Below are 71,580 nucleotides of genomic sequence, written 5' to 3'. Positions count from 1 at the left end.
GAAAAGCAATAAAGATGAGGCATCAGATGTGAGCACTGACCTTCAGACCGTGGCTATGAGGGGAAACCGTCTTGCGTCTATGGCTAGGTGTGGCCCAGGAGAGACGGCGGTGATAGGCATGGCCAGTGTGGATCAAGGGCAGTGATTTAGGCATCATTATAAGATGATGATAATGGAGCCGGACAAGACAGTGATGAATTCCTTACTTGGCTGGTTTTTCCCTATGAGACCCACTCCCAGCCCAGATTGTTCCCGAAAAAGATTTTTTTTCTTCTCATGTGGCCTACCATGTTTGATATTTATCTTCATACAAACAAGTGAGGGAACTCAGACTTCACATATCTTTAAAATCTAGATTTACTGCTTAAACTCTGAGTCCCTGAAGCACTCAGATATTTCATATCTTTTATAATAATATGATTTAATTTTGCATTTTAAAATGTATAGATCTAATACTCCAATAGTTAATCGATTATGAACCACCCATAGACCATTTTCTTACTCCAGCTATTGTAACTTTTGCTTGTTCCATTCGAGCCCTTGTCCATATAGTTACATCATTTTTAAAGAGTTGTAACCACAGCATGGCTGCTGGTTCGTTCGGTATTCTGTTCTTTCACATGATGTTAAGAAAAAAAAAAAAAAGAAAAAAACTTTTCCATATCTCTACCTAATTTACAAATGTAAGCTTTTAAATGGCAGCCTACTGTTCTGTTGGAATTTATTAGATTCTATTTAAACCTTTACTTACTGATGAACATTAAGGTTATGTATAAGTTGTTAATTATTTTAGATAGTACAGCCCTGAAAATCCTTGTTCATATCTTTGTGAACATCACATGCATAACTTTAATATCCAGCTGATAATACGTTTTTAAAAATAGAAATTGTCTTTTTTTTAAAAAATTGTTTTCAGTGTGAGGGGTACTTTTACCCATAGTGCCTGATAGTTTTCACATGAAGAGAAGTGCAGTAATATGTTTTAATTCCTTGACTTAAATTCACAAAATTCCCTGATCAGAGATGCTTTCTAATCAGCTTTAGTTGGCAAGTTAGTCATCAAAGAATTTGTGTAAAAGTAGGAATAAAATTGTCTGAGATAATCAGTCATTAACAGGACCTGCAATAATAAGTTGGAGGGCAGAAGATTCCAAGTAAAGCAGATTTTCACTCGTAAATTCTGTAAAATTGTGCCATCTCTTAGTAGCAGATAGCACCTGAAGTTGGCCATTGTGAGAGCAATTAAATGGTCTCCATGTCATGGAGAGATGAAACAGTTGTGAGGAGTGACCAATCCTTAGTTAAGTTCTGAATATCTGGGAATAGAGTGCAAATAGCCAGAAATGGAAATGGATATTGGCAACTGCCTGGCAAGTGAGAGGGGTTTAATAACCGTCCAATAACTGTGTCAATGAATGTGATGGACTTAACTTGCCCTGTGCCGTTATTTGAGATAGGCTCGAACCTCCTCTCGAGCCTGCACATTGTTCATGAGTGCGTGCAGTGGGCAGTCTGATTTCCGGTAATGAGCTAGCACATGGGAGAGAGATGGGGTTGGAATTCTGACTGCTACTTCCTAGGCACAAGAGACCCCGGGCAGTCATTTCATCTCCCCAAGCCTTGGTTTCACTGTGGGTTAGAGGGATATTAACATCATCCTCATGGGCTTTCAGGAGGACTAATGGGATAAGATACACCAAGCTGAATGGGCACATGGTAAGCACTCAGTGCAGCTAATGGTATTTATTGTCTAGGTGCTAAGCTAGGTCCTAGGTGCTTAGAAATAGAGAAAAGTATATAAAAACAATCAAAGGTACATGATTATCAAATGGAAATGAGCTGGACAGTATGATAATTGGTGCTGAGGTAATAACACACAGGAGAAGTTTATCCAAATGCCTCCCTTCCCATCTCTGTAAAATGAGGAGATGCAGACTAGATGCCGTCTGACAGCTTTGATGTTCTGTGACAGGCTGCTAGTGTTGCTGCTGAGTTGTCACAGTTCTTGACCACTGAAAACCGGCAGATTTGCAGTTTGACACTGTCTATCAAAATTAAAACTGCAAATCCCTTTTAACTCAGCAATACCACACTGGGAATTTATCCCAAAGATACATAGGCACATGTGCATGATGGAAAATATGAAGGGCAATTATTGTAGCATTATTTGTACTAGAAAAAAATTAGACATGATATAAATGCCCATCATTGGAGAACAAATTAAATACATTATGATATATCCTGACAAAGGAATACTATACAGCTGTTAAAAAGAATAAGCCAGATATTTCGGTTCTGATGTAGAACAATCTCTAATATATATCATTGAATGGGAAGAAAACAATGCAGAACAATATTTAATGCATGTTCCCTTAATGTAATACCTTATGTACTGCAAAATATATACATACATGCTTAAATATGTGTGGACCATCCATGAGAGGAAATACAACAAAACCCACCATGGTGCTTGTCTCTGGAGGAGGGGCTGGAACAATTTACAATTTTCATGGTTTTAAATGTTTATCATGTATATGTTTTACCTGTCTCAACAATGATAATAATTGGCTGGCTCTGGCCCACCTTGTCAGAGATGTAAGAAACTGAGGGGCATGAAGTTCTTGGGCCCACGTGCATGGCTTACGTTCTAAAATAGGCCCCAGGTGCAGGCCCCCGAAATAAGATCCAAGCATGCAGAATCGGGCTTTCAGGCCTACTGAGGAGACAGGCTGTTTTCTTGGCTGCCCATTCAAAAAAGAAAGGGTCAGGGATCAAGAAGAGAGGATGGCCCATTACCGCTGATTAACAAATAGTATTTCCAATATTTTCCCTTGTAGTCATTTTTATTCAGGGGAAAATTTGGTTTACATTGTAGGATGCAGAAGATGAGAAATGCTAACTGGGCACCATGGACCTTGTCACAGTACTGTGTGCATTTGCTCGCTCCTTCCTTCCTTCAGACAGCAGGTGTCTATTGAACACCTACAGTGGGCCAGGTGTCGTTGTAAGATATTAGGGCCCAAAAAGACCCTTAGACAACATTTAGTCATGTCACAGAAGAGGACCCTCCAGGGCACTTTAACTTCCAGTGAGCTGTATCAGAGAGAATATCTGGTGAGTCTTTGGTCTTGCACGATGGGTTAAGAGGCCTCCAGATCCTCCTGTAGAAAGAGCTCCTTCATATAGTGTTCGTTCCGTTTTGCCTTGTGTTTTGGTTACTTGTGGATGTTTTCGGAGGACTATGAAGACAGAATCATCCCTCCACCCCCAGCTGTGATCCCCAACTCCGGGTGTTCACACCCTCGTGTAATCCTCACCCCTTGAGTGTGGGCAGGATCTGTGACTTGCTTCTAACCAATAGGATCCAGCAAAGGTGAGGGGATGTCATTTATGTGGTTATGTTATATAAGACCCTGTCTTGCTGGTAAACTCACTCTAGAGACACTCTTTGCTAGCTTGATGAAGTGGCTATTCTGAGAAAGCCCACCTGGCAAGAAGTTGGTGGCCTCTAGGAGCTGAGGGTGGCCTCTGGCTGAAAGCCTACAGCCATGTGAAAATGAATTCTGCCAACAACCTGAGCAACCTTGGAAGCATGGTTGCTTCCTCCAGATGAGAACACAGCCCATCCAACATCTCGATTACAGCCTTGTGAGGCTCCAAGCGGAGGACCCAGGACTCCTGACCCACAGAAAGTGTGAGGAAATAAATGTGGGTTGTTTTAAGCCACTAAGTTCATGGTAATTTGTTACACAGTGTAGAAAACTAATAGAAAACTCTTCTGTAGCACTTGATGCAAGGTCTCTCACCAAGTTGACTATCAAAGAATATGTTGAGTTGAATTTATTTTTCTTCCTTTTCATGAATGTATGTCAAAATAATTGGCTGAAGTGCTCTCAGTTGGGTGGTCATATAATGTATACGTCAAAGCAGAGCACTTTGGGGAGGGAAAGGGAGTTGCTATTAATAATTTACTTGGGTCTATAGGCATAACTGGGTCAGAGCCAGTAAACTAGGAGATGATATGATAATTGCACTGTTTGTAGTCCATATTTTCCTTGCCCATTTTGCCCCATGAGTCCATTGCTTCATTTGTTTATTGTTTTCCTTCTGAGTCTGTACTCTTCCTTCCTGCTACTGTCCCTTCCTGATCCTGGCTTCTGCCTGGAGTGGGACGGAGGGCTGCTGTGTTCCTGACTGTGACAAGGCTGATGGAAGTCACCTGGCCGGCTGGCATGTCCAGCGTCTGTGGCAGAGGTCCAGCAGTGTGAGGGAGGCTATATTGCCCAAGTTGGTGGGAAGGCAGGCTGGGGTGGAGCTGTGCAGAGGAATTTACTAGAAGCATTTATGGGTGGTCAACACTTAAGTGGCTCTTTTCAATATATGCAGCCTATTCCCGAAGTTGCTTCAGCCTGTCCCTTTTTTTGTAGTGTTTGACTTTGGTGGTGGGGAGGTGACTTATTGAGGCTCCGTCCCCTTTGAGCCTTCTTTTTGGACCAGACTCTGTAGCATCTGACATGTGCACTCTGAGGGCCTGTCAGCACACAGGGGGAGGAGAGCTTCCCCTTTCCCCACCACCCACTGTCACGATCATCTTCCTCGGAACCCATGTGGGGAGCCCAGCTTTGAATGGCCCTTTACTTTTACACTGAGCCAGCCACCTGCATGCCCTCACCTGGCCCGTCCTTCACTGCCCAGCCATGCCATACCTGCCACGCGCCCTTTGCCATGCGAGGGCTCCAGATCAGCCTCCAGAACCAACTCCAGGCTCCAGGCACTCGTTCGGTTTCAGCTGCTGACCAGGAATGGTGGGGACAGTCTTGACATATCCCCTGGACCTGTTCCCCCACATGTCCTCCTGGCAACCTGGTTTCTTGACTTGCAGACCAGGCTGGAGTTTCCATTCTTTCCCATTACTTTTTTTTTTTTTTTTTGAGATAGAGTCTCACTCTGTTGCCCAGGCTAGAGTGAGTGCCGTGGCGTCAGCCTAGCTCACAGCAACCTCAAACTCCTGAGCTCAAGGGATCCTCCTGTCTCAGCCTCCCGAGTAGCTGGGACTACAGGCATGTGCCACCATGCCCGGCTAGTTTTTTCTATATATATTTTTAGCTGTCTATATAATTTCTTTCTATTTTTAGTAGAGATGGGGTCTCGCTCTTGCTCAGGCTGGTCTCGAACTCCTGAGCTCAAAGGATCTGCCCACCTCGGCCTCCCAGAGTGCTAGGATTACAGGCGTGAGCCACTGCGCCCGGCCTTCTTCTTTTTTTTGTGTTTGTGATACTTTATTAAACATTTAACAAAACTGTACCTTGTTTATTATTAATGTAATTGGCTGTAACCAAGATCACTAGCTTGAAGGGCAAGGGGAGGAGTTTATTTTAAAACACAGCATCTCTGAATAGTTATTTATGGTAAGATAATGCCACTCGATTTCATATAGTTTGTCTTATTGGAGGATTACACTCTAATCTAAAGGGTTTGCTCTTAAAGCTTGTCCGGAATGGTCAAGGAAAAGGTGCCCATACCCCCAGGAGCCTGTGGGTGTGGCCTGAAGCATCTTGATGCAAGTTGGAAATATCTTCGAAGCCTTTTTGAACAGCTTTCTTGAGATACAATTTTCATGCCATAGAGTTCACCCATGTTAAGTGCATAATTCAGTAGTCTTTATCGTGTTCAGAGTTGTGCAGTCATCACCGTATTCTAGTTTTAGAACATTTTGTTACCCCAAAAGAAACCCCATACCTATTAGCAGTCACTCCTCATTTCTTCCCCACCATCTCCTCTCTACCCCTCTGGCCCTGGCAACCGCTAATCTACTGACGGTCCCTCTGGATTTGCCTATTCTGACATTTCATATAAATAGAATCATGCAGGATGTGGCCTTTTGTGGCCGTTGAAGCCTCATTTTTTTAATCTTAAAAACGTTAATACAATGTCTGTACTCCAGTTCACATTATACCATTTGTTCTTTTAATAGAAAAATAGAAGGAATTTTGAAAATTACATGCAGTTAAGAGTTTAGCCCCATCAGAGGCCCAGGAAGAAGGGTCTCACTCATGCCACACCCCAGTCTGAAAGGGGCAGACCTAGACAGTACTGGCAGCATCTAGATGCCTTTCCATCCGGAGCTGGTTAAAATCCCCAAGTAAGATAATTTGAGTAGATCATGGGAAAATTGGGGAAGATGGTTAACGTTCTCTGAGCATCTGCTGCTAGCCAGGCACCAGCTGAGCACCTCGGGAAGAAAAGGTGGACCAAGGCACTGGCCTTGAAGAAGGCTCGTCACACTGCAGGTGGAGATTGTGCAATGTCAGTGACGTGGCAGAGTGTAACCAGCATGGCCGAGAGAACCCTCCCAGCCACTGGGATGCAGCAAAGGTCCTCACTGATGGGAGGTTGGGACAGGATTTGGGGAAGAGGACACCAGGCAGAGGGATGGGTATGAAACCGCAGGACAGGTCCAAGGACTTGGAGGGATCTGCTTGGCTGGCCTGTCGGAGGAGGAAGGTCTGGGCAGAGGGGAGAAGGGGACAGATTCTCAGGGTGGTTAGGGGCAACTGAGCACATCCCCCTCTGCCGTTTCCATCTCTTCGTGGCTCTTCCCCTTTGGGGCCTGTGTGCTGAGGGGAGTCCAGGCTGCTGGGCCGAAGGAGGGGACCCGAGAGGGTGGGAAGTGAGGAGACCTTGTCTTTATCTACATCAGTTGACACAGACCCTCTGTTACCCTGAGCCTCCAGACCACCCTCAGCAATTTTTCTTTCCTAATTAAAATCAGTGACAAGTCCAATGACAAGTTTTAAAAATATATTTACTTTAGTTTCTATGTGTGTTTAAATAAGAAAATTGTGTGCATACGTGCAACATGGCTTTTTTCTCCTTTTAGACTCGTATGAAAATAACATCTCTTGTTCGTCCTTTCTTTGGGAAGCTTTGTTCACATCCTTCATGCTCCAAATAGCCAACAAAGCACAGAACTATGGGTCTTCATCCTAACTGTAGAGTCTCTGTTCTCAGTTAAGATGTGGAGATAGGTCTTTGTGTTTGTTTTTACGTTTATAGTGAGCTTGTAGTAATTAGAGCGTATTTTATTGTATAAAAATTTTATGGTAATGGGTGTGGCCCATGAGAAAGACCCTGGGGTGAAGAGAGAGTGGAGAGCATGGAAGTCATAGCTCAGGGCTTCTTTTGTGTGCTTTAAACTCCGCAGTAGTAGTCCAGGAATTGAACATTTGCAGAGGCCTATGCCAAGTATTGACACAGAGATATCTGTAATACACAGCCCTTCCCTCCCTCTCCCAGCAATTACACACTGAAGTGCTAACAGATAGAGACTTGAGATTCCTAAAGCCAGGGATTCTGTAGCATTCACTTTGAACCCCACCATCAGGACAGTGGGGGGCACCTGGTAGGCATCTGTAGGCATGGTGAGTGAAGGGACAAATGGTTGGCCAGACAAAGGGTAGGTGCCCTGGGAACAGCATGGCCCCTAAATGAGAATGCAGTGCAAAAGCAGGAAAGAGAATGTCTGGGAGTTAAACACTATGTTTAAGTGTTGCCTTTCCACACTTACTAAGAATCTGTGTGATGTCAAGCGAGTTACCTAACCTCTCTGAACCCCACTGGCCTCGTTCCCTGCAGTGTTGCTGTGAGGATTAGAAATAAAGCATGTAGAACATCTAGTACCTTGCGTGGCACATCGTGGGTGCTCAGTCCATTTGCCTGGTCTTAAAGGATGAGCAGATAATTTTTGCCTCAGCAAAAATGATTTTCTTTTTTGCTTTTTTCCTGATTTTATTAATAGTACATATTCACTGTGAAAAATTTAAACAATACTATACAGGAGAAAATGTATAAGTAGGAAAATGAAAGGCGCCTAAAGTCCTACAACCCTAAGGTAGCCACTATTAGTGGTTTGGTGACACCTTTCAGGCATGTCATCATGCAGATACACACACACATTGTCCATTCTGCTTTAATTGTTGATATTTTTCTTTCTCTTTTAAAAAATGAGGCCCTTTTCTCTTCCTGTGCTCATCTTTCTCTTGGTCGTGTTTTTCCAATCAATGTGTAAGAGCTCCCAGCTGTGATATGCACTGCATTGCACATGTTTTCCCGGGCTGTTTATCATGTATCTATTGACTTTATTTCTATGGTATCTGTCACTTTACCAAATTTTAAAATTTTTATAAAGTCAGAATTGTGTCTTTTCCTTTATGGTTTCTGGGTTTCCAGACTGAGTTAAAAGGTCAACCTACTCCTTGGTTGTGCATGTAGTTTCCTGGGTTGTCTTCTAGTATTTTTATGGTTTTATGTTTTACATTTAAATAAATTCCATATGGATTGTGGGTTTTGATATATGCAGTAAAGTAGGGAGCCAATTTAATTTTCTTCTGGACCAATAGGCAGTTGTGCCAACATCATTTATTGCATAAATCATTTGTCCCCACTGAACTATCACTTTTGTTGGATTTAATTGAAAGCTGCCAAACATTCTATTCTGTGGCACTCTTAAATTTGTCTAATCGCATGTCATTACCATACGGTTTTAACCACAGCGATTTCAGAGAGCGTTAATGTCTGCCATGGTAGTCCTTCACCTACCCCATACTATTCCTTTTCATAATTTTCTTGATTCTTTTCAATTTCATTATTATCCATTCCAAAATAAACACATTGGGGGTTCTAATAGAATTGCATTGTATTTATATCTTAATTTGGGATAAATTGACATTTTGTGATATTAGGTCTTCCCATCTAAGAACATATTTGTTTCATTTTGTTTGGATCTTAATTTTGACAAGTTCTATAGCCATCTATGCATTAGTTTGTTTGTTTGTTTGTTTGTTTGTTTTTGGTAAGGCTCTATTGAGGTATAATTTACATACCATAATATTCACCCATTTTAGGTGTATAATTCACTGATAGTTAGATACTTACAGAGTTGTATGACCATCATATGATCTATTTTGGAAAATTTCCATCGCCCCAAAAAGAAACTTGAGCCTATTTTCAGTCACTTCCCATTCCCATTCCCAGCCCTAGACAGCCACCACTCAAAATAGATCAAAATAGAGAAAATACACAATATATAGATTTGCCTTTTCCTGGACTATTCTTAGTGTTTTATTCATTGTGCCTAAGTGTTTTACAGTGTTTTTCACTATTGTGTGCACATCATTTTTTCCTGTTTCTATTTCTTGCTGGCTATTTGCTAGTATTACATAAAAAGTACTGATTTTATTATATTTATCTTATAATCCATTATCTTACCAATTTTCTTAGGATTTCTAGGTATACAGTCATAACATAATTTATCTCTTTTTTTCATGTTTATCCTGAGGATTTAATTTTCTTACTGCATTTTCTGGTAACTTGCAAACACTGTTTAATCATAGTGGTCAGGGAAGGCATCCCTGCTTTATTTCTAATTATAACGGCAATGATGTTAGTGTTTCACCCTTTAGAATGATATTTGCTGTTGATTTTGGTAACCTGCCTTTATTACACTTGAGCAGTTTTATTCTGTTCCATTGTTTTTAGAATTTTAGGGGAGGAGGGAATAGCATTTCATCAAATGTCTTTTCAGCTTTTATTTATTTTGATTGGTTTTTCTCTATTGATTCATTGATGTGTAAAGAATTATGTTGCTAACTTCAGTGGCTATGAATTGTCCTTTTCTTATGGAATAGACTCTACCAGATCAAACTGCAGTATCCATTTGATACACTGCTATATTCTATTTGCTTGTCCAAAGGTTTACCATTTTAGTACTGTCCTTGCTAGCCTTTGACATTAAGATTATATTGGCTTTATAAAATGAGTCAAGGAGCTTGCCATCAAAATGTCATTTATTGATGATTCTTGATGAACTGGTAGAGGCAGGGAGAGTCAAAACTATGAGGTCGAGAGGGAGTTATCTTTTCATTTGTGCTAGTCTTTTATGTCTGTTATGTAATAGTTAATAGTATATTTTCTTAATCATTGGCTAGCCGCTGCACTGCGCATTGCCTTAATCAGTAGCCACATGTGGTTATTTAAATTCAAATTTTTCAATTCCTCAGTCATACTAAGGCACTTTCAAGTGCTTAGTAGCCACGCAAGGCTAGTGGCTACCACATTGAACAGCAAAGCTCTTAGTGTGGGGGTCGGTGAAGTTTTTGTATGGCCTGGTGAGCTAAGAATGCTTTTTACCGTTTTTAAGGGATTACATAAAAGAAAAAAAAAAAATGTGACAGAGCCCCTGAATGTGGTCCACAAAGCTTAAAATATTTACTCTCTGGCCTTTTACGAAAGTTTGGTGATACTTGATCTAGCACATTGTCAACTCCTGACTTGAGTCATTTGCACATACTTCCTTATCAGTTTTCTATAGAATGCCATCTATAAGATTGTTTGCTTAATATTATTTTTTAAATAGATTTACCTTTTTTACTTAAATTTTTAAAAGAAACATTATATCCAACACCATAAATGGAAATATGTGCCATAAATAGATAAATAACTAGAAACATAAATATAATGAAAACAACAATATTATTAAATTTCAGTTAGAAACTAGAGCTTGCTCTTCCCTTTGCTAAAAAGGGAAATTAGCAAGTGGTAGGTATTAGGAGCTACACGCCCACCAGCTGAGATGTTTTCCTTGATGTGATCAGACGTGCAGAAAGAGAACTGAAGGGAACTGCCGTCTCTCTTATAGTTCAATGTCCTTTAAGTCTGGGCACGTGTGCCTCCTGAAATCACCTGTGCACGTGTTCTTCGATTTTGGAACACTGGGCTGAGGGGAGAGGATAGCAGGGAGCATGGGTTTGGCTTAGATGATATCTGGGGTGGCTTTACCATTTCCAGTTAAAGGATATACAAGACATAATTTGCATTCTGTCAGGTAGGTTAGAGTACCAGATGCAAATTTATAATTGGACTATATCATTCCACAGAAGTATCATCACTGAGTTAAAAATTTAATGGTATTTTCTCAGCTTTTATTGATGTTTGCTCTGTGTTAAAAATGGCCATTGGAAAAATATTTCTGCACCTTCTGCAAAACTGCAGTCAAATATGTGTTTATTTTGCTTAAGGAGTAATCCAGTAAGTTCCTTCTAGAATTTTTATCTACATATAGAGCAGACTTGCTGTCTCTAAAATAGTGCTTCTGAAACTTCTGTTTGACATTCTGTGGTGGGTGAATCAGAGACTCCCTTTAATCCAGCAATAACAAGGGTTTCCCTTTCCCAAACCATTTCACCCTTTGGCTTAGTGCTAAATGTGCTAAATTCCTACTAAATTATATCTCTTTGCTTTCCGATTTCCCTTCAGCAATCCTCTTTTAAATGTGTTTTTGTTGTTTTTAAATCAACACTGTTGAGGTGTGATTTATAGATAATAAACACAACTGTTTTCCTTGTATATTTCAGAGTTTCAAGCCTACATAATCACCACCACCACCAAGATGTGGAATATTTCTATTATCCTCCAAATTGCCTCTTTGTAGTCAATCCCCCTTCCTCTCCACAATCACTTCCAACCCCCCAACCCCACCTCCTCAGGCAGGCAACCGGTGATCTGTCACTAGAGACCAGTGCCCTCAGGGGACCTAAGGCAATGTCTGGAGACATTTTTGGTTGTCACAGCTGGGCAGGTGTTACTGGCATCTAGTGGGTAGAGGCCAGGGAGACTGGAAAACATCCTAAAATGCACAGGATAGTTCCCCAGAACAAAGAATTAACTGGCCAATAAATTGCAATAGTGCCAAGATTCAGAAGCCCTGCTATAGATACAGATGGGGTGTGCAAATGAGGGTCTGCTGGCCAAGTCCAGCTTTATTGCCTGTTTTTGTATAGCCCATAAGCTGCAAATGGTTTTCACATATTTAAGTGGTTGAAAAAATCAAAAGAAGAATAATATTTCATGATAAACATTCTGTCCCTAAATGAACTGGATGATGCCCGCCCACATTGCTGAGGACGAATCTTCTTCACTCAATCTACTGATTGAAATGCTGGTCTCTTCCAGAAACATCCTCATGGACACACCCAAAAATAATGTCTAACCAGGTATCTGGGTACCCTGTAGCCCAGTCAAACTGACAGAATTAACCATTACACCATTCTAATGGGCATAGAGAGGAATTTCATTATGGTTTTAATTTGATTTTTCCCTAGTAATCAGTGATGTTGAACATCTTTTCATGTGCTTATTTGCCATTTGTATCTTTTTTGTGACGTGTCTCTTCAAATCTTTTGCTCATTTTCTATTGCTTTGTCTTATTGAGTTGTAAGATTTCTCTTTATATTCTGGATATAAATCCTTTATAAGATCTCTGCATGTGTGTGTGTGTGTGTGTGTGTGTGTCTGTCTGTCTAAAAAATCCGTTAGCAGATACATGTTTTGCAAGTGTTTTGTCCTAGTCTATGGCTTGCCTTTGCATTTTCTTAACAATGTCTTTTGAAAAACAAAGGTTTTAAATTGTGATAAAGTTCCATTTATCAGTTTTATCTTTTAGGGTTCATGCTCTTTTTTTTTTTTTGTCCTGACCCAAAATCCTAGGCTTTGTCCTATGGTTTCTTCTAGAAGTTCATAGTTTAGCATCTATGATTAGGTCTGTAATCTATTTTGAATTCACTTTTTTCCTACATGGATATTCACTTGTTCTGTCATCATTTGTTGAAAAGACTACTCTTTCCTCCATTGATTATTAAATACATTGGCACCTTTGTCAAAGATCAATTGATTATATATATGTGGTTATTTCTGGGAACCAAAGGAATCTGGCCAGCCCTTCCTGGAATAGAAGGGGGATAAATTGTAAGTATTTATAAAAAGAATGCTGGTGTCTGTCATCAGTTACGATTCCACCTTTCCTAGCAGGAGCAGGTAGACAAGCAAAGGAGGAAATGCTGGCATTCTGGATGAATTAGATGGGCAGACAACCAGACTTCTATTCCTCCCATTTACTTGCTTTCAAGAGATGTAGACTTATTCATCTCTTTCAGGAAGGTATTCAGCAGGTGCTACACAGCCCAGCATCAGCTCAAAGCAAAAGGCTCATCACCTCTCTTTGTTTAAGTGAATGGATGTATCTGCACTTTTTCAGACTCAACCACCAGGAAAAGCCTTTTGAACCCCAATCAATTGCTTCATCTCTCCATAGCTGCCAGAGAAGCCAGGTTATAAAGGGTGTTTTGCCCCTATTTTACAGCCATTTGAGAAGACGCTGCCTTGTCTAGGACCCCGGTGAACAGAATGGAGTGAGGGGGCCATTTGCTACCTCTCGTGGAGGTGGCCCTATCATTTGCCCTCTTCTTGAAGATGATGCCCTTGCTGCTGGCTTGGTCCTGGGGTGGGGTGAGGTAGGGGTATCTTTCACTGAGATGGGGACACTGGGAGAGGAGCCAGGTGGAGACAGAACATGATAAGCTTAGTTGTGGATGTGAGTTTGAAGGGCCAGCAAGATATCAAAGTAGAGAGATCCGACAGGCCATTAGATGTACAGATTAATGGTTGTTAAATAAATGTTCAAGAGCTGCTCGCTTGCTGGTGCATTTGCCTGCCCGGGCACTGTCTTCGGAGTGTACTCCTGCTTTCCACAGCCACTTCCTTATAACAATATTTTAAAAATGAAATGGTACTAAGAGATTGAGTCCCACTGCACTTCCCCTTCTCTAGGACAACTGCAGTTAATAGTTTGGTGAATAACCTTCCCAGTGTTTTATGCAAAAAGTTCATTTATATATGTGAGATTTCATATTCACATATATGTGAAATCTCACTTACATAAATACACAAATAGACATGTATACCATGGGTTCTATTCTGTAACCTATTTTCTTCACTTAGTGTTTATCATGGATAACCTTCCATGTCAGTACTTAGAAATCTACATAATCCTCCACAGTGGCTGTGTAGCCCTCTATTGAATATACCATTATTTATTTAAATAGTCCTCCTATTGTCAAACCTCAAAATGTTTGCCATTATAAACAACAATGCAACAGAATACCCTCATAATACATCTTTGTACAGCAGTCCAATTATTTATTTCAAAGAAATTCTTAGACATGAAATGCACATTTTAAGTTTTCATGTTGATGGGCAGCTTTCCTTCTGGTAAGATTGTACCAACCTGAACTCCTGTTAACAACGTGTAAGAGCTCATGCTGCTCTCACTCGCTCTGGGCATTGTCTCTTTTATCTGTGCCATTATGAATGTTGAAAAATGTAATCTCATTGTTCGGATTTGCATTTCTTTAATTATTAACAAAGGTGAACATCTTTTCATTTGCTTATTAGCTATTTATGTCCCCCTTCCCCTGTGGGTTGCCTATTCATATCCTTTGCCTGGTTTTTCTATCGCAGTATTTGTCTTTCTTAAGATTTATAAGTGCTCTTACATATTATGGATATGAATCCTTGGCTGCATGTTGCAAACACGTCAAACCAGTTTTTATTTGTCTTTATTAAAAGTGATTTGTGATATCTTTTGCTATATCAGTTTTTCACTATTATATGGCCATATCTAAATCAATCTTATTTTTTATGGTTTCCGGCGTTGGATTATACTAAGAAAAGCCTAATTCAACCAAAGGTTATAAATATATTCTTCTGTGTTTTCTTCTAGTAGTTTATACTTCTCTTTTTTACATAAAATGCAAATCTATTGATGGCCACTTCTTTGCTTAAGACACCAGCGAGCCCTGCCGCTGCACCCAGCATCTCGTCCACACTCCTGGCGTGGCATGTCCCACCAGGGCTTGGAGGATTCAGCCTCCGCCCACTTTCGACCCTCATGCATCAAATACACCAGCCATCCAAGTACACCAAGCTAGCTTGCACCACGTGGCTTCTGTCTGAAATGCCCTTGCCTGGCTTCTCCCCCGCCCCCAGTGAACTCCTAAGCAAGTGTCAAGGCCCACTTCCAAGGCACTTCTGAGAAGCAGTCCTCCCTCCCAGTCAGGGCCAGGTGCTTGCCCGCCTTCCAGTTCCCTGTCTCCTGTTGAAATGTTGGTTCATGCATTTCTTTCCACTACGAACTTGTAAGCCACTTGAGAGTTGGTTCAGTACGTGGCACCTAGTACAGTGCTGTGTAGATGCTACTCTTGCCTGTGGTCCGATTTGCATTTTAGCAATTGGCCAGGAGACCAATGAGAAGTTCCCTTGTAGTAGTGATGTCAGAGTCCACGTAGAGGATAAGGACCTGGACTGAGGCCGTGGGTTTGGAGAAAGAGGGCCGAGGAGAAATAGACACAGACCTGGTAGGTAGAACTGACAGTGCTTGAGTGCAGTGATTTGTTTGAGATGTTTCCCAAACCTTCAGCAAACAGGAGAATCTAAATGTTAACCCATTAGCACAGTCCTTTGGATTCTTGTATTATTTTCTGTTTGCAATTACCTCTACTCCTCCCTTCCATGAAGCGGTGTGACCTTGCCTAGTCGTTATCTCCATGTTGTCATCTGTCAAGTGAAGTTAGCGTATCCCCCTCCAAAGCCAATTGTGTGGTAGTTTCCAGGACACGCCACATGTTAAGAGTCCTGGTTGCATGTAGTCCTCAGTGAGGTCTCTGCTTTCCCCCACCCTTTACCTGGGTGCTTGGGTCAGTTGTCACCTCCTGACTGACCTAAAGGATTCCTAGAGAGAGAAGATGAAATCAGCTTTTATTATCAGGTTTCCACAAGCCACGGGTATGCCCCAGACAGTGGGCCCCGCCTGGACACCTGTCCACACTGGCTTTCTGCTCTGCTCTGCTCTGCTCGCCCGTGCTGCCACTCCTGGTGCTCCCAGCATTCGTCCTTTCTCAGCTCTGCTCCTTCGTTTCTGTTCCGTGGGCGCCACCTAATTACCCCCCTGCACCCTCGTTCCTGGCTCACCACCGTCGCTGCCCTCCCTGGCTCCGGTAGCCTGTGCCAGGTGAGGAAGCAGAGAGACCAGCCCCCAGCTCACGTTTCTACCCCGTGACCCCACCGGATCTGCGCCAGCTGTGCCAGGGCATCCCAGGCGGCACGCGTCTTATTTAGAGCCCCAGCCTCTTGCTGTGCGCCCTTGACTTTCTACACTGACTCGGAGCTGCGTCCTCCTCCCCGTCCCACCTCTCGGTCCCAAGGCAACCTGTCTGCCTGCCGTTCTCAGCCCACATCTGCTTACCTCTGCCCTTTCTCTTTTCTCCATCGTGGAGAATGGCTGCTTTGTTCCTCTGCCCCTTCCGTGCACCAGACACCCACGACCAGCACAGAGCTCTCTTTTGAGAGGCCTGCCTTCCCGTCGCTGGTAGCTAATAGCCTGTTCCTGGCGCTAGCACTTTGTAAACGGGCAGCACTTTCACACTGTCTCCTTGATCCTCACAGTTCTCCAGCTCAAGCCTTCCTTCAGCCGGCATTTAATGAGCCTCCTGCATGTGCCAGGCCCTTAGAAGGACGAAATAAGGCACAGGCTCGGTTCCCGAGGAGCTCTGGTCTAATCGGCATGCTTCCAACCCATTGCTTCTTCAGCCATAAAATGGGGACAATAATGTTTCATTACCTCATGGGGCTGCTGTAAGATTTATTTGTGCCAACGGTGTTGACGCCCATTTACAGCTAAGAAAACGGGTCTGAAGCAGTGAGGATGGCCCACAGTCGCAAGGCCAAAGCTGCTGCCCTGGGCACCGCCCCACTCATGGTCCCCTCCTTTCCTCCTCACACCCCCTCTGTATCCCCACTCACTGCCAGGGGTTTCTCTCCAAAACAGGGCCCTGAAATCCAGACTCTATCAGCTTAGTGGCATTGCTGTCCCAGGAGAGGGGAAGTTGGTCATTTTCACCCCTGGACCTTTCTTTAGCCTCCTAAGAGAGCCCACTGGCCTGTCACTCATGGTGGGCACAGTGCTTCCCGCATGCGCCCAGGCGTCTCGGGATCAAGCTCACAGTGGCTCACCCACCTGGCTGCCTTTCCTGTCCAGGCTGGTGCCATTAGTCATGTATGTCCACAAGCACTGATGAGATTTGTTTCTTGGGCCCAGGAATTCTGGACTGGGATAAAACTCCGTGTTTGCCTCAGTGACGGAGGTTCATCAGGTCCGAGAGAAGGCAGCTGGCAGAAGCAGGCACAGGAGTAAGGCGCCTTTGATCGGGCAGAAGCATTCTTGGCTTAAAGTGAATGGTGGGTAAAAGCAGCTTCCTTTGAGAGAGAGAGCAGGAAACACATTTTCAGCACAAGATGAAATATCTGGTACCTCTTTGAAGGACTCTTATATCTTGAGGGGGAAAAAAGGGAATAGCTTGTGCCCTTCTGAAATCTTTTAAAGTTCAAAATCAAAATAAAGGAGACCGGTTTGTCCTAAAGCCTGGCCTTTTCAGGAAATCTTCCAGAAGGTGGCACAATAAGGGCGGGACTTCCTGAAAAGAAGCAGGAATGTTTTTCACCTTGTTTCAGTTTTTAAAAAAAACAATATAAAAGTACTTGCATGATATTAAAGCACACTATTTCTTTTTAATTATAAAAGCAATATAACATTATGTAGAAAGTTTGGGAAATTGGAGGGGGAAAATCACCTATCATCCCACAACACAAACTGATGTTTATTCTCTTCTGGTTTGTTTTGTGTGCGTATTTTGGTTGTAATAATAGTTGACATATATTTGTATACTGGCATGCCATCATTCTAAGTTATTTTTAAAATGTTTAAATGTTTGATGTGATACTTACAGAAGAGTGGAGAAAATATATGTGCAGTTTAAACAACAATTTAAAGCAAATGCCTGTGTAACTCCCACCCAGGTAAAAGACTAGATTTGAAGCCCTCAGGAAGCTCCTCCTGCCATGAGCCCCTCCACCAAGAGAGGGCCCCCTCCCTGCCAGAGATAACCACCATCTGGACTTTCCTGATCATTATCAGTTCCTTGGTTTTTCTTCATGGTTTTGCCACTAGATGCAAACACTATAATTTGCTTTTGCCTATTTTTATTATATGAATGGAATCATACTTTTTTTTTTTTTTGAGCTGTATAGTGGTAAGAGGTGCTCCTTATAATCTTTGTTTTGCAAAGAATTATTCTTTTTTTTTTTTTTTTGAGACAGAGTCCCTCAATGTCACCCAGGCTAGAATGCCATGGTGTCAGCCTAGCTCACTGCACACCACCATGCCTGGCTAATTTTTTGTATTTTTAGGAGAGATGGAGTCTCACTCTTGCTCAGGGCTCAGGCTGGTCTCGAACTCCTGAGCTCAAGCGATCCTCCAGCCTTAGGCCTTCCAGAGTGCGTAGGATTACAGGTGTGAGCCACCGTGCCGGGCCAATGGAATCATACTGTATTTACTCTTTTATATTCACTTCTTTCCCTCAATTATTGTTTGTAAGATGTTGTATATAAATTTTCAGTTTAAAAGAGAAAAAATGTAGGAGTTTTGTATTCCTGCTCAATTTCTTCTACCGCCACTCCAAATTTTATTAGGCAGCCCAGGTTCCTGATACTTTTAATAGCTAGGAAGAGACGTTCTTTCCTCCTGCTACGACTTTCACCACCCCTGACTTGAGATCTCAAACTGAGAGAGTCCTTTGCCCGCTCCCCTTGTTCCCTGGCCATGGGGAGCTGGCCCCCTTCCACCATTTGGCCTGTGTTCTAGGAAGCAGCCCCCTGTGGGCTGCCGGAGGCCCTTGAGCCGCAGCTGCTGTCCTTCCAGAAGAGCTGATGGAATTATTTCTGGGGCCTGCAGACAGCTGGCGCGAGCACGGCAGGCACAGCAGGGCTGAGCAATCTGCCAGGGGTCGGCGCTGGGTGGGGGCGGCGCGGGCCAGGCGAGGTGGTGGTGATGGTGACTCTGCTGGTCTTCCCTGGTCAAAGCCCCAGTCAGGAGTGAGGCATCCTTGTCGTCAGTGTGCGCACACCTCCGTCTGCCCTTCCAGGGCCTGGAGGAGCTGGGCTCGTGCAGTGGGATTTACTCATATTAACACTCACCTTTGCTGGTCCTCGGCCTCGCCGAGCTGCAAATGAAGAAGCCTGCTGGCCCCGGGAGTAAGTGAGCACTTCCAAATGCCCAGGACTGGTGCTGTGCACCGTGGGCGCGGAGGCACACGTGGGCACATGAGCATCAACACACCGTTAAGCTCATTCCATCCCAGCAACGCCCACACCCACACGCTCTCAGCTCTGGCTCCTGACAACTGCCCCCTTTCTCTCCCGAGCCTTGGAGCTAATCTTGTTGAACAAGTGGTCAGTGCCCCGTTCCTTACCACCCTCTCACAGCTAATCCTCTGGAATTTGGCACTTGCCCTCTGCATGCTGACGCTTGCTCCATGCCCCGAGCCAGGCCACTTCAGATGAACCCACGGGATTAAAACTTGTAACTTGATTTCAACCTGTTAGGGATTCACCTCCGAGAATTTATCCACACCTTCCCAGAAGCTATTTGTTTCGTTCAACTCCTGCTTGGGGTGGACCCGAGAGATGACTGCTTCTTGATCCTCACTTGCAGCAGCTCGTTTTCTAGACTTTCTCGGGGCCAGGCCCTTGTTCACCATATTCACGTGCACCATCTTGGCAGATTGGGATCGTGGCTCCCTTTTCTTTTCCCTCCTGCCTAGAAGAAGCTGCCCTGGTGCTGGGCTCCGACCTGTAGTCCTGCCCTCGTTGGTCTCTCCTCCACCGTGCAGTGACAAAGGTGGTGGCAATTTTCTGGCTGCACATGCTTCATGGTAGGGTACAGATGGGTCCCAATTACCAACACCCTAGACCAGCCTTCCCCTAAAATGACACCTGCCATCCGTGGGCTTGATCTTGCCCAGTCCCTGGGTTAATGGAAGTGGAGCCTTGTGGGACATGGGGAGGCCTCCTTACCAGCCAGTTTGATATAGAAACCTGTTTGTGGCTATGGACCAGGACCCAGGGTGTCTGCCTCCATAGGCTCTCTTCTGCCTGACCGATCTGTCTTCCTGTCCAGGTCCATGGTGTCCACATCCTCCATTGGCCCTTGGAGATGCCTGGACCCCAGATGGAAGATGGAGGGCCTGTCCTTTCACTCTCCCCAATCCCTCTAAACATTTTAAACAAAATTCCCAGGTGACCAAAATCAGGCCCACCACTCAGACCATCCCTCCTGAATGTCTACACTAGCCCAGGTTGGAGGGGAATCTAGGAAGAGTCCCAGGTTTCTGGATGGGATGATTGGGGTGGTGGAGTTGATTTGGGACAGGTTGAGTTCGGCTGCCAGTGGAACATCCCAGTAGAATGGTCTAGTGAGCATCTGGATGATAACAAAATGCCCCCCTCCCTCATTAGCATACAGTAGGTTTTCGGATGCCTGCTTACTCTGGAAAGCAGAGAACTGGGGGTGTGGGGAACTCAGTCACAGGACAGGTGAAGTTTGATTGTGGGATGTCGGGAAAGGCGGAAACAGCTGTGATCTCTGGTTTTCTTTCACTTGTCACCTAATTGTTATTGGTTCATATAAATGGACTAGGGAAGTGGTTACCTTTGAGAAGGAGGACCTGGGGTCAGACGAACGAGGTGTGGGAACGTGAATGGTAATGACAAGCTGAGGTCACAGGTCTCTGCCATTGCTCTGTGTACCTTACATGTATATCATAAATATTTTAAATCTACTCGATAGTTGATCAAAACATTTAAGAATTAATCATAAAATTATACTATGCTTTATTATTAGTTAAGCACTGGGTAGTATTTACGCTGTAGAAAGCAATTTACTTGTTTAAAAATTAAATTTATTAACTTAAACCCTTGGCATTTCCCACTCACCTCAAACTTCCCTTTGGCTTTTGTGTTCTGTTCTGTGAACCTTTGATTTGCCATGCTTCAACTCAAAGAGAATCCCTTCCCTGAGTGACCCCAGGGTTCTGTAAGTGCCAGCACCCCCACCCCACCCCATTTTAGGGATGGCTCTCCCATTGAGAAGGCTGTGAAGTGCCAGCCTACTGTTTCCCTTTCCTTTGTGCTGATCAGAAGAAAAATAGCTGCGGCTTTTCCTTGTTCCTTTCAAAACACAACTGCAGTGTGTTTGATCCTTTAACAAACGTTATCACTTGGAGCAAGGACGAGCCATGCCCGCCCACCTGTGTCCTCTGTGACCTGAGCTGTCCCCACTTGCCCCTCGAGGTTCCATTAGGGTTGGCTTAAATGCCACAGATCCTTCATGTCACAAGGCAGTGTGCAGCCTCCTCTTGCGTGTCTTTGATATCACAATGACTGGTTATCTGTAAAATCAGGTATTTTTCTGTGGATTCTATCAAAAGAAGAAATGTGAGTCTTAAACCAGTGCTTGTGAAAAAGAGGAAATACATGTCTTACACCAATACCTATCAAGTTCGTTTTAAGGTCTTTATGCAAGAAATGTCCCCTTTGCCCTGTTCTGGCCCCGTGTCTGTGCCAAGCCCCAGAGGCCCCCAGTGCCCTCCAGCTGAGCTGCTGGCAGGGGCAGCTGTGCGGGACAGACTGTGCGGGCTCTCCTGTCTCACACCTCCCTGCAGGCTTGGGGGAGCTGGGAAAGGTGATGACAGAAGCAGACAATTCCAAAACACAGTGTTGGACTTGGCATTTCCTTGGCAGTACTAACACTGTGTGCCCTCTAGGAGTGCAGGGTGTGTGCATTTCATGAACAAGAAGCAGCAGCTGCCATAACCTTGTCTGTCCACCCAGCAAGATGCTTCCCGTGCAGTTCTGCATTGGAACTGCTGAACAGCAGGGAAAAATGACAGGCTGGGGGGGCGGGACTTTTCTGTTTTCTGGCAAAGCAGTTGTTGGATAGCAATAACTGTTACTATTTTAAACATGAAGAGGCTCTCTCATTGAAAGACTATGCTTCCTGGTTATAGTGTTGTCCCCCACCCCATCCCCACCCAGAAGTCCCTATTCCCAGCTTGGACATCACCTTAGCTCTAATCCGTAACTGGTTCAGGAACATGAGGAATCCATGCTACAGAATCAGAAACTGGGGGAGGCAAGCTGTGTGCAGTTGGATAATTCTTGACATATCAAAGATATCCACCATCTTGCTGTGGAAGGCATCATTATTTCCCCAAGTAAATTGTGAAATTCCCAAGATCCCTGTACTTGCAGTGTAACACCACTGCATTAGTCCTGGACTGGTTCCCTTCAGTTCAAGGTCACTGTTGGCAAAGTCCAGGGGCTGGAGGGAAAGTTGGCATAAACTTGCTAATCTATGCAGCTCTAGAATTCCATACTTCTGATTTATTCTTTCTAATGGCATTTAACTATCTGGAATTTTTCCCATTTCTGCCAGGGAGGACGGACATGTTTTGAATTCTTTCATTTGCGTAGATAAAATAGCTGGATGATCAAAATTTTTGGTGGAACATATGGGCATGTGGAATATAGCCTGAAGTCTTTAAAGGAAGTGACATTTATTTTAAGGCCCAGTTGTTACTTAGTGATGATTTGATTATAACACTCATTTCTGTGTAGTGTAATGTCTTAGTCAGTTTGGGCTAATATAACAAAACGACCATAGACTGGGTGGCTTAGACAACAGAAATTTATCCCTCACAGTTCTGAAGACTAGAACGTCCAAGACCAAGGTGCCAGCTGATTTGGTTCTTGGTGACGACCCTCTTCCTGGCTTATAGACAGATAGCTTCTTACTGTGTCCTCACGTGGTAGAAAGAGAGAGATCTCCTTCCTGTCTTTTCTTATAAGGGCACTAATCCCATTCGTGGGGGCTTCACCCTCATGACCTAATTGCCTCCCAAAGGCCCCACCTTCAGGTACCATCACATTGGGGATTGGAGCTTCAACATATGAATGGAACACAGACATTCATTTCATAGCATGTAGTAAGCCAGTGGGCCAGATATGGGCTCTGTCTACACAGTTTTTGTGTTTTGGAATAAACTGGGAGACTTGAAGCATCACAAATTAGGAAAATTGATACTGACCTTCTGTGAAGCTTCTACTTCTTTTTGACCACAACCTCTGACAAGAATGCTCTCTCTGGATATGCTATCACAACCATCGCCAAGGGAAAGAGAGTTGTAGCTGGTGGCAGTATGGCACTTAGGAGCCTATTACAGCTGCCCTCAAACCTCTTCCCTTTTGAGGGACTTTCCTGTATTCACCCCACTAACTCCATTATGCTCACACGCCATGCACACAGACAACAGGCGCATGCCCATGCACACAGACAACAGACACACCCATGCACACAGACAACAGAGAATTTCCACTACCATCTTCCCTTTGTTTAGTTCAGCAGAGACTACTGGGGAAGCTGTAGGAATGAGGTGCTAATGAGGTTACTGGGGGAGGTGAGGAGCACAATGAATGTCAACAGTCAGCAGCTGGGGAGATTGGAAGGGGTTAGGCATCTTGGTGACTTATACCCCTTGGAAGTGCAGAAATGTGTGGGGAGGATATTGATTCAACAAGCTTCCTACCATCCCCACACAGCTGGTCTCACCGTTCCAGCTCTGGTCTCTGCTTTGCAGGGAGAGACACCCAGTTCAAACCAATACTTGTGAAGTTAGGTTTTAGGTTTTTAGGCAAGAAATGTCCCCTTTACACTTCAGTCACCTTGTAAAATAGTTCTTTGAATCTCTCTCGCCCACTAGACTGAGTTTCTTGAGAGCAGAGCATGTGTGTTTCTCAGAGTTATCTCCAGGGGAAACGAGAGAAGTTACAGAATATTTTGGTGCACACAAATGCTCATTTTAAAAAGACATTTTCCACAAGCACCAGGGGTAGGGAGTGTGTTAAGCAACTGTGCTGTGTTATTCTCCAAACAGACCAGTGCAGGCCTAGAATGTTCTAAGGCCTTGGTAACCCCTAGAGGCTGAAGCCCTGCAGGCAGTTCTGATGACAGCAGCCTACCCGGCCTGGCCTAAGGCTGGGATTTTGCCAGAGGCGGGATGGCCTCAAGTCTGAGCCATCATTTACATGAAGTAGCTCCCCTGAGCAGCTTCAGGTCTGGGGTCTGGCTCACCCCCTCCTTCTGTACTGGCTCAAGGCCAAGAGTGCAGGCACCTGTATTAGTCTGCCTGGGCTGCCATAACAAAATACCACAGATGGGTGGCTTAAACAGTAGACATTTACTTTCTTACCTTTCTGGAGTCTTGAAGTCCAAGGTCAGGGTTCCTGCATGGTCAAATTCTGGTGAGGGCTGTCCTCCTGGCTGGTAGACGGCCACTTTCTCACTGTGTCCTCACACGGCACGTGCATGGAGAGAGAAAGAGCTCTCTGGTGTCTCCTCTTACCAGGATACTAATGCTTTCGGATCAGGGGCCTACGCTATGACCTCATTTAACCCTACAAACTTCCTTAGAAACCCCGTCTCCAAATACAGCCACACTGGGGGTTAGGTTTAGGGGGAGTCACAAACATTTAGTCCGTAATAACTCTACAGACAAATGGGCTTTCAGTCTCTACTCTGTTGGATAACTAGCTGCGTGACCTCGAGGAAGTTCCTTTAGCTCTTCTAAACCTCAGATTCCTCTTGGCAAAAATGGGGACAGTAATGGTATCTATCTCAGGGCATGGTAAGGATTAAATCAGATAATGTACATGATGGGCCCCGTATATAGTAGCTGTCCAGTAATTGTTAGTTAATGTTATTAGTAGGGTTCTCTGAGTTCTGAGAACGTGTTTCTTCTATGGTGGCCCTAGGAGTGCAGTGTAGCCGGATCTGCAGGACAGCCCAGGCCTGTGTGAATGGGCTCCCTGGACCGGGGGTATTTTCTCGGGCGGCCAACCCCCGTCAGAGCCAGGTTAGTCTCCAGGGATTTCCAGCAAGGAAGTGGAAAAAGACAGGTTGAGTGGTGGTGGCAGCCCAAGGGTTCTAGAGAAAGGGAGTAAGTGTCAGAGCTGGTGGCGGCAGTTCCATCTCCCCCTCCCTTGCCCATCTCCTCCCAGGGAGGATGCCAGAGGGAGGGACTGAGCCAGCTGCACCTGAATGAAGAGTCACATTGGATTCCTTCTGGCTTCTTTTTTGCTTAAAGAAAAAGCTTTTGAACATATATTTTCAGATTAGAAAAGATAATGCAATTTATTGTATAAAATTTGAAAAATACAAAAAACCATGAAGAACATAAAAATCACCTATAACTCTGCTACCCAGAGTTAACTCTATTAACCTTTCTTTTAAGTCAGGTGGACCTGGGCCTGAAGCCCATACCTCCCCCTGAAGTTGTGTGACCTCGAATGGGCACCTGTTATTTTCAAAACCTCTGTTGCCTGCTCCTAAAGTGGGGCTAATACTTGCTGCTTTGTTCCCATTTGGTGGAATTGATGTGGATTAAATGCACGTAAAGTGCCAGGCACGGCGTGTTAGTTTACTGAGAGCACTTATTTCTAGTGAAGATGATGCCTTTGGTTTTGTTCCAGCATCAAAGATCAGTCGAGAAAACCCAGTAAGTCACTAGCGCACCACCCTTCCAGGTTCTCCACCCGCCAGGCCTGTGCCGTGAGCACATGAGCAAACCAGTATTGTCATTTACAGCAGTGACATAATGACTGTGAGCAGTTCTGTAGCCTGAGTATTCCCATTTTCCCTCTTACCTTTAAGCTACTTTAAAAGGTGAGGGTTTGCACAGAGGATTAGGTGTGTGTCTTCTTTCAGCAAACCTTAACACTACCATCATTTCCCTCTTCTAACATGAACGGAGAACTTGGACCTCTCCTTTGGTAGTCACACCTGGGCTTGTCTGCAAGAGAGAGAGAGAGAGAGAGACTGCATCCCTCAGACTTTCTGGGCTTCCTTTGGCCAGAGTGGCTGTGGCCATTACCTTAGCCAAATGTATTTCCTTATTATTGCATGTGAAATTAAAACTCCAGTTTCAAATTTTAAGGCAAAAGGTCTTCTGAAATGTGTTCAGCTTCATCCCAGATCCAGACAGTGGCTTGTGGCTGTGGCTCTCCCATCATCCCCAGTCTCTTCAGCCCGATGCTTCCCACTGCCTGGTGCCTTCCACACTAGGGGAGCAAGGTCTCTTCTCCCCAGAGGTCAGAGTGATACCCTGCAGGGAACAGAGGGTCACGGAGCACAGTTGTCACTCCCAGCCACCTGCCTTGTGTCCCAGTACTCCCTCGAGCAGCAGCCTATGAGGGCCAGCCTTTCCTGATAGCAGGAGAACCTGGTGGTCGAGGTGTAGCTTATACCAAGAAAGTGTAGTTGAGATTCCATGCTCTCCAGCCTGGCCAAATTGGCAGGAAATGAACCAGCTGCGTCCAGGAGAGCAGACTAAGCTTTCCAGATATCTGACCTTTGTCCTTACGAGAGGTGCTCCTTCAAGAGATCCCAAGGCTTTTTCCTCCTGGGACACCACCTTCCTGGAACTTGCCTCGTGGCAGGCAAAGTGAAATGAACTGGATGAGAGAAAGTATGTTGCGTCCTTCCCTCTGTTCACAGTAATATGCTGTGTTAGGAGAGATGACTGTTGTCCTTCCTGGGCACAGAGTTGCCAAATATCCCAGGAAACGAATATGGAGTTGGCTGCAACTGACCGCTTTAGACCATTTTGATTGTGTTAGGGTGCAACAAGTAGATGGGGTTATTCATTCATTTATTCACCAGTTTTGAGTGTCCCATACTGGATGCTGACGATGAGGAGGGGTCGGGGACAAAGATGACTGATAGGACTTTGCCTTTGGGGCCCTTAGTCCATAGGTAGAGAGTCTAGTGCCATGGAAGCAACTGATCCTGTGACAGCACAGAGAGAGCTTCTCAGAAGAGGGGATAACTGAGTTGGGTCTTGAAGAATGAGAAGTTTTCTCAGTATAAAGGTGGGCTTTTTGGCCCCAGAGACACACTGCAATGGTGTAATCTCCCTCCTGCTGGTCATCTGTCCTATATTTTCTAAGTCTAAATGCAAATATTTTCTGTTCAGATACCTAAGGGTCAAGAGAGTTGCAGATCCAACCAGAGTGTGCTCCCTGGATGGAATTCTCATCAACTCACATGACCATGGCTGTCTGAGCTGCCCTTGGCATCCACCCCTTTTCCTGTGTGCACCCTGTTCACTTCCTAGGCCCCCACAGTGGCTTCCCCACCTCTCCCACCCTCTCCTCAAGTCCACTTGCTCCTTGCCGCTCCCAGGAGCCTGTTAATACGGTGGATTATGTTGATCCAACTTTCAAATATTGGACCAGCCTTGCCTCCCTGGAATAAACCCCACCTGTGTGGTGTATAATTCTTTTCATATATTGATGAATTCTATTTGCTAATGGTTTGTTAGGGATTTTGCATCTGTATTCATGAGGGACATTGCTCTGGAATTTTCGTTTTGTGTACTATTTTTGTCTGGCTTCAGTACCAGGCTAGTACTGGTTTCACAAAATGAGCTGGGAAGAGTTTCCTTCTCTTCTGCTTTCTGGATGAGATTGGTGTTAATTCTTCTTTAAATGTATTGTAGAGTTCTCCAGCTTTTGAAAATATCGATGCTCGGGCTCAATCTGGACCAAATCTGAATCTCTGGCGGTGGGGCTTGGGCACAGGCACTTTTCAAAAACTCCTCAGATGTGCACATCGTGCTTACAGCTGCGGAGCTTCAGGGTTGGTAGGGAACTTCTTGAGCCTAACACAGGAGCGTGAACGAAGTAGAATCCTGCGAAAGAATGTCATGAATTAGACAGCTGTGAGGCGTGGAGAATTCGGGTCTCTGAGACACGCCCGGGCATCCTCTGGTGTCTTTAGGACACCATGTAACGGAGTGGAGACATTGGTCATACCAGACGTGTGGATTTGACTTGGCTACTTGGTAGCCGTAAATTCCCTAGCAATTTCAGCTTCTCATCTGTAAACTGCAACTCCTCGGGTTGTTTGGGGAATAAAATAGACAGTGGATGTGAGAAGGCTTTAGAACTCACATGGCATTTTGGAAAGGGTAGTAAATGATGTTTCTGTGGGCCCCAGCTTCCCCCTTAAACTGCCTCTGTGTCCTGAGTCCCCAGACATCCCACTGGGAGGCCAGTGGCAGGGTTGTGACCGGAGCTGGCTGTGGGACCAGTTTCCTCAGGCTGTGGAGAAACTTCCTCCCCTTCTCTGCTCGCCTACCCAGACCACGGTGATTGGACTCTGACAGGAAGGGCTGGGACCTTGGTAACAGTGAGAAGGGACTTTGACCTTGACTGGTGCCCCCTCACCTTCTGTAGGAACATGCTTGCCAATTCAGCCAGCGTGCGGATTCTCATCAAGGGAGGCAAGGTGGTGAACGATGACTGCACCCACGAGGCTGACGTCTACATCGAGAACGGTGTCATCCAGCAGGTGGGCCGAGAACTCATGATCCCCGGAGGGGCCAAGGTGATCGACGCCACCGGGAAACTGGTGATCCCCGGAGGCATAGACACCAGCACCCACTTCCACCAGACCTTCATGAACGCCACGTGCGTGGATGACTTCTACCATGGGACCAAGGTAATTATGCTCCTGTGTGCTGAAGGCAGCTTCCTCTTTGGCGTCTTTATTCTGCTGCTCCAGACCAGACCCATGTGAGCAAAGTGCCTCCACTGTGTCGCTAGCAGAAGGAGCGTGTCTCAGGGGGCCACTATGGCAACTAGAGTAGGTATTTCTGGCCTAAAGTCATAGATTGCCACGATTATGGAAAAGCGGCACTTAGGCCTGTTTGGCTGATCACATCACTTACTCATGTACCCAGGCTGGGAACTGATTTTATGTTTATGTTTTTATGTCATGTAATAGAAACCTAGAGGAAGAAGAGAATAAACTGGAGTTTGTTATTGTGTAGGGAAGGGTATTGGACTGATGGATTCCTGTATGTATAAGCTGAATTAAATCCCCAAAGACTGTGAAAGACAAATATGCCTCTTCTAGACAATTAGCTAGCTTCTATTATCTCTCCTAGCTTGTTCATTATTTTTAAAAATGGCTTGAAAAGTGCTGGTGGTGGGTTCTCTTTTCAGAGTGAGTTATCATAGACAATATTTAACAGTTCCCAGGCTGGACCTGAGCTGCTTGCTGTAAGTGCCTGAATGCCCAATACAAAAATTCCAACCTGTGAAACACATGAGTTAGGAGGAAACTACATTTTGCAAAAAGAGCCACAAATGGGTTCTTTTACCTTTCCTTTGTGCTCCAGAGACCTGTGTTGTTGCTGTCATCCCTCTTCCTTATAATGATCTGTCACATGCAGGCCTCTCCTGGGACATCAGACTGTGGGCTCCCTGGGGGCAAGGCCTGTTCCTCTGCTTTCCAGAGCCTGCCACTGACCTGGAACTAGCTACCCTGTAAATACGCAGGCAGAGCTGGCCCTGGGGGCCCATCTCAGACAGATGGCCCTTAAGGTCTCCTTGAAGGTACCATCCCCTTCCCAATCTAGGGGCTGCAGCTAGACCCTTGGAAAACTGGGCTGTGAGGAGTCACAGTAGCCATTGCCCAGCTTGTGTGGAGGCAAGGATGACCCTTGGCCTAACACTCTGGCGTCTGGCTCCACCTTCCACTCCAGCAGAGCCCAGGGAAGACAGGTGGTATGGGCACCCTCTCTGCTTCTCCTCTGGGAATTCCCTCGGGCCCTGCAAGTGATGCTTTGATAATGAAATGGGGAGCCCCATTCTCATAAACTCAGGGTCCTCTTGCAGGGTACGCTAGTGGCAGTCGGGACCTTTCTGAAGTGAGTGGGCATATCCAGCTCCCCACCCCCACGCGCTGAGCCAGGCCAGGCTCATAACACAACAAACTATTTTGTTTGTTGTTATTGTTGTTGCCATTTTTATTGAAGTGTAGCATATGTACAGAGGAGTGCACAAATTGTAAGTATACAGAATTGTCACAGCTGAGCACACTTGTAACCAGCCCCCAGGTGAAGAAACCAAACATTGCCAGCATCCGGTCTTCCAGTCACTGGTCCCCACCAAGGACAACCATGACCCTGACCTCTAATAGATTTTTTTTAAAATAACGGCTTAATTGAGATATAATTTAAATACCATACAATTCACCTATTTAAAGTATACGGGTCAATGATTTTTAGTATATTCATCATAGATTGGTTTTGACTATTTATTACTTTATGCCAATGAAATTAAGCAGTGTGTACCCTTGTGTTGGCTTCCTTTGCTCAAAAATTCATTCTCTACTTTCTGAACCTGTTTCAAAAAAAAAATTCATTCTTGTCGCATGTTGTTGTAATCCATTCACTTTCATTGCTTTATAGTATTCCATCTACTGTGTGACATACCACATAGTACTTATCTATTTGTCAGTGAGCATTTGGGTAGTTGCCAGTTTGGGGCCATTACAAACACTGTCACTGTGAACATGTTCTTGTACGTGTCTTTTGGCAAACACTCCATACACATTTTTTAGGCATATCCCTAGGAAAAGAATTGCTGGGTCATAGGGTACACGTATGTTCAGCTTTAATAGATGATGCCAAGTAGTTTCCCAGACTGGCAACAATTTATCCTCCCAGCAGTAAGAGTAGGCCACAGTATGTAACAGCGACAAACTGATAACCCACCTATCTGTGCTGGGGTCCGTTCTGTGGTGTGCTCAGGCCTTGCACCAAAAACTGCAGCTTGCTGGTTACTGTCCCTGCTTTTGGGATCCCTTTAATCCAGTGTCAGATGCCACATGGTCATAATGCTGACTTCCAACCTTGCAGAGGGCAGACTGGCCTTCTTTGTCTTATTTTCCCCATTGTCATCTGCTGGGGCCTCATTAGCCAAGACTGACAGATTTTCCCCAGAGAGCCACCAGCTCGTTATAGCTGATGAAGCTGTGCGTGTGTACCTTTGTGCAGGGTGCGTACCTCTTGATCTTCTCCAGCTTCTCACCCATGGGGGCAGCTGCCCCCAGAAAACATCTGAAGGCTCCTGTGCGATTAAAGGCCCCAGATCTCCCGTTCCTGAAGATTCAGGCTGTCTCGGGAACCCCAATCCATGCCAGGCCCTCCTTGTGGGGAATTTAAGAGACCACAGACCCTAAGTATCTTGGCTGCTGGTGTCACCTAAACTGACACTTTTTTATATCCGTCCCCTAAGTAAGATCATACCTTGTCCCTATGCACCAGCCCTCATATTGAGCCTGCCTTGGTGACACAGCCCCTGCCCCAGTTCTGCCCGGAGCCCTTTAGTACATCCTCCCCGCCTCCCAAGAACGAGCTTCCCGCCCCTGCACCCTCCCCTCCACGCCTGGATTTCCCCTCACGACATGCTCCGGCTTCCTGCTGCCTCTGGTTCCTGAAAATCTCCTGGGGAGAGAAGATACTGTCCTGCTGAAACACTGATGTGGGGACATGGATTTAATTATTCACACTGCCGGTGGCGCTCGTGCAGAGACTGCGCACCCTGATAAGCCGCCGCTGACCTACTTAGTACACTCTGAGAAAGGTCGATTCACTTTAAGCATCTGGGTTTATAATAGAACAATAATCCCAAGGAAAAGCTCACCCGAGTGATTAAGCAAGAGAGAAGGAGAGATCAAGTTGCATCTTTTCGTTCTTGACAGACAGATCACGGGGCCTTGAACCCTGCACCCCCTCGGCTACTGCGTGCCTGTTGATTTGGCGGCAGCAGCCATGGCTAGAAAAACAAAACAGCTGAAAGCCTGGCCTTTCTGAGAACATCTGGGTCTCCATTGTACTCGGTCTGCAGGGATTTCTCTCTAGCACTTCTTTAGCAAATGCCTCTCTGGCCTCCGCCTGTTTCGGAAGCCGTGGCAGGCTCTGTGGCAGGCTCTGCCTGGCTCCCCTCTCACGGCCAGGTCACCTGACCCTCCTCCCTGCCCCAGGCACCGCCTCCCCGACACCCGCTGACCTGCAGGTCCTGCCCTCCCCAGGCCCAGAACCAGGGTTTATGGAAGGTGCCAGCCAGTACCACTTGCTTGCTGATAATACAGACCCCATTCTAGAAGGTTATCTCCATAGGGGCAGTGGTGAGGACAGAAGCCCAGTGACACCAACTGTGTTGGTAAAGGTCTGGGATTTCGGTCTGGTCCTGGGGTCTTATATTATTATTCTGCTTAACTCACGTAGAAGTTACATTTATTCTTTGCTATGTATCTAATATTGCAGAATAAAGAATGTTCATACAGGCTCTTGAGCTCCACCCACCGATGGTTCTGCAGGGCCAGGTGGAAATACCAGAATCAGGTTTCTAAAACTTTAGGCACCAGCCCCTTCACTAAGGTGTTGGTAGAAGGGGCAGGCATGTGCAGCTGAAAAAGCTTCCTACATGCCTCCTCTGCCTCCCTCTCCTCCAAAAATATTTTAAGAACTGCTGTCTAGACCAATGATTCCAAACCCTTGGAAGAGAATTACATTAGAACCACTTGGGAAATTTTTAAAATCCCAGACCAATTAAATCAATGTCTCTAGCTCTGTCTCCTCCCCCATCATCCCTGGTGACTCTAACCACTGGCAGGCAGATTATTAAGGGACTTGCTTGGTGGTTTTGGATGGCACAGCACCCTGGCTCTACTGTCGCCTGCCTGACCCGTGCCTGGGGTGCTCTGCCACAGCTAACATCTGGATCCCCTGTGGAAGCCAGGGCCTGCCTTGCCTTGCCTTTGCTGGTCTTATGTATTTGCTTCTCTCTTTCTATTCACATTCCAGGGTCCCAAAGCTGGGCCCCCAAACCCCAGGCTGATGCCTAGAGCCCCTGTGCTTGCTCAGGTTCCCTGGCCTGGAGAAGAGAGAGAGAGAGGAAAGAGAGACGTTGGCACTGGTAGAGATGTCATCAAACGAAAGTCCAGGTGGGGCTGGTGGTCTTCTTTGAGGGCCCGGAGACCCCCTCTTGTCTGTTCCAGGGGCAATGCAATCACAGAGACAGCCTCCCACGAACTCAAAATTAGCATCAGCAGAACTTTTCTTACAGGCAGTCTACAGAGGAAGTCAAATCCTAACCCGAAGAGTGCTTATCCAACATGGGATCAGCCTAGGGGACATTCAGTGGCATAGACCAAGACAGCCTGCCACATCCCGTCCCTGATGAAGGGTCCTGATCCTCCCTTCCCCTCTCCTGCTGCAGAGGCTGGGACCTTATCTGGTAGGGCCCTGAGAGGTGCCCAGCTAAGACATAAATAAATTCCCTTCGGTGTTCAACCCTGCCATCATCCTTACCAAGGACCCCATTTATCCATTGGGTGGACAGTTTTTGCTGTTTTTATTTTTGAAATTTCCTCTCTTGGAATTAAACCTTTATTTTTATTAATTAATTAACTAATTTATGTTTTGAGACGTTGTCTTGCTCTATCACTGAGGCTAGAGAGCAGTGGCATCATCATAGCTCACTGCAACCTCAAACTCCTGGGCTCAAGCCACCCTCTTGCCTCAGCCTCCCAAGTATCTAGGACTACAGGCATGCGCCACCACGCCTGGATAATTGTTCTATTTTTTGGTAGAGACAGGATCTTGGTCTTGCTCAGGCTGGTCTTGAACTCCTGACCTCAAGTGATCCTCCCACCCTGGCCTCCCAGCGTGCTAGGATTACAGGCGTGAGCCGCCGCATCTGGCCCAGAATTAGACTTTTAAATTCTGCTCACTTTCTTTCCTCTTCTTCTTTGACTCCAGTATTCTGTCCATTTCTGTTTAGTTGTGGACGAAATATCCTTCCGGTCTGTAAGCTCTGCAGCAGCGCTTCCTGCTTGCAGGGATCCAGACTCACATGGTCTTGCTGATTAATTGATGTTCCCAAGTTCACATATTTCTTTGTTCCTGTAAAAAGCCAGACGGCTCCTTAGAAATTATCTAGTTCCACCCTCTCGTTGATAGGAGCCCCAGACAAGAATGAGTTGCCCCAAGTCCCAGAGACAGTTGGACTGGAGTGCAGGTTTCTCAGTCCGAGGCCTTTTTTCATCACCCCACTCGGGGTCTCCTAGAACCCCAGGACTGGGCATTCACCTGTTTCAGACAGCGTGTGACCTCTTGGTTGGCTGTATGCAAATACTTCCCTTGACACTCCATGGCTCTCAACTTGTCTGGACCAGATGAAGGCATCTCAGAACTGACACGCGTCAGGCAGACAGCTGAGTGCACCCTCTGCCTGCCCACGATGAAAGCTTTATGAAACACCACTCCTCCCTGTAGAAGTAACCTTGGTCTCCAAAGTTATTTAGAGCAGGACAGTTTCTACCATGTATAAGTAAGTGGTAGTTGTAAGGGTTAAGTGAAGTGACGCGTGACAAACACTTCACGCAGTGCCTGGTGCAGAATACACAATAAGCAACTGTCAGCCCCCAGGCTGGGACTACCTACTTCCACCACCCCAGGCCTGGCCTTGGCTCTGTCTTCCAGTCTCCCGGTCCCTGGAGAAAAGATCCACCCACTTTGGCTTCACAGTGAAATTGTTCCGCTGTCCACGCAAGTGACCGTGCTCCCGTGTCCCTGGGCTTTGCCAGCAAGGCACCCCGGCCAGCCTTCTCCAGGAATCAGTCCTCACCCCCAGCTTGTCTTCCGTGCCTGTCTGTCCTGCTGCCTTGCCACCCTCCAGCCTGGCTGTGCCGGTGGGGATCAGAATAGCTGGGCTCCTCCCTCCACTGTCTTCTCTGAGTCACCCACAGGCTAAAGAACCCTATGAGGGCTTCGTGAAGTGACTTCCCCGCCCCAGCCACCTAGAGGACGTCCCTTCCACCCCTCCAGTGGGAGCTAGTCCACTTGCAGGGGGTATATTAGTTTTCTGCTGTGTAACTAATTTCCTCAAACTTAGCAATTTAAAACACCCATTTATTAGCTCCTAGTTCTGTAGGTAGAAGTCTGAGCATGTTGTGACTGGGTGGTCTTCTTGGCGTGTCACAAGCAACCATCAAGGTGTCAGCTGGGCTGCATTGTCATCTGTAGTTGAGAATCTTCTGCCAAGCTCATGTGGCTGTGGCAGAATTCAGTTTCTTGCAATTCAAGGACTGAGGTCCCCGTGTCCTTGCTGGCTCTCAGCCTGGGGTCCATCTCAGCTCCTAGGGGCCGCCGGCACACCTTGCCACCTGCACCCTCCATCTTCAAAGCCAGCAACAGACTCACCTCAAATCCCTCTCCCATTTCCAATCTCTGGCTAGAATCTCTTTCACCAGGAAGAAACCTGTCCCCTTCGTGAGCCCAGGCCCACTGCAGATAATCTCCCTTGCTCAAAGTCAGCTGTGCTGTGTAGCAGAAACTAGTCCCTGGTGAGGTTTCCCATCTCATTCCCAGGGTTCTACAGGGGGATCTTCCCTTGGGCACCTCCCGATGTGACTTTACTGTCCCCATCCTGGGGCTTTCAAATCATTTCCTGTGTTAAGTGTGTCTCAGCAAGATTGAAGACCCTTTGAGGGGGAAGAGACCATGATTTGTGTTTAACTTGTGACTCACCACAGAACTCACGTAGCTCTAAACAAGTAGTAGATGTCCAAGAAATGGATGAATGTCAGCATAGCATGGTCCTTACGAGCACAGACTGGGGCTGTGACTTCTGGAGTTTGAATTCCATCTCTATGGTCATTAACTGTGTGATTTGGGCAAGTTACTCCCTCTGTCCCTCTAGTTCCTTACCTGGAAGATGGCGACTACAATGGAACTTTATGTGCATTAACTGAGTTACTATTTGTAAATAACTTAAAATAGTACTCAATGCTTATGAAGCATTGTGTGAGCGTTTGATCAACATGATCTATTTATTTATTTAACAAAGATTTACCCCTTCAATCCATTTGTACAGTTTCCTCTTGAGCATACACATTAAACTGTTAAGCATCAAGTAGGAACTATACAAGTTGGATTCCATTTCTACTGTTAGGGTTGACTCTGTGTGTTTTAGATTTCAAATAGAGTGTAATAGCAATGGTGATGAAGTCTAGGTAATTTTTTCTTCTCTCTTTCTCTTAGAAGCAGAAATAGCCAGTTCTAAACTCTGCAGGCATCAGGAGCTATTTAAAGATGTCCTGCTTCAAACCAACTATCTTGCTTAACAAAACCTTGCAGGCAACTCTCACTTTACGTCTACACTGATAGGCAGGCCAGAATGTAGGCCAGGCTGACCATTTAGAGAGCAAATGCAAGTGAGGAGGTCTATTGTTTCTTATAAATTTTTAGTATTGAAAATGAGATCTATCATGTCCTTACAAACTTGCACATTTAGTGCTGGAAAAAACCTCCTGTGGTGACCAAGAAGCTCCTCAAGTCCTAGAATAGTGTTTGCAAAGAATTTATCAATACAGAGAGATTGTCGCACTTTTAAAAGCTTTCATTCAGAATAGAAACAAATATACCCTCTGTGATTGAGCCTGAGCATCTTGGAAATCTGTCATACCCAAGACAGGAAGCTTTCCTTTGTACTCATCCTCTGGAGTTCAAAAAAGAAGTAAAGGAAGAAGAAAAATATATCCTGTATTCTATGTGTACTTCAATGATATACATTGTACATGAATGACATATTTTCCTTCCTTTTTTCTTCTTCCTCCTTTTCTTTTCTCAAAGCTTGCATATTTTTTAATATTTCAAGAAATATTTGAATATGGCCCTGTCTCAGTTGAAAATATCTGTACTCCCAAATCTCACCGAGGTTGCTTTTGAAATTGCCGTTTTCCTGTGTTGAACATAAGGTGTGTGTCTCCGAGTGTTCGTTAACAGGTAGAAATGTGTGTAGGTGTTGTATCTTTTCCCCTGGGTAGTTTCAGCCTCATTGGTCCCTCGTGTTGTCATGGCAGCCAGCCACGTTTTTCTCTCCGTCTGCTGTGTTTTTATTTTTTGTTCATTGAAACTTAAAAGCTATAGGGATCTTTAATTAGTGACTAAAGATAAAACTGTGGGCCAACTATCGCAAGAACTTTACTGACCAGTTTCTCTTTCGTACTACACACGGACTCACACCCTTACACTCTCTCACATTCCCGCTTACACACATATACACTCGTACATACACACATACACACACAATTTTAGAGCTGGTGGTACCCAGAGGTTAATGAATCCAACTCCTGATCCATAAATAACTGTTTAGATTTAAACTCTCCACAGTATTCTCAATTAATATTTTAAAATAAAATTAAATTTGGTATACATTGGTGAACTCTACCCTTGGGAAGGGTATGTATAGAAAGAAGAAGGTCATGGTTAGGTAACCAGGAAGACACCTTTTTCTTAAAACAGCTTGATTGAGGTATAATTGATGTACATAAGCTGTACATTTTAAAGCATGCAGTTTGATACACTTTGACATATGTATATACCATGAAGCCACCACAATGAATGTAACAAACATATCCATCATCCCCCAAAGTTTGTGTCTCTATAACTCCGCCCCCTGGTAACACTTTTCTGTCACTGTAGATTAGCTTGAATTTTCTAGCATTTCTATATAAATGAAATAATGTAATATGCATTCCTTTTTTTGTCTGGTTTCTTTCCCTCAGTATTAAGTTTTTGGCCATTGCAGATAAAGCTACTGTGAACATTGGTGTGGACATAGGTTTCTGTTCCCCTTGGGTAATTACCTGGAAGCAGAATATCTCAGTCATGGTTAGATGTACATTTAGCATTTTAAGAAATTGCCAAACTGGTTTCCAACGTGGTTGTAACAGCTTATATTCCTACCAGTGGTTGCTCCATGTCGTTGCCAACACTTGTTGTGGTCAGTCTTTTTAATTTTAGCCATTCTAATAGATGTGTAGTGCTACCTCAGTGTGGTGTTAATTTGCATTTCCTTAATGACTAATGTTGAATCTCTTTACATGTGCGTATTTACCTTCCACATATCTTTGGTGAAGTGTCTGTTCATACCTTTTGCCCATGTTTTAATTGAGTTTTTGGCCTTCTTTTTATTGGATTGTAAGAGTTTATAGAAGAGTTATGAGTCCTTTGTTAGATATATGTTTTGCAGATATTTTCTCCTAGTCTGTTACTACCTTTTTGTTTTCTCAACAGTGTTTTTTGGCCTGGCGTGGTGGCTCACGCCTGTAATCCTAGCACTCTGGGAGGCCGAGGTGGGCGGATCGTTTGAGCTCAGGAGTTCGAGACCAGCCTGAGCAAGAGCGAGACCCCATCTCTACTAAAAATAGAAAGAAATTATATGGACAGCTAAAAATATATATAGAAAAAAAATTAGCCGGGCATGGTGGTGCATGCCTGTAGTCCCAGCTACCCGGGAGGCTGAGGCAGGAGGATCCCTTGAGCTCAGGAGTTTGAGGTTGCTGTGAGCTAGGCTGACACCACGGCACTCACTCTAGCCTGGGCAACAGAGTGAGACTCTGTCTCAAAAAAAAAAAAACAGTGTTTTTTGAAGAACAAAAGTTTTTAATTTTGAAGTCTAATTTATTATTTTGGTTTTTTTTATACTTTTTTCATGCTATTTGTTGTGCTGTAATCAAGAAATTTTTATGAAATCCAGGGTCACTAAGATTTTCTCCTGTGTTTTCTTTGAGAAGTTTTATTATGTAAGCTTTTGCAATTAGGTGAAAATGATCTATTTTAAGTTAACTTTTTATGTATGGTATGTGGTAAGGGTCTATGTTCAACTTTTCTTGCATATGGCTATCCAATTGTTCCAACAGCATTTGTTGAAAAGATTATCCCTTGCCAAAAATGAATTGACCATATATGTGCAAGTCTATTTTGGGAATCTCTTTTCTGTTCTTTTGATCTGTTTGTCTATCTTTACACCAATACCACACTCTCTTGGTTATTATAACTTTACAATAAGTCTTGACAGCAGGCACTGTCAGTCCTCCAACTTTGCTCTTCTTTTTCAAAGTTGTGTTTTGGCTATTTTATGTCCTTGGAAGCAAATATTTTTAGTGCAGGCTATAAACCCAAAACTTAAAGAACTATGAACCAAATGTATTAACCAAGCACTTGATAAACATTCCCAGTCCTTGGCAGTCCCTTCCTGTTAGATAAAAGTTAGGAATTGTCTTTAAAAATTTCCCAAGTTATTTGGAGGGGAAAGAAATCTATGACATGATTATAAATGTTGATGTAAATGTATTGTCTTTACATAATCCATGTCTAAGTTAAACTGTGACAACATCATGGGAAGATCTCGTTCTGCTTCCTCTGTGTCTTACATTTAGAGTCGGTAGAGAAGAGGGATAGGCTGGGCAGTCCCGAGCGGAGTAGATCAGGATAAAACTTTTCCTGGACTAAAATTCTAACCACTGAGGCATGACTGTCCTCTCCCCTGCCCTCTGCCAGGTGTCCATTCCTTGCAGTTTGCTTTGTTGCCACCCAGCCTGGGCTGTAGCTTCTCCTTTCTGGTTCAGTGCCTTGACTGTCTTTGCCAGGCACAGCATACTCTGGGACTTGTGTTTGGGAGAGCGCTCTGGCTCCTAATCTCTAAGCCCTAGACTTGGTGGCCACCAAACAGTATATTTTTCCTGCCATGAAAAATACAGTGCTCCGAATGTGGCATATTCAGGCCCTGATGGGCTCTGGCACCCAGACCCCCACCTGGCACATGGCAGCATGTGGCTCTCCCAGGACCTAAGGTTTAGCGTCCATCCCCCTGGCCCCCTCTGCAACAGGGGTACACCTGAGCTGTCAGGCCTGGGCCCTGGGCCCACCTGGCAGGGCACTTCTATATCCGCGAATCACTCATTTGATCTTTGAAGCCCCCCCCCGCCCTCCCGGGCAGGCTTATCATCCTTCCTTTGCAGGTGGGAAGCTGGGTCTCAGAGAGGAGGCATAAGTCGCCAAGCTCGTGAGCGCCGGCCAGGCCTGTCTGCTTCCCAGTGCTTCCAGCCCCGTTCGCAATGGCGCATTTCCAGGGAGGTTTCCTGGCAGCTCCTTCAGCAGGTTTACGGTGCTGTCACCACTTAGGTCTGGGGTAAATTGAGGACCTCGCCACATTGAAGCAGACGAGGGATGGAGCGCGAGTGGGGTTCCATGTTTCTTCACTCGATTGCGGCTGAATCCCTCCTCTCAGACATCTGTGGGCAGCCTGGATGTTAAATAAACATCCTCATGGTCCGCTTTGGGGTTAGAAGGTGCTTTGATAAGAAGGTGGGTGACAAAGAGCCTTTCTGCGTGGCCCTGTTTTGGAGTGGTCCTCAGAAGCCCGCAGCCACGTTCCCTCTGCCACGCAGTGCCTGTGAGGATCATCTCCAGTCTCCATGGCAACTGTATGTCAGGAGACAGCCGGCTGGGTACTGTGGCTTTGTATCGAACACAATGAATTTAAATGGGATGCTCGGCAGTGAGGATAATCACTCTGGATTAGAGAGAAGCCTGGAGCTCCTCATTTCATCATTTTAAATGTTGGCACAATTCTCGGTTTTAGCCCTGTAATTCAAGCCCAAGCCACGCCCACTCCTCTGTCTCTAAACTGCAGTTAGGTCTAATTTCACTTGGGCTTTTCTCCGGGCTTTGAGGAATCATGGAGCCGGGCGCCCTGTGGTCAGGCCAGGGGTCCCCCAAGCTCTGGCTGGGGTCACATAATGTAACGAAAACCCAGGGACCCTGGGGGCAGATGGACCCTCCTTCAGTCTGGCTGTGGGATTTCCTCTGAGCTCCAGTTTTCCTATCTGTAAAATGAGAAGAGTACTCCCTACTCTAGAGTCATATTTTTAAAAAAATTTTATCGTGGTAAAATGTATATAACATAAAATTTGTCATTTTGACTTTTTAGGTGTACATTTCTGTGGCGGTTAGTACTTTTAGATTATTGTGCAACCATCACCACTGTGCATCTCCAGAACTTTCTCGTCTTCCCCAACTGAAACTCTGTACCCGCTAAACACTAACTCCCCATTCTCCTCCCCAGCCCCTGGCAACTGCCATTCTACTTTCTGTCACTGAGTTTGACTGCTCTAGGTCCCTCGTGTGAGTGGAATCGTGCAGTATTTGTCCTTTTGTGACCGGCCTATTTCACTTAGCATAATGTCTTCAAGGCTCATGCAGGTGTCAGAATTTCCTTCCTTTTTAAGGTTAAATAATACCCCATTGTGTGCATGTACCACATTTTGCTGATCCAGTCATCCGCCAGTGAGTACTTGGGTTGCTTCCACCTTTTGGCTGTGAGTGCAGTGAACACAGGTGCACACATACCTGTTCCAGTCCCTGCTTTCCGTTGCAGTCATTTTGAGGATCAAATAAGATAGGTATTAAGAACATGGCACATAGTAGGCCATCAGTAAATGATCATTTCTTTCCTGAAAGTGAGTTGAACGCAGGAGCTACTGCCGCAGTGGCCTGTTGACTTCAGTGAGAGTGACGTCACTGCTTCAGTATCCCTGGGACTTGCTAGTCTGCCGTGCCTGGGAATTAACACAGTTCATTCCAGGGTTTCAGGGAAATGTCTGAACCGTGGAAGTATGGGAAACCACGCACACTTTTACATTTCTCCTGCCAGTTGGTATTCATGTGGTCTTAGTTCCAAACTGAAAAACATGTTTCGGCTGATATATGCACTCCTTATCAGTGGTCTATTTTAAGTACACCCTCTGGGAGACCCTGAAGCTGGGCTGGGATCACCTCAGTTCTGTGCTTAGTTACTATTTCAGCAGCATCAGACCTGGTCTCAGTATTCCAGAGGAGTGTGAGATTTGGAATAAAAATACCTGGATTGCAGCCGTGGCTGGTCTCGCAACAGCTGAGAGGATGACAATGTCTGCCGCACATGGCGGTTGTGAAGATTAGATGGGAAAGTGCTTTGCTGCGCTGATGACCGCTCTTAGAGCACTTCGTGCCAGAGGCACAAGGGACCAGATCCTTGGGCCGGTTTGCAGCCTTCCAGGAGATTCTTTCTGGGTCTAGTTTCATGTGAAAGCTTCTGTAGGGGAGCAGCCCCTTGTTGCCGTGCGCCCATCTTTCCCTGTGGGGTCCTCTGCAGTGAGCCTTCCCAGGCTCTGGCAGGTGTTTCTGCCACCAGCACTGCTGCCCGCGCAGCCAGCTCCCTTTGTACTTGGGAATTTGTGACAGAAGGGAAGGGGGGCGGGGGCTCTTGCACAGCCTCCTGGCCCCGTGTGACCGGCTGCTCCCTGCAGCTGGCTGTGAGGCCTGTTCTTTATTGATGAGGCTGAAGGGAGGAGGGGAAGTGGGCATTTCACACCGAACCACAGACCTTTCTCTCCCTTCTCAGCAGTGAGTGCTGCTGCCGGTAGTGTGATGTGCACCTGGAGTCTGTCCACCTGTGGAGCAGGAGCCAGAGCAGGCTGAAATCCGGGGCTTCCTAAGCAGATGTGTTCACTGTCTCTGAGACACAAACGGTGCCCTGGTCTTCTCACCTGTGGGGAGCGGGAGCTCAGGTCTCCTGGGGAGGGCCTGCATCTTAACCTCTAAGGACAGCTCACTTCTTGACGCCAGTGAGCCCAGGAGGTTCCATGCCTGGCTCCCATAACGCCATGCCAGCCTGGGCTTCCTCCTGCCTCTTGGCAATTCCTTCCCAGTCTCCTTCCTGCTGTTGTCTTCCTCTTGATGCTGCGTTATGTTGCTGCCTCTCAGGGTCCTCTCCCAGAGTGTCTCCTCCTCTTCCCCAGCCTTTTTCCCTGGGTAATCTGTTACCAGTGACTCCCACTTTGTAGCTACAGCCCAGACACCTGTGCACCTCCCTACGGGACACCTCGCCTTGGATGCCCCAAGGCCTGACTTAACACATCCACCACTGGGCTGCCTGTCTCCCGCCACAGCCCCATTCCTCTTCCAGGGATACCCGCTGCAGGGAGTGGCCCCCCATCCACCCAAGCCAGGGAGTACTTGCTCAGGACCAGAGGACTCCTAAGCGATACAGCCAGAACTTGAATCAGGGCCCGCCAGGCTCCAAGGTTCAGGCTTCTCCCACCATTACAGCTGCTTCCAGACACTGTCAGAACTGAACTGCATTTCTAACAAACTTAAGCGTGCAAATGTCACTGTAAGCCGCATCCAAACTTAGCCTGCCCTGGGACCCCTCCCATTTCGTGACTGTGCTGGACTTCTGCCTAGACCGCTTTGTCAGCCATCCCCTACCCATGGGCGCCCGACTGCCAGCCTGCTTTCTCTGCCCCCGCGCCTGGCTTCCCCCCATTGCAATGCCATGTTAACTTCAGCCAAGCCCCGTTACTGCCTTGCTCGCTGACGCTGCAGGGCATTTCCCGTACGGTTTCCCTAGACCTCATCCCGGCCCATAACAGCACTCTTGATTTCCCCAATACCTTCCGTTCAAGATTTTGGCTTCATTTCCCGTTTCACTGAGAAGTCTGGGACAAAGGGCCTGCACTCTCTCAGCGCCCTGTGTCACCTCTGACTGTCTCCTTTATCCGCCCGCTTCCGAATGGATAGGAAGAAGTGTCCCTCCTAGCCTAATAGATATGAATGTCAACCCTCAGTTTCCTCATCTGAATAATGGGGATAATGATGGCACCTATTTGGGGGAGAATAAAATAGACACAGAAAGTGCTCAATAATGTTAGTTATTAGCAATTTTCATCAACACTTGAATGTCCCTTAATCAGTTCTATCTCTAATATGTCTAAAAACTCCCTCCCCCCTAAATTTGATCTTCCCTCTCCGGAAACAGTTTTTTCAGCCACTCAAGCATAACGCCTCCCCCATTATTTATTTTTACCTCCTCATCTGTTATCAAAACTTGTTTTTTCTTCCAGGAAGCATGTTTCACACACGTCCCTTCCATCCCGGCCCCCAAATTCAGGTGCGTCATCCCGGCACTGCCGTCGAGCTTGCACACCACAGCCAGCGTTGTGTTCCTAAGGCTGATTGCACGTTCTTCCTCTGCCCAGAAGCCTGCTGTGGTTGCACGTGGCTAACCGCAGAGGTCAACAAGGGGTCCACCCCTGACAGCCTCCCTTCATGGGCCTTAGACTTGTCCAGGGATGGGAGTGTAGCCAGAGTCCTCCGTGTAAATGTGCTCCTAAACCCCACATTCCCTAAACTCCCTCACTATTGCCACCTCCACACACAGTTGACAAACTTTACCAATCTGGTGGAAACCAGGTTAATCTAGGTCCACATAGTTTGGTCCTAATCTGACCTGCCTCGGCCCAAACCAAAGAGGTCTATTCTATGTGTTCTGGCTGCACCCCCAACTTCGCCACACCATTTCCCTCCCTGGAGCGTCCTGGCCTGGTCATATTGTGCCCACAGCCTTCCTATCCTAACATGACCTCTCCTCCCATTTGAACTTATTGCTCTCCATCATCATCAAGGAATATTATCTCATGCTGCCTTGTAGTCTCGTATTATTTTGAAATCATTTCTATTAAAAATGAACTTTTTTTTGGTCCTATTTGTCAGTTGGACTCTAAGCACCTTAAGATGATTATGTTTCTTCCTTCTTTTGGAGCATCTGATATGTAACAGAGGACACATAGTATACATGTGAGTTCTACCTACAAATTATGCCTATTGTCAATCATGACAATTTACTGGGGCTCCTACTGTGTGCAGGCGCCGGTCTAGGTGCTCTACATACATCTTCTCACTTAAATATCATAGTAACTCCATGTATTATTATCTCTATTTTACGAGTGGAGAAATGGAGCTCAAAGAGACAAAATAACTTGCTCAAGATCTTAGAACTAGTAAGTGATGGAGCTGGGATTGAAACCTAGATTTGCCTGCCTTAAAGTCCGATTCTTGTCACTATACTATTTTGCCACTAAATATAGCATTCATATTTATATAATGGCAGGCAGATTAAGTATGAAGAAATGTTTTTTTCTTAAATATATTGTGGATCAAATGTTATCTGTTTCCTCTGTAGAAAGTTGAAAGAGTGAAGTGTGAGTTTTAGATATGGTAATGCTTAGAGTAAGAGCATTGTAAGGTCAAGAAGCTAGACCGTGCCCTAGATGACATGTGGACCCAGAAGGCAGGAGTGGACAGTGAAAGGAAGTTTAAGAGGGCAATTAATTACATATGTGCAATTTAGAGAAAACCTGTCAGCTGCAAGATTGGCGCAACAGGCTGCAGATTCTCAGTCAAGATAAGGCTTGAGGGTTGTATGTAGCCAGAGAGGCGGAGAGCTTGGCCTCAGGGAACTAAGCGTGCATCACCTGGATGCTCTAGAAGAGGGTGCTTTCTTAAGAGGCATTTGATAGAAGGTGTTGGGGGGACTCAAAGAGGATGGAGTGGTGGTCAGCATTCAGCAGCCTTGAAGGGAATTATCAGAGAAACGGTCAGTGATCAGGTGTCCTCAGCCCCCTGCGTGAGCTGGCTGAGATGACGATGAAGCCCAGTGGTCAGCTGGCAGGAATGGCTACGTAATTTGTAGAGCCCATTGCAAAAGGAAAATGTGGGACTCCTTGTTAAAAAATTATTAAGAATTTCAAGGCAGTGACAGCAGAACATTAAAGCAAGCACAGAGCCCTCCTAAACGCAAGGCCTTGTGCAGCTGCACGCCACATGCCCATGGAGCTGGCCGTGGCTGGGGGGCTTGGGATTCAGGATGGGAAAGGTGTTTCCTGTGTGCCAGGCACGGTTCCAAGTACTACGGATGCATCTTCCCACTTGATGACATGCTTGGGCCTTTTTGGGGGGGTTGTTCGTGTCCCAGGCCATCGTGGTGCTAAGAGCTGGTGCTCCAGAGGGCTAGTAAGTTGCCCAGAACAGTAGAGAAACCACTGAGCTGGTTATTATTTTTTCTCTTTATTTTTTTCTCTTATTTTATTCTCTATTTTTCTTCTCACTTGGGGAAGGTGTGAAAAGAAAAGAAGTGGTTCAGCAATTGCAAGAGAAGTAGATCCACCTGGACAAGTGATGGCTTCCCAACAGCATGAAGAGAGGCAGGGATGTCTGCACTGCAGTTACCAGTTTACACACGTCCGAGCACTTGTCATTTGAGTCTCAGTGCAGTGTTGCTCCCTTTTTAAAGATTGGGTTACCCTTGATCTGTACACACCTAGGCAGTAGCAGATCCTACTTTTCCGATTCCAGTCACCTCCTCAAACATACGCATCAGGATGAAAATATGCTCTAGGAAGTTTCTCCCCCTTCCTCAGTGAAAAACCCCGTGGATTAGCTCTGGCCCAAGTGCATTCTCAACAGCAGAGCACAAAGTTTGTGCCTTGACCGACCGATTGGTTTTTGGCCTTGGAGTGAGAAAGGCAAGTCTTATGGCGGAGGGAAGGGTGACCATTGCTGTCCGAAGCTCAGCAAAATATGACTGGAGCTGCAGTCCTGTAGATGGCAAGAGAGTGACTCTTCAAAGGTCTTTGTCCTGATTAAGCTAGGAGGGACCCATACTTTATTCTCTCTGGCTCTGTAATGTCAGCAAATATAAATCATAGCCGAATGGGCACAAGGATCTGAAATATCTTTCTAAGTTGTTGGGCAGGTCTCTGGTCGATATGGAGACCTCCATGTGCCCCATGTTGGTCTGATGAACTTCTGAAGCATAAAGATGGCATTTATAAAAGGTTTAGGTTGAGTTCGAATACAGGTTCCTGCTCTTTGCCAAGTGTATGCCTGGAAACTGTTGTAAAATTGGATTACCATTAAGTATATTGGGTTTTCTTGGGGAACTAATGGGGATGGCATTACTGGGCATCAGCTAAATCCAGATTTACCCAGCATATGTCAAAATAGAAAAAAAAAATGGTGACACTTTGAAATAGTAAGATTATGTTTAGCATCCTGCCAAATGTGTATAATGATACTGTGTCTATTGGTTACACCAATGGCCCTGATGTCTCTATTAATTTAATGATGATGTGAAGTCCTACATTCAGGATTAAAAAAAAAGCCCACATACATGATAGAGAATGCTTAGCTAGACATACATAAAAAATATGCTTATATATATATAAAATAAGGGCTCAAGTTGATAAATGAATGGGCGATTTTGATGAGCCACCAGATTCAAGGAGGCCCTAGTGAGACCAGCTGTTCCACGGTCAGGTCTGGCATAGTTGGAGATGAGCGTGTTCCACATAGCTGCAATTCCACTTCTTGGCAACGGACATCTTGAATGTGGGCTCCCTTCACATGTGCGTGAGAATGCTCGCATGCCGTGGGAAGCAGTAAATGTGTGTGAGCTCCGAAATGAATACATGCATGAAGGAATATTCATAAAATGAATTAATTAAAATGAATGAAATAAATCTTAAAGGTAAATGTCAAGTTTCAAAAAAGCAAGTTGCAAAAGAATATAGACGATATGATAGATATCATTTGTATACATTTTTTTAATTTACAAAACAAACATAGAAAAGCATAAAAACATAGATGGGAGGAATTTATACCATCTACAGGGAAAAGAGGGATGGGAATAGGGTGGAGGGCTTTAGTTGTATCTGAAATATTTTATTTCTTTTTTTAAAAGCATCTGAAGTAAATATGGCACAAATGTTAACATCTGTTAAATTTGAGTAGTGGGTACATGGGTATGTATTTTATTGTTTTCTATACTTTTGCTGTATCTTTGAAATATTTCTTAACTTTAAAATAAAGTATTTTAAACACATTAATCATGGATAACTAAATTTTAAATACTGTAATATTAGCTTCCTCCAAATTTATTTTTTAAATGTATATTATAAAAGTACTGTAATCTCAGTGCTTTGGGAGGCTGAGGCAAAAGGATCACTTGAGGCCAGGAGTTCAAGACCATCCTGAGCAACATAGTGAGGCCCTATCTGTACAAAAAAATTTAAAGAAAAAACTAGCTTGGCATGGTGGTGTGTGCCTGTATTATAGTCCCAGCTACTTGGGAGGCTGAAGATCGCTGAGCCTAAGAGTTTGAGGTTGCAGAGAGCTGTGATCGTGCCACTGCACCCCAGCCTGGGTGTCTCTAAAAAAAGAGAAAAAAGTAATATATTCTATTAAATCAGTTTTGGAAAAGTAGGAAAAAAATAGATTACTTAGAATCTCATCACTCAAAAACAGCCATTATTGATGTTTTGTTCTGTTTCCTTCCATTTTTTTTTCATTGTGTGTGGGTATATGTGTTTAAACATAGTTCTAAGCATCTTGAATCCTGCCTTGTTCGTTCATTACAGTATAACCCTTTTGCACGTTATGCCTTGGCTTCCATGAACGTCATTTTTACTGACTTCCATTAAAGGTCTCCCACGGCGTACTTAACCAGCACCATTTTTGCATAAAAAGTCATGAACGTGCAACAGTTGCATATTCTTAAACATAATCCTTAAATGAGATTTCTACAAGGCTGTAGAAGTGACACTAACAAGATCTGTCACATCTGTGGGATCACATTCCTGTGAGGACTGAGCTTGTCAGCGTCATCCCGTGGGTGGGACCTGTGCATCTGAGAAAAGCCAGCTCAGTGTGTGTCTCGCCTGAGAGCAAACAGGTGCTGAGCATCCGGTGTCTGCTGTGGGCTCAGGAGCCTACAGCTGGGGCAGAGTTTGCTGACGCTGTGACACTCTTGTTTTCAGGCCTGGGGTGACAACAGTCATAATTATTCCGGATCCTTTTATGCCCTTCTCAGCTTACCGATGCTCTCATGTCCAGTGCCACCTGACCCTCTCGGGGGCACATGGCTGCTCCTGGATTACAGCCCAGAGTTGGGAAAGTCTAAACTACTACCGGATGCTCAGACTCCTTCCAGAACTCTTTTCAGTTCCCATCCTTAGACCCAGGCAAGACCAGCCTCTGCCCTGGGCTCTGGACTCCAGGAGACCCTCCTTCGGCCCTGCAACAACTTGTACCCCTGCCCCTTGGGTCCAGGGGCCGTATCTGTCCAGAGCCCACTCGCCCAGTCCTAGACCACACTCTGGGTCCCTGGGATTCCCTGACAGATGGCCCTGAGCATTTCCAGGGCCTACACAAACCTGCATCTGTCCTCCTGGAGGACAAACCACCAGTAGGTGCACACCGGGCCCATGGGCAGCATTTTGCAAGAGGTAGACAGAGCTTAGACCTGTGGGCTGCAGGATGAATTCAGGGTGGGGGGTGTGGGCTGGGAGCAGGCACAGAGGCTAAGGCAGACTTTGCCTGCAGTGTAGCTCAGAGTGGCAAGGACCCCGAGAATTCTGAATTCAAGCCTGGCCCCTCTTGGTCATTATGAAGATATATTCGACAGAGTAGGATAGAACATATTCTGTGTAACAGTTTGTTAGCTTGAACTATAACTTTTAAATATTTAGAGGTTAAGCACTTGGACCTCCTTTTCTACTCTTGCCCTGTGACCTGCAAGTATTAAGAATGGTCCTGGAGGCCAGGCATGGTGGCTCACACCTGTAATCCTAGCACTCTGGGAGGCCAAAGTGGGAGGATCACTTGAGGTCAGGAGTTCGAGACCAGCCTCAGCAAGAGTGAGACCCCTGTCTCTACTAAAAATAGAAAGAAATTAGCCGGGCAACTAAAAATAGAAAAAAAAAAATTAGCCGGGCATGGTGGTGCATGCCTGTTTTCCCAGCTACTCGGGAGGCTGAGGCAGGAGGATCACTTGAGCCCAGGAATTTGAGGTTGCTGTGAGCTAGGCTGACGCCACGACACTGTAGCCTGGGCAACGGAGCGAGACTCTGTCTCAAAAAAAAAAAAAAAAAAAAAGAGAATGGTCCTGGCTCTTTTATCACACTGTGCTGTTTCCAGGTTCCTGTTTTCTATCCAAGGCGGCAGATGTACTGTGGGGGTGTAAAGCAATCTAGAACCACAGAAAAATAAAACAACTGAGTGTGTAAAACCTCAGTATGTCAGACACCCCCGTATGCACGTGTAAAAGCAAGAAATGCATTTCAGGACAAAATAGAGTACAACCACCTGCTGTGAGGGTGAATCAGCCTGGCGCTATCCAGCAAGGCCAGAAATAGAAAGCTGCTAGTAAAGCTACAATCTGCGTTTCCCCTTCTCTGCGACTCTCTGCTGCCCCCGTCCTGTCTCCTACGTGCATCCACAGAACTACCACCCTCTGTTGGTTGCTTTAAGCTATGCAAGAATCAGACCACTGAGTTCCACAGGACAACATGGGCAATATTCTCACTGGCCCTGCCAGTGAAAAATCAAGGTTGGAAAATTTTTCACTTTAATTGCTATTGGGCCACTGAACTAATTTTTTTTTTTTGCAGCCCCTTATTCCCCAGCAATATTTCTGATTTGTGACCAAGGACTTAATTGAATAGAGAAGCATGAAATCATTACGACAATGTCATTATGTTCTTTTTCTCCCATACAGAAAACAGAGATAAACAGCAAAGTTCTGAAAACCCACGTTAGGACACTTTACCAAATCCATTCCATAAGTGACATCTTACTTGACTTTCACAGCTGTCCAATGAGGAAGCCGCCCCACTTGTATAGGTAAAGAATCTGCACCTCAGCGAAGCTCAGTGCCCCGGCTGAGATTATCCAGCTAGGAGGCGGCAGGGCAGGGACTCGAACCCGGAGCTGTGATTCCAAACCACTGTAAGGATTCAGATAGGAGGACAGGACTTTTTCAACTATTTTTAGTCAGAAAGAAGAGTCACCTTATATTAGAGTCCTCACAAAGACTCATATTATGGGACTCTCTCTCACTGATGTCAATGTTAATGACAAAATTTTGTTTGGGAACAACACATTAGCCTGAAATAGCCTTTGGTCAATGCCAATTTTGGAAGTTTACGGAAGTCACCTGGCCAAATTGGTTTTAAAAAAGTTGGGGGGGCAATCTTTAATACAGATTGAATAATCTTTCCTGGGGGTACACTTTGTGATTATGAGTGAGGTCTTTTAACGATTTCTTTTTAAAGAGGTATCTTGCGAAGATTGTGAATAGGCTGAATTTTCACTACATACATGCAGCTAAAAAGTGTTCTGTCTTAAGATAGCTGGAGAAAAACTGAGGACAAAGACCCTGGTATTGAAGATAGATGTGAAAAGTTTGAATAAAATTGCCTCATGAAATTTGAGAAAATAAAACAAAACAATACATCCAAACTGACATTTTACACATTATGGTTTAAGTGTATGTGTGTAATTAAATTCGTAACTATTACAGACATTTGATTATGTCATCTATATCATTATATTATACTAGATTATATTATATATTATGTTACAGTACATTGTATATAGACATTTTAATATGTCATCTGTATATTTGAATTGGCTAGAATTTGTTTAGGGAGAGAATCTTCTCATTGGGAAAATCGGGGTTGGCCTTAGGCTTGGTGACACACTAAGTAGGTTTTCCAAAGCACCACGCTGAACCCCAAGCTGAGGAAGAAGCAGGTTTGTGGACCCAGAGTAAAGATGAAGGTCACCTGTCACCCAGAGTAAAGATGAAGGTCACCTGTTGGCTCCCACACCTCTGGACAGCTCCTAAAAGTTTCCCAAACATTGCTGCAGCCTCTTGTGAGGCAGGGTCTGTGGTTGTCCTGAATGTACCCCTGGGGACCATGTGTCACCATGTCAGTGACTTGGGTGCATGCAGAGCTGTGATGAGACTGCCTTTTCCCATCTCCTTCAGGCAGCACTTGTTGGAGGCACCACCATGATCATCGGCCACGTCCTACCCGACAAGGACACCTCCCTCGTGGATGCCTATGAGAAGTGCCGGGGGCTGGCTGACCCCAAAGTCTGCTGTGACTACGCCCTCCATGTGGGGATCACCTGGTGGGCACCCAAGGTAACAGTGCAAGGAGGCACAGTGGCAGCGGGGCTGTTTGGTCTAAGCCAGCTGGGGTGTGGTGCCCTCCTGCCTGTGGGGGGCACCCCTCCCACCAACACTGTGCCCTCCCCTAATGCCAAAATTAAAAATGCTTGAGATTCCATAAGGGGAGTGGATGGGCTGTCTTTCCTAACTTAAGGGGCCTGTTTTAGAGCAGGCACATAGAGCCCTGCTCTGCAACAAACAGTCCAAGGCCAGAGGCCAGGCCTTGCTCTCACGACGAGGTGCTTAGCATCTCCTGATATTTACATGAGGTGTCATCTCATGGCAGTGCTGCAGAGCAGTGGGCTGAGCAAGGCTCAGGTGCAGAGGGACTGTCATATTCATACTGAGAGTCTACAGCACTGAGCTGAGCTCTCCAAATTGAGGGCTTCATCCTAGTTCAGCACCACCTGGTATGAATGGACCCAGGGGCACCCCCTCCCTGCTGGGCCCCAGCTCCTGCTCTGAGGAGCGCTGAGGCTGCCCTGGTCTGTGGCTGAGTCTGCTCCACGGAGCCCTTCCTCAGTCCAGCCTCTCCGTCTTCTTTGTGTCTGTTCCCCTGGCCTCTGCCTTTCTGCCCAGACCCCAGGGTCTGAATCTAGTCTCCTGTCCCCAGATTCCTGCTTCCTTGCTCTTCCTGAAAACAGATATACAGGCATTTAGGTTTTGCTTTGTTTCTGGAGTTTTACTGCTTATACCCCAGGGAAGCAGCCTGGATAGTCATTTTGTCGTCAATTATTTATTGAGTCCCATGTACGAGTACATTGGTGGATGCCCCGGAATCATAAAAGTAACAAGCATCAGGAAGTTGTACAAAGTTCTTCAGTCGTAGACCCTGGTCTAAGGGCCTGACTCCCTTCTGAGATGGCCATTTAACTCCTCACTGTACTTCTGCCCTCGGGTTTTAGCCTTGAGCTGGGAGCTCACCCAGTCTCTTCCATTTTCCCTGAATGGTGCTTATGGAAGGCCCTGGGGCTCCCTGATCCCGGCAGCATGAAGGCCCCTCTCCCTGGTACCGGGCCAGAGGTGCAGATCGCACTGAATGTCAGATGGGGGTCTCCTTTTTGAACACCCTGCTGGGTGAGTGGCCCCTACTCACCCATCTCCATTCCCGTGCCCTGGAGTTGGCTTGGAACAGAGGGTCACTCAGGTTCCTGGCAACACCGAGGCCACCCCAGCCATCTCTCAGTTCCCAGAGGTTGTGGGGACTCTCATGTGTCTAGAATTTTAAATTATTTTTTATAATAATCAAATAAATTTTTCTAATTACAAATGTTAAAAATAGGAAAGAAAGGAAGCACATAATCCAATAACCTAACACAGTCCCCACTGTTAGTGTAACTTATTCTTCCCAGGCGCTTTTCATGCTTGTTTTCACAGAGGGACTTGTTCGCTGAAGTGTGAGCATTTCCTACTTTGCTGTGTGGTCTTTGTGGCCGTCAGTGTAATGGCCACCGAATGTTCCATCAAGTAGATGAACCTGACGTTATTTTCCCATTGTCAGACAATGCTGCTTCCATTTTTTCCCCAGTATAACTAATATTGGGATGAATATCCTTATTCCCATAGTTTTATTCATGCTTTGCTTTGTTCCTAAATTCAATTTTTCAGCTTCTCTGGACTTTTAGCATTAGTGTGCCTTCTCTGTGACACTGCTCCCATTATGGTTTCTGGCGGAGCAGGCCACAGGAGTAAAAATCATTAATCCTGTGTTCATCATTAAGGCTGGTTTGAAGGCAGAAATGCAGGCCAAGCCTATGTCATAGGAGAAATGTGCCTATAACGTAACAATCTGGTTCCTATAATGGTGTCATGCTTGACGATTTTCAAAGGACTTCTGCATCCATTTGCTCAGGTGACCTCACAGCAGCCTGTGGGGTGGGAGGAGAGAGAGAGAGGTTGTGGGTGGCCATACGGTGACTCATCTCCTGCATGCGGGGCCAGCGCCTGCCAGTCGGTCCCCGGAGCGTCCGTGCTCACGTGACATCGCCTTTGCATTTGCTCCCCAGGTGAAAGCCGAAATGGAGACGCTGGTGAGGGAGAAGGGCGTCAACTCGTTCCAGATGTTCATGACCTACAAGGACTTGTACATGCTTCGAGACAGTGAGCTGTACCAGGTGTTTCACGCTTGCAAGGACATTGGGGCGATCGCCCGTGTCCATGCTGAAAACGGGGAGCTGGTGGCCGAGGCAAGTGTGCCACGGAGAATGTCAGATGGGGGGGCAACGATGGAGCCAGTTCTCAGGGGAATTCCTGACCCCTCACTGATCCTACAGGGTTCACATAAAACAAGTTGTAGACAAAGTGTAAGATGTGAATGCCCCAGATGACAAATCTTGCTCAGAAAATCCAAACTTTTCTACTGTCAAAAAAAAAAAAAAAAACCACCTCTCTTTATGGTTCAAAAAGATTTCTGAGTCTTAGGTGATAATGTCTTAATTCTAATGCTATGATATTTAAATTCCATTATAGCAGAGAATTTGGAGCACTTCTTAGAAATATTTTTAATGAGATTTGACCCACAGAATAAATAAGAATCAGCTTTCCACTTTGCTTTCCCTCTGCAGAGGGGCTGAGATATTATGGAAATCTGTTCACTGGAACCAAGAAAGACGAGCCTCCGTGTACTCCTGGGTCTTGGGGTAACAGCTGCCCCAGGAGTTGCTGGAACCTAGAGACTTGTCTAGATTTCCAGTGAGGAAATTCTGACTTTCAAACCAATCAAGAGTGCTTGCCTTCCCCAGGCCCACTGCTAGTCACTGAGCTGTACTTGTAAGAGAAAAAGATACGTCCAGTCATTTCGAAGTGAGAATCAGGACAGCCCTGCTGCATAGGCATGTGCGTGCCCTGCCCTCTTTAGAAGATGAACCTTCCAGAATTGAGAAGAGTCGCGAGCCTGCTGGAACAGGCTGTGTCTGGCAGATTTTCGTCCCTCGGGCCCAGTGTTTCCTTACTCAGTGTCTCTATGAATCTTCAACTTTCTGTCTCTTGCTATTGTTCAGGGCGCTAAGGAGGCACTAGATTTGGGTATCACAGGCCCAGAAGGAATCGAGATCAGCCGCCCAGAGGAGGTGAGAAAGACTGTGTCCTTTGTCGATATCCTTCCCGTAGAGTCACAAAATCTTTTAGGATGGAAGAGACATCAAAAATATAAGTTGTATCCCTTTCTCCATGGGAGAAGTTCCCAGCTGGAAGCTTACCTAGGGAAAGCTCCTCTATGCTGAGACCAGCTTGGCCTTGAGCTTTCTTGGAGGAGATAATTAGGGGGGCCCACACCCACCCATTTGATTCTGATTTCCGGGATCTGGGGGAGGCAGTGTCAGCACACCAGTGGGTGCTTTGCCCAGCACAGATCAGGAGACAACAGACAGACCGAAAGGCCCGCAGGCGTGAGAAGGAATTCCAAACCTGGAACCCAGCATTTCAGGGATGAGGTCCGTTTGCACACTGAGGAATGCTTTGGACCCTTCCCACCAGAGACAGGAGACATACGTGTCCATGCTCCCTCCCCCTTACTGCCGAGATGGTCACTAAAGGCCCTGTTCCCCTTCTGCCCCCTGGTTTATTGCGCACAGTTTTGCAGGACATTAACACAAACTCCCCACAGTCTCCCTGCTAAATAATTCTGCCTTGGAGGGACGACACTGGACAAGTAGTGCCTTCTTGCCCTGTGACCCTGTTGAGACATTCTCTGCCATTTGTGGGGAGAAAGCTTTAAATGCAGAGCATTGGTTGAATGTCCCTGAGGGACAAGGAGTGGGATGCAGGATGTGGTGGCACTGCCATCACTTAGGAACCAAGTTGGCCCACAATGGGCCGGATGGGGAGTCCCACCTACTCCTGCCCTGATCTGTCCCTGTCTGTCAGAGCCCTTGAATACAGATCCTGTTTTGACACCTCCAAATTGGAGAAAAAGACCCAACAAGTGCACCGAGGGGGTGCCTGTGAGACAGGAGTGGGCAGGCGGTGGCCACGGCACGGGGCTTTCTTTGTTAAGTAACACGAGGGAGACAGCAGGCTTTGGCTGTAGTGGTGGTTACAGCAATAATTATCACCACCATCAGCTGTTGGTTAAAGAAGAGGGTCCTGGGGCTACGCCAGGGGAGATTTTGCTCCCCAGGGAACATTTGGCAATGTCTAGAGATATTTTTGGTTGTCCCATCTAGGGGAGGATGATGCTACTGGCATCTAGCAGGCAGAGGCGAGGGATGCCACTGAACGTCCCATAGTGCACAGACAGCCCCCCCAAAAGAACTATCCAATGCAAAACACCAGTAGTGCCAAGGCTCAGATGCCCTGATCGAGGCTAATTTTCAGCTTGAAATCAGTCACTATTGCTCCTTCTGCAGTTCTGAGGTGGCTGTGCAGAGAATGTACCAGGAAACAGGGAGAGATGTGACTCTGGGTTTTTGTTCATTTAATTTTGTTTCATTGTTTTTTAATTAAGCCCTGAGCGGCATCCAGCAAGGATGTGCCTGGCATCTAAGTCCTAGGATTCTCTCTAGGTGTGAGCCAAGATGGTCAGAGCCTGGCGCTGCAGCCCAGGCCTTGCCCCGAGCCAGCCCCTGTGGGTGTAGATATTCCAGCACTGTCTACACAGTGGGCTCTCAGGCAAGTGTGGGCTTGCTTGGAGGAGATGGTGAAGCTTGGTTTCTCCCTATTGTTTGTTTCTAACAGCTGGAAGCTGAAGCTACTCACCGTGTTATCACCATTGCAAACAGGGTAAGTAGCCCACTGTCCACTCTGGGAGTAGAAACCAGCCTCTGCAATGCAATCTCATCCCGCTGTGGGTGCCAGTACCACGCCTGGCCCACAGGACTGTTTGCTGAACCAGAACTGTTCGCTGAACCAGCGCTGTTATGCTGCCCTTCTGGCGTGCATCCTTGTTGCTGCTAGCGCTCTGTTCCACCCGGTGCTCTGTTCCTCCCCGCTGAGCTTGCTCCAGTGCAGATGGCTCCCCAGGGAGGGGGGGGTGCGGGGACCACAGAGCCTCATGCAACTGGAATCTGTTTGCTTCAAGAACCATAATTTAAACTTATGCTATTGGGCTGGGCCATTGTTCTCACACGTTTTTCCCTGGTGTGGTTCAGGGTAAAGCCTCCTGAGGGTAGTGAGCGCTGATGGAGTGTGGTGGTGGACCAAGCAAGAGATGTGGCACCGAAGTTCTGGCTTTGGCCTTTACCAAAATATACGCTTTTTGACCACATGCAAGTTCCTCAGCCACTCTGATACACTATTTTATTATATTAATGTGAAGCTGCAATGATAATGTGGTAGTCCCCTCTTATCCATGGGTGATACGTTCCAAGACCCCCAGTGGAGGCCTGAAACCACAGATAGTACCAAACCCTATGTACATTATATACATGCATACCCGTAAGTTTTTCCTATACATGCATAATACTCATGATAAAGTTTAATTTATAAATCAGCCACAGTAAGAGATTAAAAACAATAATAATAAAATAGAGTAATTATAACAATATGCCAGCATCACTACTCTTGCGCTTTGGGGACATTGTTAAGTAAAATAGGGGTTACTTGGACACAAGCACTGGTACCACGACAGTCGATCTGATCACCGAGACAGCTAGTGAGTGACTAACAGGGAGCGTGTGCAGCATGGATACACTGAACAAAGGGAGGCTTCACATCCTGGGCAGAGTGAGTGGGATGGAACAAGATTTCATCTCACCTACTCAGAACCGTGCACAATTTAAAAACTATGAATTACTGATTTCTGGAATTTTCCATTTAATATTTTCAGACCTTGGTTGACTGTGGGTAACTAAAACTACAGAAAGAGAAACCGTGGGTAAGGGGGGAGTGCCGTGCCGCTTTTCACTGGATGGTTGTGGGGATCAAAGGAGCCGAGGAAGGGAAAGCACTTCTTTCTTTTTCTTTTTCTTTTTTTTTTCTTTTCTTTTCTTTTTTTTTTTTTTTTGAGACAGAGTCTCACCCTGTTGCCCAGGCTAGAGTGCCATGGCATCAGCCTAGCTCACAGCAACCTCAAACTCCTGGGCTCAAGCGATCCTCCTGCCTCAGCCTCCCGAGTAGCTGGGACTACAGGCATGTGCCACCATGCCCAGCTAATTTTTTTCTATATGTATTTTTAGCTGTCCAGATCATTTCTTTCTATTTTTAGTAGAGACAGGGGTCTCGCTCTTGCTCAGGCTGGTCTCGAACTCCTGACCTCAAGTGATCCTCCCACCTTGGCCTCCCAGAGTGCTAGGATTACAGGCATGAGCCACTGCGCCTGGCTGGAAAGCACTTTATATACAGTAGAACACTGTACAAAGATCACCTCTCCTTCTAAACCATCATTAAAGGTTCCATTTACTCAGATAATCTGAACTACTTTCTCTAGAGCTGTTGATTTTCAAAATGTGGTCCCTGGACCAGCAGTACCAACATCGCTTGTTAGAAATAGAAACAAATGCAAATTCTCAGGCCCTGCACAAACCCACCGAATCAGCAACTGGGGGCGAAGCCCAGCAACCTGTGTATTAACAAGCCCCCCAATGGTCCTAATGGGTATGGATATGTGGGAACCTCTCCTCTGGAACGGCCTGGGCTCTCTTGAAAGCTGTAAGCAAGAAAGTGTCGTCTTAGGAACAGCAAGGGGAAAACAGAGAGGTTGTAGGTCCAGCTGATCTCAGAATTAGTCAGTAAGCTTGTGCTAATAGCATCAAACCTCAGGCCAGTTCCTAAACTCTATGTCCTCCCAATTTGATAAGCAAAGAGGGAATGAGAATAACGTTTGGGGAAACAGAGTTTCCCATTAGCACTTTATAGGTCTGGCAGCTGGACAAGGACATTGTTTTATTGTCATGACAATAGTTATTTTATCAATTACTTCCTAATGGAAACTTACCCCAGAATAAGGAAAGACTTGAACAACAGAAAGGCAGCTCCTTGTAGTTTAGTTCAGATGTATGCCCAGAGAAGTTAAGCTATCGACCATGGTTGCACAGCTTAGTAGAGAAAAAGCTAATCAGTCTCAGATGTGTTCACCTGCAGGGTCGGTCTTGTCTGGCCACACTCTGAACCCTGACCCGCTTGTCTTCTGTTCTTCTCCAGGATACGTTCTGTCTACTGATAAGCAGCCTTCAGGCTGCACGTGTCATAATTTTAGATATAGAATACGATACATGACTGTCTCTAGGTCATCACATTGATGAATAGTAAATTAAAATAAAAAAGACAGTCCCTTCTTTTAAATTGCAGTCATGGTTGTTGGATGGGAGAGAACGTGAAGTTTAGACTCAACGGTCTGGACCCATCATTGCCCCACACTTGGCCTTCCTGGTGGGTGCTGGTGTTGGACACTGCTCACTGCCTCCTTGCTTCATGCAGTTGCTCAGCCTGCAGCCATGCCCTGGCTGCCAGCCCTGTATTCCCGGCATAAGATTGTCACCTTGAGGGTGGGGTTGAGCCACCCAGGGGAAGCTGCTGCTGCCAGGATTGATTTTGCCGGGGTTGTTTTGGTGCTTGTTGGGTTGATGGGCCGATGCTCCATACTTCCTGCTGTTTCCTGTGTCTAGACTCACTGTCCAATCTACCTGGTCAACGTGTCCAGCATCTCGGCTGGTGACGTTATCGCAGCTGCTAAGATGCAAGGTGAGTCCTTAGGCTTGGGTGGGCAGTGCATGTGATGTGGTCGGGCTGGGAATGACAAGGTCCACCACCTGTGTACACTCCCTGGCCCTGGCTCCAGGACCTAAGCCAGCCCTTCCCTTTGCTCTACCACCATCTTCCTCAGAACCCCCTACACTAGTCTGGCTAGATCCTGAGCTGTTTCCTCTGCATGTTTGTATGTATAACAACTTCACAGAATTGTCTGTCACCTCTCCTAGGTCTGGTACAATTTTCCAAGTTTTAAACTCACTTATTAATTGGTGTCTTTTTGGCTCCTTAGGTTTCATTAGCGGTTGCCATGGCAACTCACATAAAATCCTGGACCAGATCCACTGGGCCTTTCAGGGGGTGTCTGGGAAGTCCCTGGAAAAAGAACAGTGTGTGGGCCCAAGTTTCCTTTACCCTGGAACCCTGAGTGTGAGCCCGAGGGGCACTTGTATGGCTCCTGTTGCTGGTCGCCTGGCAATTCCTGAAGGCTTTGCAGTTGCTGTAGCCCAGCCCAGGGTGCTGCTGAGGGCCTGGCCATAGGAGACACGAAGGCACGGTCACAAACCTGGGAGCATGAAAGAGATGCAAGGGCGTCCCAGCCTTCACACCGCATCCCCCTCTAGATCCCACCCCGTCTCTCCCCTCACTGAAGCCCCTCATGGGGTCCCACCAGACTGTTGTCCCAGCCTGCTGACTGGGCTCCCACCTCCTGTCTCCCTGGCCCCCAGCCCTGCTGCGGAGCCCACCCCCAGTGATTCTCTGAAGCTGCTCACAGCACCTGCCTGTTCAGAGAACAGCCCAGACTGCCCCTCAGCATGGCATTCTCGGCCCTGCGTGCCTGTCCACCCGCCAGCAAGCCCGGTCTCCCAGCAGCACCCTGCACACACCGTGCTCTCGCCACATCGCACGCCCAGAAGCACCACTTGGTGCTGCCCGGCTGTGGTGCCTTTGCCCTTCTCTTCTCCTTGGGGGGAGTCAGCAGGGGAACAGGGACGCTCTCTGGGCTTCAGCCCAGCTGTGCTTTCAAATGCCCCAATGAGCGTGGACAAGTCCCTTCCTGTCTCTGATCTCAGCTCCTTCACTGTAAAATGTGAGTCTCAGACCAGCCATCTCTCAGGTTCAGTGGCTTCCTGATCATGGTTTTGACGCTTTTTCTTCCAGGGAAAGTTGTCCTGGCCGAGACCACCACGGCACATGCCACACTGACAGGCTTACACTACTACCACCAGGACTGGTCCCACGCAGCCGCCTACGTCACGGTCCCTCCCCTGAGACTGGACACCAACACCTCAACCTACCTCATGAGCCTGCTGGCCAAGTAAGGGTGTAGCAGGACTGCTGTGGCCTCCATGGCACAGCCATTCGGGGAGTGGGTAGATCTTTAAGAAGATGTCATAGAGGCCCCAGGAAATAACTCTGACCCAGGATTGATTGCATTGTGCCCACAGGATTATCTTGCTTTTATTGCCTTCCCCAGAGCCCACCAGATAACTGCCATCCTGGTGGGCTTCTGTGACCACTTGATTTGGAGTGAGAGCTTCTGAAGTGTAAGAGTAAAGAGCATATATAAAACTGTGAACAGTGGTCATTCAGACTTAGAAGGACATGGATGTCTTACTCTAAAGCCCAGTGGGGAGCTGTAGGATGTGGCCTCTGACTTATCCTAGAATATACGGGGTCCTTTCTGTCTCTTCTCTTGACACCTCTCTCTTTTCATGCCTCCCACAATTTCCTCTCCTTGAGTGTACCTTTCTCCTAGGTTTCTCCCTTCTTTCCTTCCCCTTCTCCCTTTTTCTTCTGCACTTTCTCCCTCTTTCCCCCACCCCACCCCCAGATTTTCTTTCCTCCAGCTCCTCTCTTTCCGACACTGCTTTTTCCCATTCGATCCCAATTTAAAGAAAATGGTTTGATGAACAGTCTACTCGAGTAGACTCAGGAGATGCAACTCATGTCTATAAGAAAATATGAGCTCCTTCATAGTTACCTACTTTAGGATGTGATTTGTTAGGCTATATAGGAATAAGATGTATCATACAATCCGTAGATATAAGAATTTGCCCTTTATTTCAAATCTGACTCCTTAAAGGGACCAGAAATTTTTTTTTATTGGAACTTATAAAGTTTTAAAGTACTTGACAAAGCCAGTCGTGTTTTAAATTTTTTTTTTTTTTTTTTTTTTTTTTTTTGAGACAGAGTCTCACTCTGTTGCCCAGGCTAGCATGAGTGCCGTGGCGTCAGCCTAGCTCACAGCACGTGTTTTAAACTTTAAGCAGTTTGGATGGGTGTTCCTGTCTCCCAGATTCAGGGCGGTGCTGAGAGACCTCAAAAGCCTGGAATGGGATCATATTCACTCACTCCTGCTTAGGGGGCACCTACTTGTGTAGGAGCTTTTCGTAAGAAAGTGGGGTACTCAGTAAGACTTGTTGGTTAAAGAATGGAAGCTGAGCCTGTTGTTCTCGGGGTCCCTGCCTGCCCCAAGGGTAAGTGAAACCCATGCATCTCTGGTGGGTTCTGCAGGTCCAGAATGTGGGGGCCCTCGGGGTCTCTAGAACACACCCTATGCTCTGTGGCAGACTCTCCACAGAGTGTTCGAGAGGGCCCAGAGCAGCCTCTCTGGCCCAGGAAGATACCAGCACAGGAAGAGCTAAGTCATCTGACTGCGGGTTTGGCCAGAGACACTAGTCATCTGGCAAGAGCTGTGACTGTTGAGTCCTGCCAGGCCCCTGTGGGGACAGCCCTGCGTGCTGCCTGACTGGCTGTCGTCTGAGAACCTCAAGAATATGCTTCCTCACCAGGTCAAATAATGCCTTCTGCTCCCAGATTATCCTTCCAAAGCAGGCATCTTAGATGGCGCACACACACACTCACAAGGTTGTGGTGCCTCCTACAGAGTCAAATGACTCCTCACTGACCCTCAGGGCTCCCACCGTGTGGCCCTGGCAGTTGTGCCCCTCCCACCTGACTCCCCTGCTCCAGCCAGCCCCTCCCTGCCCTCCAAGGGCTCTTCCTCCCGAGGCGGCCCAGTCCTGGCTAAGTGGGCATCCTCTCTCCTCTGCCCCTCGCTGCCTCTGAGCTTGGGCTACAGAGATCTCCGCTCATGGCCAGCTGCCTGCCTCCCTCATTTTGGCAGAGGGTCTGCCACCATGTGCCCTCTGTCACAGTCCTGCCCCAAGTCTTAGCTAGCTGGGAGCCCCTCCAGAACCCGGCTGTGCCTTGTCCACCCACAGCCTTAATTCCGTCTGAGGACCACGGTCCCGGACGGCTCGGGGGTGAACTGACCGACTTACACACCACCATTGGTTTATAAGTCTGGCTGCTTTTCTGCCTTGTCCCTCCTTCCCCTTCTGGGCCAGTAGAGCCCCCACATCCAAGGAAGGCTTGGGTCTGGGTTGTTTAGCAAAGCTTAACACTGAATTTGTGAATGCTCGTGGCCAGCAGGTGGGGGTTGGGAGCCAGCGAGAGGGAGTCGGCACATGATTCTGTGATGCCAAAACCACCCCCACCGTCTCACTATAGCTAAACCCTAAGTTCGGTTTTTCTCTGCCCACTATTTTAACTCTTAAAAATTGCCATCCCAAAGATTCTCACCAAATTCTCTTGTGACATGGACGGTCTGTGCCACACTCCTCACGTACTGCCATTCTGTAGATGAGCAAACAGATTCACGCAGATGACGGAACTCATTAGAGGTCACGGCGCTACTAGGTGGCAGAGCTGAAATTGGAATCAGCTTTGCCTTGTTCCAAAGCCAAGGCTTCTTCCCTATGCCTGTCCGCATCCTCTGGGGTCCTGGCCTCTCCTCCCCTTACTGGCCACGTCCTTCTCTCTACCCAGTGACACTCTGAACATTGTGGCATCAGATCACCGGCCTTTCACCACGAAGCAGAAGGCTATGGGCAAGGAGGATTTCACCAAGATCCCACACGGAGTGAGTGGCGTGCAGGACCGCATGAGTGTCATCTGGGAGAGAGGAGTGGTATGTGTTGTGGACCCCTCCCTGCTCGAATCCTAGCAGGAGTTTTTACCCCGCAGATCCTGTCAAAGAGCATTCTTAGAAGGGCTGGTTCAAGCCCAGCTCTTTACTTCACACAAAAACAAAACAAAAAAGGTCTTTTCCCCCTGATTAGAAAGGTAATAAGACCTATTATAGAAATTTGAAAAATACAAAAAAGTATTAGAAAAAAATTCCCATAAATCAATGCCTAAAAATTAAACTACTGTTAACATTTTGGTGTATTTATTTCTAGTTCTATGCATGTACTATACATTATTTTAATAACTGGGTTTATCTTTTTTTCTTCATATAACAGTATACCTTGAGTGTCTTGTTAAGTCAGTAAAAATTCTTTTAAAACACTTTTTTCATAGCTGAATAATATTTCCTCCAGTGGAAGTACCATACTTTATTTAATCCTTCTCTGATGTTTGGAACTTTGGGCTGTTTCCAATTTTTGCCCTTACAAATGATGCTGTAGAGAACCTCTTTGTTCATGAGGGTGTGTCAGCATTTCTAATTATTTCTTTAGGACAGATTCTTAGAAGTGGATTTTTGGCCCAGGTGATTGTGAATATTTTTAAGGCTCTTGATATATTTTGTGTAATTGCTTTCAAAAAGATGGGGCCTGGGACTTCATTTGAACACCTCTCGTTCTGCCCATGAATAAGTGTTTTTGGTCTTGCTCTATCATGGATTAGATTCAACACAGAGTATGAGCCCCAAAGAGATTTGAAGTCCTCAAGACTAAGCTCCTGGGGGGAAGTCCCCCTGGAAGAGAGTCCCTGTGCTTCCATGGGTGGGGCAATAAGATGCTTTTCCAGAACAGATTATATCACCCTTTGTAGAAGCAGGGAAGCGCCTGACTCATCCATAGTGGGCACGTGAGCAGAGCTGGTTTTACAAACAGGAGGTAGACTAGCACCAGGTAGGCAGCCTTTTGGAACAAGGGCCCGCTCACTGTTGTTGCTAGATAAAAAGAGAAAGGCGGAAGCGAGCACAGGGGTCAAGCGTGGTGGCTCATCTGAGTTGGTGCCCACAGCACTGACCTCCTTGGGACCATTGTTCTGACCAACTAAGCTAACAGGCCCCAGGCGGGCGTCAGAGGGGACTGGGGTGTCAGGCACACACCCAGAGCCTGGTTGACTTGACGCTTCCGCCATGTTTCAGGTTGGAGGAAAAATGGACGAGAACCGTTTTGTGGCTGTTACCAGTTCCAACGCGGCTAAGATTCTCAACCTGTATCCCCGCAAGGGCCGCGTCATCCCCGGGGCCGACGCCGACGTGGTGGTGTGGGACCCAGAAGCCACAAAGTAAAATTTGCTGCTAGGGTCCAGGGCTGGAGGGACTTGGGATTTTACAGACCTCCAAAAGCGTATAATCTTTGCACTGCATCTAGCATAGAGGTTTGACCCTGGCTTACGCCCAGCCGTCTCCTCTGTGCACACACGTGTGGTGTCTGAACCTCCTGATAAGGACACCTGTTAGACTGGATTAGGGCCCACCTCTATGACTTCATTTTACCTGAATTATCACATTTAAGGCCCTATCTCCACATGTGGTCACATTCTGACTGGGGGTTGGAGGACTTCAACATAAGAATTTTGAGGGGACCCAATTCAGTCCGTAATAGCCAGCCTCTGGGGGTCGTCCCTTCCTACTGAGCTGCGACATCTTTACCTCTCCTTAGAGCTTTCTCTCCCGCCATTGCCTCCCCACCAGGACCATCTCAGCCAGCACCCAGGTGCAGGGAGGAGACTTCAACCTGTACGAGAACATGCGCTGCCATGGCGTGCCGCTGGTCACCATTAGCCGCGGGCGCGTCGTGTACGAGAACGGTGTGTTCATGTGTGCTGAGGGCACCGGCAAGTTCTGTCCCCTGAGGTCCTTCCCAGACACTGTCTATAAGAAGCTGGTCCAGAGAGAGAAGGTAAGGCCAGGGTGGGAGGAAGACGTGTGGGACGAGGTTGGCGGCCCGGCTGGGGCTGTTTTAAATGTGTTTAAATGTGACTGTTTTAAATCTCATAGGTGTTATCACTCTGCTTTTCTACTGAATTCTGTTGCCATCTACCCAGTGTTGAAAGGGCAGTCAGTGTGTGGCAGGGCACGGGAATGCCACAGTCAGAAAATGCTGGTTTCTACTCCCCGTCTTTGATTACCAGATAGAATTTTAAATGATCAGGCAAACAGGGAGTCCTGAGTTCCCGGAGGCACAAGAGGCAAATGTGAGTGAGTGAGGGTGACCGCTGCGTTCCTCTTGCTGTGCAGGCTTAGGGGTGCCCCTGGAGTTACAGCCACTGCCTGGTTCCCTTCCACTCTTGCTGTAGTAAGGGGTAGTAGAACTGGTGTTTAAAAAGCCATTACCTACAGCCTTGGAGTAGCAGGCATATTAACACAAAAGATCCACTCTGTGGCATGCTCTCCACATGTGAAGGCCCAGAGCTTTCAGAGAAAGCAAGGCCAACAGTCGAAGCAGTCCAGAGCCGGGCCTGCTGTGGGGTAGTGGGCTTGGGCTGTCTGAAGAAAGTGTGACTTCAGTTATTCCACTGTGAAATCCAAAAGCGAACCCAGGGCTCTCACTCAGGTAGGTGAACGGTCAAATCTCCAATAGGCTTCCCAGACATGGACGATGCACAGGAGGCCGCAGCTCTACCCCTGCAGAACGTGCTAGACAGAGCTGGGGGAGCAATGTATTCACCCACGAGAGTATCTGACAAAGGGTGGCTCTGATCAAAGCACATGGAAAACAACAAGTGTTGGTGAGGATGTGGAGAAATTGGAGCCCTCATTCATTGCCAGAAGGAATGTAAAATGGTGCAGCCACTGTGGAAAACAGTTGGGCAGTTAAATGTAGAGTTACCATGTGACCCAGCAATTCCATTCTCAGGTGTATACCCCAGAAAAATGAAAACATGCGTCCACACATGTATGAACTTGTGCATGATTGTTCATAGCAGCATTACTCATAAAGGCTAAAAAATGGAAACAACTTAAATGTCTGTCACCTGTTGAATAGATAGATCGTGGTATATCCATACAGCAGAATATTCTTCAACCATAAAAAGAAATGAAGTACAGATAAACGCTACATACAACTTGATGAACCTTGAAACATTATGCTTAGTGAAAAAAGCCAGACACAAAAGGCCATATGTTGTATGATTCCATTTATATAAAGTGTCTAGAAGAGGCAAATCCACAGAAAGTAGATTAGTGGTTGCTTAGGGCTGGGGGCGTGGGGTAGAATGGGGAGTGACTGCTATTAAGTATGAGGTTTCTTTTTGGGGTAATAAAAATATTTTGGAATTAGACAGTGGTGATGGTGTGAATATACGAAAAATCACTGAATTGTACACTTTAAAATGGTGAATTTTATGGTTATATGAATTTTAGCTGAGTTTGAAAAAAAGAATATCTGCCAACAGTCTGTGGCCATCCCAAAATGATACTTTAGTCCAGAAGTAGGTCAAAAGAGGGCAGAGAAAGTGGTTCAAGCCTCAAAAATCCAGCCTCATAAAAATGTCAGGTAGATAGCAATTCACAAGAGACCACTGCTTGAGCCAGCCACCGTGGGGGACAACAGCTCCAGGACCCGATCAGAAGGAAGCTTCCCCAGAGCTCGTGGCCATTATAAGGAGTGGATGGAGGAAAAGGCACAGACTGAGTGCTTTGCAGCTCACACTGGGTAGGAAATCTACCCACCTGTTCCCAGAAGTACTACAAAGGAAAAGCTGTAGTTGTGAAGAGATTCCCATACTCTCGTGAATGCAGCACTTCAGCGGACTGCAAGAGAGCCGGAAGTCACTGCATATGTGAGGGCCTTGTTAGACCAGTTAGTCCTTAATTGTCTTTAGTTTAAGGAGCCTGAACTTCCGCCCACTGGGGGTTGTGCTGAACATCTGTTTGGTCTACCCGGCAACCTGCCTACTCTGGGAATAGTGTATCTGTCCTTCTGAGCAACAGCTTCTTTCCTCCACTTCGACCTGGGACTGTAGTGTAGCTGCCAATTTCTAATCTCCATCCAGTCAACCATGGGGAGATGTGGGACGTGCCACCAAGCTGGCCCAATCCGAGCACTTCCAGGAAATTTGCTGAAGAAACAGGGAGCAAGCCCTTCTTCTGGTGGCGAAGCTGAGGTGATGCTAGCCCAGAAGCTACGCAAGCCACTTCCTGGTGTGGAAAGCCGAGAGCACGGAACCGGATCATCTGCTCTCCAGTGTCTGTGCTCACGACTTCTAGAAAGAACTCAGGTCCTTGAAGCAGATGGGTTATTTTCGCAAAACAATATAGAAAGTTTGGCAAAGTTAAAAGACGGCAGATGCAGGGGGAAGGTATTTTATTAAGAACAAGACACAACTTTGGGGAAAGGCTGAGTAAGCCTTGGAATCAGTAATAAATAGAATGTTCCCTTCTTTCTGTAACATCCAGAGGTCGTGAACTGCATTACGGTGTTGAGCCAGCAAGCCCAGAGCTAGGCTTGACACCTGGCCCCGCTGTTTAGCAGCTGTGCAACCGTGGGCAAGTTGCTTAACCCCTCTGGGCCTCAGTTTCCACCTATGCACATGGGGTGGTGACAACACTTCCCTCATAAAGTCATGTGAGACTTAAATGCATTAACACATGGAAAGTCCTTAGAACAGCACTAGCCCATAAGTGCTTAAGAAATGTTGGCTAATCCTCTCTTCCCCACGTCTAAGAGGGAAAAAATAAAGAAACAAGTTGGTAGAAAAAAATTTAGGAAGAACATTCCATATCTGTTGTTTCTCTCAACAAGATTTTCAGTAAGTATCGAGGAACAAGGAGGTTGAGGCTATGTCCCTGAGGGGTGCCGGTGAGTGGATCGTCTATACTGCTCCTTCGGACTCTCCAGCACACTCCGCACTCCCTCCTCCTCGCAGCAGCACTGCTTAACATGGCGCAGGGCCGTAAACGACCTCTGCAGTAGTAATGACTGCTGGTACTTCCGTGTTGTGTGTGTGCAGTTCTAGGAGCCTCAAATATATTAGCTCCTCTGATCTCACACAACTCTTCGTGTAGGTACTATTGTATTATTGTTCCAATAAGGAAGTGGTCACAGAAAGGTTAGGTCACTTGCCAAGGTCAGTTTACAACTGGCGGAGTTGGGATTGGAGCCCACGCTGTATAGGCTCTTGCAGAATATAGGCTCTTAACTTTTCTGCTTTGTGAGTACAGAATTACCCAGTGTTGCTGCTGGGGGACTCTCCTCTCCAGGTGGGCTACGTTTAGCCTCTGTTCCCACAAAGTTGTCAGACCACAGTGAAGGGTGTGGCCTCTTGGGAGCCTAAGGGAGGAGATAACATTGCTCTGTGTGGGGCATGCTCTGGAAGGTTGAGCACCTCAGAAATCTGCCTGCTACCTTGGTAAGGGTTCCACCCGTGCTGACTGGGAACCAGTGGGCATCTCCTCTCTGTACGTGCACACACACACACGCACATTGGCACACAAACTTGCATACACGTGCACATGCTATTTAGGAAGTACAAGAAAAGAATTCTCCAGCCCCTGGGCTCAAGGTGTAAGAAGGCTTTGTCACCTGCAGTTACTTGGGTCCTGAGCAGAGTGGCAGCGTCTGCAGTCCTGTTGGCCACCAAGGAGGCTGCAGTCATGTCACTTGGCTCTGACAGTGTCGTCCTTTCTCTTTGCTCTTCCTCCGTCCCTCACTAGACCTTAAAGGTTAGGGGAGTGGACCGCACACCCTACCTGGGGGATGTCGCTGTTGTTGTGCATCCTGGGAAAAAAGAGATGGGAACGCCACTTGCAGACACTCCTACCCGGCCAGTCACCCGACACGGGGGCATGCGGGACCTTCATGAATCCAGCTTCAGCCTCTCTGGTAAGAGCCGGGGCGTGGTGGGAGGAAGGAGGGGGAGGCAGGGAAGGAAATGCAGGGGGAGGGGGAAGAAGGGCCCACCCAGGCAGTGGGACTTAGTCTTGCTTTTCCCCTGCATGTCCTCCTTCCCCCAGCCCATGTCCAGTGACGAGTGCTGGTTCCAGTATTAGTGGGGACAGGGAGCTCTCCTTGTCTATGGGCACCAGCCACTCCAGGAGGCCATGGCTCTCCCATGGTTTTTAAGTTCAGATATTTTTGTCCCTTGAAACATCTTGAGGGCATGCACACAGGGGTGCCCCAGAGGTGATCTGAGCTCAAGAGGGTCAGCCTGTGTGGTTCATGGGACTGCACCCCGTCTCCCCCTGTCACTGCCCCCCACAGCCCACGCCTCACAGCCTCTCTGCAGCGCCCCATCCTGCTGTTCTGTATCCCTGTCCTCCCTCCCGTTCCACACTCAGCTCCACCCCTGCCCTGTCGTCACCTTCTTTTTCACCGGGAATTATATTATATCAACCTCATTAATTTGCAGTAAAATATTTTCTCTCGTGGCCTCTGATTCCCAGCTACTTCTCTTATCTTTCTGTCCCTTGGGTCATGTCCTGGCCCCAGTCCATCTACAGAATCTGAATTCCTTGGAAATGTCCTATCCCAGTTCTTAATGCCAAGACCTGCTATTTCCTGCCCCTCCCACCAACACGCCCAGCCCTGGGCTCCTCTAGGTAGTGGCTGTCTGTGCGCGGGGATTTTATTATTGTCAACAACACATATCTCGGGTGCTCTGCAGGATGGGGGTCAATCCCTCATAAATGGGGACCCTCAGTGGAGAACAAGCAGAGACCAGGGCCTCAGGCAGCTTCAGTGGAAACTGTCACCACTACTTGGAGGGGTAGAGAGCCCGAGTGTCCCTGAACACAGCTGAGCCGCCTTCAGGACTGGCCGGGAGAGGGACCGAGCATCGGCTCTATGGCTGGGCTCGAGCAGGCACAGCAGGGGAAGCAGGAGCCAGGTCCGTGCACCCGGCGCGTAGCGTGTGCTGGGGAGGTGAGACCCGCACACACACCATCCTCAGACGAGAGGCAGAGGCAGAGGCAGAGGGCAAAACCAGGGGCTGCCGCGGGCACGGGGCCTGCCTGCTGAGCTTCCTGTGTGCCCAGAAGACACAAGGTTCCTGTTGGAGGCGCTGGTAGCCTGTGGGGAGGGGTCCTCTCAGAGCCAATCTCGTTGCTGAAATAATGGCCCCCCACCCTGAGGGCCACTGCCACTCCCACCAACGATGGGACTTGAATGCCAGGAGTCAGAAAGGGACCCTTGGATGAAGGCCTTGTTCCTGGACGCTCAGGCCTTGCCAGCCCCGCAGGAAGGGACTCCCACAGCTGCCTGGACATGGCCCTCCCTGCAGCAGCAAGACCCCAGAGCCATGGGGCCCTCGCTGGCCAGTGGCCTCTTCTGCTCCCACACAAGAGCCAGGACTGGGCAGAACCCCCCTCAGACACAGCAAACTTCAGACAGCCTGTCACCTCCCCTCCACCCCAGATCTTGTGTGTTCTTGGTGGGAAAGGCTGAGGACTGTCCCACTGTGCCCTCCAGGTCACCAGACCCTCCCTTTCTTACTAAGTCTTGGGGTTTCAAGATGTGGGGCCTTTCAGATACGGTTCTTTGATTTTCCAAAACAACAGAGCACCCTCCCTTTTTTCTGTCTTTCTTACTCACTGAGGTCCCCGTACCAAGGCCTGCAGGCTAACAGGCTGGTGCAGGGCCTGCGTGCATGGTGAGAGGTCATATGCCAGGCTGGGGAGCAGTGAGGTCGGCATAGCGGGGCAGTTGATAACGTAGGCTCTGAATCAGGAAAACCTGGGTTCAAATCCAGGCTGTAGCACTTACACACTGTGTAACACAGGGCAACTTACTTAAGCCCCTGAGCCTCAGTTTCCTCACCTGTAAAATGGGATGGCATTGTGAGGACTAAACTAGATAACACACACAGAGGGTTAGGGTTAGTGAGCCCCCAGCAGATGGTGGCTGTGGTTTGTCACCCAGGCCCGAGAGCCCGCTCACCCTCTGTGCTTCCTTCCCTGCAGGTTCCCAGATCGATGACCATGTTCCAAAGCGAGCTTCAGCTCGGATCCTCGCTCCCCCCGGAGGCAGGTCAAGTGGCATTTGGTAAAGGCACTGCCCAGCCCCCCACGTGAGGATGCACCGCTGCCGCCAGCCCGCGCACCCTCGGCCACAGCTGCAGGGGGCAGGAGAGGCTGGGCTGGGCAGCACACCACCTGAGGGGGGCCCCAGGACCCCGGGAGCCCTCCCATGTCTGAAATGTGATTCACTGTGCTTCGAGCCAACCCTAACAGGCACTTTGAGATGTGTTCCTCCTGCTTGGTCCTTTCCTGCCTTGGCCTCGGCGGGCTTTTCTGGGGCCCAGGAAGCCCACACTATGCACAGAGCCCACTGCATAGAGCCCTGGCCAGCCCCTCCTCTCACGCTGCCTCCATGTGCTGGCTTTGGGAAAGCCCAGACTTTAGTGCCCTGCCCCCTGGCTGACCGGCCGGTTGTCCAGAGCACTTTAGCAGATGTGTTTGAAAAGTCAAGGCCTCCTCCCCCACTCCCTTAGGCCCCGTGGTGACATTTCCCAAGTCAGACAGGCGTCAGCTTCCCAGCCATGCCCAGGACGTCCCGTCCTCCCGACTCACCTCTGGCCTTGTGTGGGTGCGGTTGGGACACCCTGGGTGTGGGTGTG

General features: G+C 46.8%; 1 protein-coding gene across 1 annotated transcript; it reads left to right on the top strand.

The window, feature by feature from the left end:
* Positions 1 to 28,081: 28,081 nt before the first annotated feature.
* On the top strand, positions 28,082 to 71,010 carry DPYSL5 (dihydropyrimidinase like 5). Its single transcript, XM_069494801.1, has 12 exons — positions 28,082 to 28,342; positions 51,193 to 51,351; positions 53,385 to 53,564; positions 54,378 to 54,446; positions 56,053 to 56,097; positions 58,920 to 58,995; positions 60,163 to 60,319; positions 62,836 to 62,977; positions 64,166 to 64,308; positions 64,718 to 64,925; positions 68,681 to 68,849; positions 70,925 to 71,010. The coding sequence occupies exons 1-12, from the start codon at positions 28,082 to 28,084 to the stop codon at positions 71,008 to 71,010; spliced, it is 1,695 nt and encodes a 564-aa protein (XP_069350902.1).
* The last annotated feature ends 570 nt before the right edge of the window (positions 71,011 to 71,580 follow it).

Source organism: Eulemur rufifrons, chromosome 19, assembly GCF_041146395.1.
Source record: "Eulemur rufifrons isolate Redbay chromosome 19, OSU_ERuf_1, whole genome shotgun sequence".
Taxonomy (NCBI): Eukaryota; Metazoa; Chordata; class Mammalia; order Primates; family Lemuridae; genus Eulemur; species Eulemur rufifrons.
This window is presented reverse-complemented; position numbering and strand designations above follow the sequence as displayed.

What these genes read in the sequence shown, in the direction of transcription:
- DPYSL5 (XM_069494801.1), top strand. Translation starts at nt 28,082, where the DNA reads ATGCTTGCCAATTCAGCCAGCGTGCGGATTCTCATCAAGGGAGGCAAG. An exon ending in CGCAGCTGCTAAGATGCAAG is followed by an intron (nt 58,996 to 60,162) that starts GTGAGTCCTTAG and finishes TTTTTCTTCCAG; the next exon opens with GGAAAGTTGTCCTGGCCGAG. An exon ending in TCATCTGGGAGAGAGGAGTG is followed by an intron (nt 62,978 to 64,165) that starts GTATGTGTTGTG and finishes GCCATGTTTCAG; the next exon opens with GTTGGAGGAAAAATGGACGA.